The 72,089-nt window shown below is 44.6% G+C and overlaps 1 protein-coding gene across 1 annotated transcript; it reads left to right on the plus strand.

Moving 5' to 3' along the window:
* The first annotated feature begins 24,326 nt into the window (after window positions 1–24,326).
* Window positions 24,327–43,500, plus strand: CSRNP1 (cysteine and serine rich nuclear protein 1). Its single transcript, XM_040433793.1, has 5 exons — window positions 24,327–24,438; window positions 33,730–33,910; window positions 39,715–39,974; window positions 40,142–40,438; window positions 41,105–43,500. The coding sequence occupies exons 2-5, from the start codon at window positions 33,754–33,756 to the stop codon at window positions 42,104–42,106; spliced, it is 1,716 nt and encodes a 571-aa protein (XP_040289727.1). The 5' UTR covers window positions 24,327–24,438; window positions 33,730–33,753; the 3' UTR covers window positions 42,107–43,500.
* Window positions 43,501–72,089: the final 28,589 nt, after the last annotated feature.

Here is a 72,089-nt window from a genome sequence, read left to right on the forward strand (position 1 = left end):
CAGCGCATAGGAACGCGCTGTAAAACGCTCAGGTGTGAACCCAGCCTTACGGTGATGCCAGGTGTCGTGGCTGTGCTGCTTTTTGGATGTGGCTTATTTTTTAAAAAAACTTACCTGCAGTTATGTTATGTTTTCATCCAGAAAAGGGTAAAAAGCAGGTCACACGCAGTAAAACTGAATTCCGTTAATTTCAAGCCTACTGTGTTTTTTTCCTTGCTGGAGGAAGATGCACCATAACGGCAGATATGCATGGTTTATTTATTTTTAATGCATTTTTTTGCCACATTCAAAACACAGCACAGCCGCGACATGCATTTCTAGTCTGTGTGTATTTTCATAAATGTATTGTACACCCCATACACTGTATCCAAAAAACGTATGACATGAACAAATGCATAAAAAATGTGGCTGCCTGATATCCATCAGCTATTGTTTTACTGGCAGAATTAACACAAATGGCACAACTGCAAATATATCTACATTAAAGGGATTCTGTCACCTCGTTTTCGGTTATAGAGCTGCGGACATGCACGGCTAGATCGCCGCTAGCATGTCCGCAATATACCGGTACTTTAGGGCTGTGTGCTTTTATTTTGTTAAAAAAATTATTTTAGAGATATGTAAATGAGCCTTGTAAGGTGCCCAAGGGGCTGTACGAACCTTCCTGGTGCCCAGCCACGCCCCCCTGTGAAGGAGCCCAGCACCGCCTATGTCCTCCGAATCTCCTCTTTTCGTCACAGTTAGATTGCCGTAATCTCGCGAAGCACGAGCTCGCGCATGCACAGTTCCTTCCCTGAGGCTGATGCCAGTACAATCTAACTGTGACGAAAGGAGGAGATTCGGAGGACATAGGCGGTGCTGGGCTCCTTCACAGGGGGGCGTGGCTGGGCACCAGGAAGGTTCGTGGCTGGGTACCAGGAAGGTTCGTACAGCCCCTTGGGCACCTTACAAGGCTCATTTACATATCTCTAAAATCATTTTTTAAACAAAATAAAAGCACACAGCCCTATAGGACCGGTATATTGCAGACATGCTAAGCGGCGATCTAGCCGTGCATGTCCGCAGCTCTATAACCGAAAACGAGGTGACAGAATCCCTTTAAGCAAAAAACAAACATATTTTGTTCCTGGGACAGATGGTGGTAATAACGGCACCACCTTACCGCATAGTTGCCAACTGTCTCAAATTTGTAAGGACTGTCGGAGCAAATTCTGGGTTCTGAGCCAAAACTAAATGGAGCTTATGAAAGCACTGCCCGTAAGAGGGTGTTCACTGGCAGGTTTGGAGCGTTTCCATGGCAGGGCTTATATGCCCCGAATTTACCAACTACAATGTTGGTAAATATGCATAGAGCCACCCTTGCTTTCTTCGCTAAGCAGTACTGTAGGAGCAGGCTTGGTATCCCTTAATAACTCTACAGACTTGCAACTAAGGAGTCGGGAAGTTGGGTGACAACCCGGTGGAGAGATGTAATGGCTGCCATATTGGTTGTCACCCTGCGTTCTCTCAAACAGATATATTATTGGTCAAAATGCTTTAGAACTGCAGTGATATTTTATGGGATGACTAGACAAGAAATTTACTGCATAATTGCCCCCCTTACCATGTAGATTATATTTCAAATCTCACTAAGCAAGTTCAGTCAGTTTTGTCTGCGATTGCGCTCAGTTGTTCAGTTTTTTTCCGTGCGGGTGCAATGCGTTGTGATGCGCTTTTCACGCACGTGAGAAAAAATAACTGAAGGTTTACAAACAACATCTTCCAACAACCTTCAGTGAAAAACGCATTGCATGCATTGAATGCGTTTTTCCCTGAAGCCTCGTTCACTTCTATGGGTCCGGGGCTGCGTTAAAAACGTAGAATATAGAACATGCTGCGATTCACACGCAACGCAGAACTGATGGGTGAACATAGACCCATTGAAATGAATGGGTCAGGATTCAGTGCGGGTGCTATGCGTGGAAAACTCGCTGGTGTGAAAGGGGCCGAATCATAAAAATAATGTCGATTATTGTGCATCAGACAAAATCAAACATTATAGAGTAACAGACTAATCGACAATGTAAGCAATACGATAGGAGCGAGAACCCTGCTCACAAGAGCTTACACTCTATGAGAAAAATTCACATTGCACTAGAACTGCCTCAGCACAGAATAGGAAGGAACCAGAAGCGATCCTCCCAATCTCTTCATCCAAGAAGAGAGTCACAGCACAGGAAGGGAGTACACAACAGAGGACGCAATGCAGGACGTGTGTGTGTGTCATCTAACCTACTGTTTATGTGTGTCTATTGGAAAAGGTCTAAATTAGAGACCGTGGTATAGAGATGAAATAGAAGGAAATAACCAGTACTTCTATGTGGTAGCTGGAATAAGCTAAGAAAGGAAATGGCTATCATCTAATCTGAAAATCTAAAGACTGGTAAAGACATATTCTTCACAGAGCTACAGTAACTAGCCCTGTCCACTACACAGAGGATGAAGCTATGTAGTCCTGAACAGCAGCCGGGAGTCGGACCCTGGCCGATCTGGGATTGACAACTTATCCTAAGGATGGGCCATCAATATACAAATCCTGGAGAACCTCTTTAAGGTTTTGATACATTAAAGAGGTAAAGCATTTGGTTCCAGCTCCATCACAGCCCGACTCTGCAAGTCCTGGGTCAACATACGGTTTGATGGGTGACAAGTGACGGTGCGGCATGTGACCTAGAGACATGTGCATAGATAACCACTGTGGGCAGTCATTGGCTGCAGCGGTCAGGTGAATCACGTCAAACCAGATGTTGACGCAGGGAGATCGGGGACCTGCAGAGTTGGCGGGGCACCAAAGGAGCCAGAACCCAGTAGGGGGGATAAGTTCTTACTATAGAGAACCTTATCCATCAGACGTAATCTGCAGGAGAAGGAGAATTTGGCACCATATGTAAGGGAGATAAAATAAGCATACACTATAATACATGTACATGGAAACAAAATCTGTGTCCAACCATCAGTGGTAATGGGTTCTGGACTAAACGTTGCACACAGTGGGGGAGATTTAAATTTTATGTCCGTCTATAATATATTATGTGCTGACAGGGGATGCGCCTAATTGGCCATGGCGAAACGCGCGTCGAGGTGGGCTCTTGGACCCCTTGCACTACGCTCCCTCAAACATGTCCACAGGTTGGTTATTGTCCTGACCTCTGTTTTTGTTATATTTCATTGGGATTTTTTCTTTTTCCCTTATGTTTCTCCTGGTCCTACAGCGACTTGGGGGTGGTTAACCCTTTGAGTGGGTATGTTATGTCATCCCCTCTGTAGCCCTAGGTTTGCTATGTAGATGATATCATTATTTCCTGATATTATTTTGATTGGTACAGGCCTACCTACCTCCGTGCTATGTACATGTATTTCCATCTTTTGTGGGAGCTATGTGGGTGCTTTGGGATCCATACTCAGTACGGCGTTTGTGGACATTGTTCCATATCTAGATGTTTTGTCCCCATTTTACATGATTTATGTCTAAATATTTATTTATATATGCTGCAATAAAGGATATGTTTTTTATACACAAGAGTCCTGCTTACTTTTTCCCTGTTATAGGCCCCTTGCGGACGAGCGTGTCCGGATGCCTTGAGAATGCATTCAGTGAAGGGCAATTTCGCATTTTGCCTGCGATCGCGTTCAGTTGTGTAGTTTTTATCGCGCGGGTGCAATGCGTTTTGCACATGCGTGATAAAAAAAACTGAATGTATACAAACATCTCTTAGCAACCATCCGTGAAAAACGCACTGCATCCGCACTTGCTTGCAGATGCGATGCGATTTTCACGCAGCTCCATTCCCTTCTATGGGGCCAGCGTTACGTGAAAACTGCAGAATATAGAACTTGCTGCGATTTTCACGCGACGCACAAGTGATGCGTGAAAACCACTGCACATGTACAGAGCCCCATTGAAATTAATGGGTTTGGATTCCGTGCGGGCGCAATGCGTTGGCATCACGTATTGCACGCGCGCGGAATACTCGCTCGTGTGAAAGGGGCCATAGGGTTTTTTCTATAGGTTGCTGTTCCTTCTCCTGGCCAGACCTGCAAAGGGAAGCTTACTTCCCTGCTGCTGGGTCCCAGCACCTTTACTCCCTGGCCTCTTCCGTAAACAACCGCTTTGATGCCGCTGCAGCGGTGACCTGACACCCTTGCAATATGTGACCAATTGATGCAGTGGCATCAAAGTGGATTTTTACAGATCATCCAGTGCAGATCTGGCCAGTAAAGGCTGTATTACACAGCCCGATGTGGCTGATAATTGTCAGGAGGGAAGCGCTTCCCGGCAATCACCTGCTCGCTAGTGGAGGGGACTGCTGCTATTACGTGCAGCGATCTCCTCCTCTGCATGGGGAGGAGCGATTCCTATGCAATTAATTGTCCTCATGCTGTATAGTGATCTGCCATTGGCAAACTATGATTTTTAATCGTGTCTAAAAATCACAATTGCCCCATGAACGAGCAGTATTACACTGCCAGATGATCGCTATTGAGTGTTCATAAGAACGTTTGATTATCTGCCGAAAAATGTAAAACCCTATAAATTGGCCACCAACCCCTTTAATATGTTACATATGTTTGTAGATGCTAAATATGTTCTTTCTGGTGTATAATGTTAGTTTAAGTGCATTAGACTGTCGCAGATTTCAAAAGGAGACATCAGGGGAAACGTCAGCCTGTGTGTTGGGTCATTCATTCACAGATAAGAGGGACAGGCTCCTGAGAAAGCTACATCCTAGACAATGGAGCTCTTGATCCTCACAGCTGGAAGCAGATTGGAAAGATAAGGGATATATCATTAAAAGAGTAGGGGGTGTTTAAAGCCATTTAGGGCTGAAAGGCAACAATAAATACACCCTAAACTATGCAGACGTAAAGGTAACCCTAGACTTTAGTCTAAAGTTGTTCAAAAAGGACAACTTTAACCTAAAAGATTGGTAAAATTCAGCAACAAAAATCATCCATCTTTAAAATTTTCTCCCAAAAGTCGCTAGTCCACAAACAAACATTCTCAGAAAGACGACTGTAAAAGCCAACATGGAATAAAATCAGCCTTACGATCATTCACCAGGTGATCAACGGTTGTTCAACCCCTTTCCTGCTTCTACAGTATAAAATGTGTACGGCCTCCTTTAGGCTTCATGTACACAGCAGAGATCTGTAGGGAGGCACATACCGTCTATAGGGCTGAAGGCACTCCATATGCCGCTGCATAGCGTAATAGGCAAAGTGTTTTATTTATTTATTATTTATGTGTTTATTTATTATACTAACTATACATTTATTATACTATATTCCGCAGCGCTTTACAGACATTAGCATCACTCAATCAATCTATGGCCTCTATCTTTGGAGTGCGGGAAGAAACTACCCGAAGGGAACCCCCACAAACACAGGGAGAACATACAAACTTTTATTCTTTTCCGTGCATATTTAATAGAATTGCTTTCGGAGCTGCATAAGTCTATGAGGGTGATATTCAAATACAGAAATTTAGAATTTCAAATCCAGTCCTTTCCCCTGACTTTAAGAACCATTTTAATAGCTCGCTAGAGACACAAAGGTTGTAGTGCAGAAAAATAAAAGGAATATCCATTTGTAATCCACATACTGTACCTGTACTTGCTTCATTGGCTGCATTTCCAATCTAACTTCACACATTTACATGAAATTTCTCCAAAACTGGAAAGGTGGTCAATGCAGCAACTGTAGCAATTTGTTAGGCTTCCTTAACATACATATTTGCTTTGCTTTTTTTTTTGCCACAGACGTACACGTTGGGCTCAGCCACACATTCATGTTGTTGCAAAAGGTATATATAAGGCCTGGGCTGCACTGCGACTGACTGATTTTAAAGGGGCTGTGCCACAAAAAATATTCTACAGTTTTTAAACCAGCACCTGGGTCTGAATACTTTTGTAATTGCATGTAATTAAAATCTATCATAACTACTGAGTTATTCCATAAAATACACTCACCTAAAGAATTATTAGGAACACCTGTTCTATTTCTCATTAATACAATTATCTAGTCAACCAATCACATGGCAGTTGCTTCAATGCATTTAGGGTTGTGGTCCTGGTCAAGACAATCTCCTGAACTCCAAACTGATTGTCAGAATGGGAAAGAAAGGTGATTTAAGCAATTTTGAGCGTGGCATGGTTGTTGGTGCCAGACGGGCCGGTCTGAGTATTTCACAATCTGCTCAGTTACTGGGATTTTCATGCACAACCATTTCTAGGGTTTACAAAGAATGGTGTGAAAAGGGAAAAACATCCAGTATGCGGCAGTCCTGTGGGCAAAAATGCCTTGTGGATGCTAGAGGTCAGAGGAGAATGGGCCGACTGATTCAAGCTGATAGAAGAGCAACGTTGACTGAAATAACCACTCGTTACAACCGAGGTATGCAGCAAAGCATTTGTGAAGCCACAACACGCACAACCTTGAGGCGGATGGGCTACAACAGCAGAAGACCCCACCGGGTACCACTCATCTCCACTACAAATAGGAAAAAGAGGCTACAATTTGCACGAGCTCACCAAAATTGGACTGTTGAAGACTGGAAAAATGTTGCCTGGTCTGATGAGTCTCGATTTCTGTTGAGACATTCAAATGGTAGAGTCCGAATTTGGCATAAACAGAATGAGAACATGTACCCATCCTCTGATGGCTACTTCCAGCAGGATAATGCACCATGTCACAAAGCTCGAATCATTTCAAATTGGTTTCTTGAACATGACAATGAGTTCACTGTACTAAAATGGCCCCCACAGTCACCAGATCTCAACCCAATAGAGCATCTTTGGGATGTGGTGGAACGGGAGCTTCGTGCCCTGGATGTGCATCCCTCAAATCTCCATCAACTGCAAGATGCTATCCTATCAATATGGGCCAACATTTCTAAAGAATGCTATCAGCACCTTGTTGAATCAATGCCACGTAGAATTAAGGCAGTTCTGAAGGCAAAAGGGAGTCCAACACCGTATTAGTATGGTGTTCCTAATAATTCTTTAGGTGAGTGTATATCTGTATACTGTTGATTGTTTTTCTCTTACTTCTTTGACCTGCTCACTGAGATGGCCGCACATGCTCAGTTTCATGCTGTGATGTGATAGGGAGAGCTGAGACACGCCCCCTGAGCTGCAGCAGATAAGACACGCCCCTTGAGCTGTCAGTTTGATATAAGTCTCGAAGAGCAATGAATGGGGAGATCTCTGGATCCATGTGAGGTACAGGGCTGGTTCTAGCTGTGTTACAAATAAGTTGTAATGTACTATATGGTGTCTGGTTTTCATTTTTGACATTAGTCATGGGATAATCTCTTTAACTATTGAACTACAGCTGGAGTCCAAATGCATGCAATCAGTTGAATACAATCTCGTGGACTGCAGCTGTCACTCAATAGTTAAAATCAAAAAGTTGCAGTGTAGCTGAGGCTTTGGCGCTACCAGATACCTCTGGGGCAAGAAGGAAAGGTCTAAAGCGGGTGCTGCAGGTGTGATTCCTGAGAGCCCCTGATGTTGCCCAGCAGCCATGTGTCTGGGCCTAATTTGGATAATATTAACCTTTTCAAACAAACCTGTAACATGACTCGGACACACAATTTGTTTTGCTAGGAGCTGTGGGACATGTAAAGTCTAATATATTCCACCCTTCCCCGGCCATTTCCACAGAGTGACGGAGAAGACGGAGGAAGTTTGGATACAGAATCAGAAAGTAACAAAGAACCTGCAGTTACTAAACAGCTTCTCTTTAATTAGAAACAGAAAGTCTTCTGAGTCACTTCTTAAGACACTGCCACATTTTTATTGCCTTTTCGAATAAAGGAGCCGCTCGTTATGATTTAGAGGGATGTTTGCGGGATTTAGCATACACATAACATACTGCAGCTAATGTTTAATCGCAATGTATTGTGTGAATATAGAACTACTGGATAGATGTCCTCCAGGGCGTCCCTCCTCTGTACGCCTCAGATGTGATGGTACGGCAGATCACAAATGCTGACTGGGAAGCGCTGTAGCCATATGGTTTGTTTGGCTGGCCTTAAGATAACGCTGTCGTTTCATCTGGATGAAGCACAGTCAGAAAAACCCTAGGCCAGAGGTCAGCAGCCTTCGGCACTCCAGCTGTTGTGAAACTACAATTCCCAGCATGCCCCATTCATTTCTATGATAGTTCTTAGAAGAGCAGAGCAAGTATGCATGCTGGGAGTTGTAGTGTCACAACAGCTGGAGTGCCGTAGGGTGCCTACCCCTGCCCTAGGCACATACAATGATGAGATAGCATGGACGTCTCTATGTAATGGTATAAGGGTTTTCCCCAATTTTTTACAACTTTCGTGTGCAGATATGCTGCTATTCTTTTTTGAAAGTTATTCTGATGGCCAAAATTCAGGAACTTCAGGAACATGCTTTTATTAATTTATTAGGGTTGGTTCACACACAGGATTTGGCTAGGGGTTTGTCTCCATTTTTGCCTTTTAAGGTGCGCTTTTTGCATATGCCTTTTTTGGTGCACAGTTTAGCTGAAAGTCTATGGGAAAGAGAAAACAAAGCGTGAGACATAAGTGTAGAGTGTAAATGTGGCACAGTTAATCCGCAAAAATGTGTGTGTAGTCAGAGGTTTGGCTGAGCGCACAGGGTAGGGGCGATGTTTTCATAGGTCCCAACTCAGGTTTTGGTACCATATACTTACCTTCTATGTGTGCACCTATTGGAGACGTGTTCAGGCCAGCTGGTGAGGCTGAGGAGGGTATATCCACAATTTGTGTTGTCTCTGGTTCTCTCTTTTCACCTGAGCCCGTTAGTAGATGTATTTTTCAGTATTCACAGGCGTTATATACACTAACCTAACGAATTATTAGGAACACCTGTTCTATTTCTCATTAATACAATTATCTAGTCAACCAATCACATGGCAGTTGCTTCAATGCATTTAGGGGTGTGGTTTTGGTCAAGACAATCTCCTGAACTCCAAACTGAATGTTAGAATGGGAAAGAAAGGTGATTTAAGCAATTTTGAGCGTGGCATGGTTGTTGGTGCCAGACGGGCCGGTCTGAGTATTTCCCAATCTGCTCAGTTACTGGGATTTTCACGCACAACCATTTCTAGGGTTTACAAAGAATGGTGTGAAAAGGGAAAAACATCCAGTATGCGGCAGTCCTGTGGGCAAAAATGTCTTGTGGATGCTAGAGGTCAGAGGAGAATAGGCCGACAGATTCAAGCTGATAGAAGAGCAACGTTGACTGAAATAACCACTCGTTACAACCGAGGTATGCAGCAAAGCATTTGTGAAGCCACAACACGCACAACCTTGAGGCGGATGGGCTACAACAGCAGAAGACCCCACCGGGTACCACTCATCTCCACTACAAATAGGAAAAAGAGGCTGTTGAAGACTGGAAAAATGTTGCCTGGTCTGATGAGTCTCGATTTCTGTTGAGACATTCAAATGGTAGAGTCCGAATTTGGCGTAAACAGAATGAGAACATGTACCCATCCTCTGATGGCTACTTCCAGCAGGATAATGCACCATGTCACAAAGCTCGAATCATTTCAAATTGGTTTCTTGAACATGACAATGAGTTCACTGTACTAAAATGGCCCCCACAGTCACCAGATCTCAACCCAATAGAGCATCTTTGGGATGTGGTGGAACGGGAGCTTCGTGCCCTGGATGTGCATCCCTCAAATCTCCATCAACTGCAAGATGCTATTCTATCAATATGGGCCAACATTTCTAAAGAATGCTATTAGCACCTTGTTGAATCAATACCACGTAGAATTAAGGCAGTTCTGAAGGCAAAAGGGGGTCCAACACTGTATTAGTATGGTGTTCCTAATAATTCTTTAGGTGAGTGTATATATATATACAGTCATCAGGGGCAGGTTGGCTGGCGTATCTTACATATAGCCTATATGAGGGGCTGCAGTATGTACCTTAGCTGCACGCTATATCCTCCTGCATTCATTCGGGAGAGATGGTGCCTAGATATCATAGCCTGGCGTATACTGCTGGGTTGTGAGAAATCTGCCCCTCAAAAGGGGAGCCAATGGGTTGTAAGGGGGGGGGGGAGAACCTGATGACCACATATGCGGCCCTCCAGCTGTTCCAAAACTACAACTCCCAGCATGCCTGAACAGCCTACAGCTATCAGCCTACAGCAAGGCATGGTGGGAGTTGTAGTTTTACAACAGCTGGAGGGCCGCAGGTTGAGCATCCCTAACATACTGTATGCTCTATGTATGAAACTGGGGCAGGAGGGGACTGGAAGAGGGCACATTAGTGCAACACTGTAGAATATGTTGCACTAAGAAAGTAAAAGAACAAAGATTGGATAATTACTAATGTATAGGAAGGAGGTCTCAGGTCTCTATTGCGGATGTGCTAGCGGCCATCTAGCGACCCATGTCCTCAGCTCTATACACAAAATCCCGGTGACAGGTTCCCTTTAATATCCCAAGATGACTTGTCTGCAGAAAATAAGCAACTAAGAGGGAGGCTCTGTTTCTGTGTAATTCTAAAGGCGCATTCACACGCGCCGAGCAGCAGCAGATTGTTAGTAAGGAAGAGTTCCTTCCCGACAGTTGGCTGCTCGTTCAGTGGAGGAGACTGCTGCATTTGCAGTGATCTCCTTCACAGTCTAGTATTGCGATCCCTCGACCTCATACAGCTGCACTGTTTCTGGGCTGCTGATCGCTGTTTAGACGGCACAAAATGATAATTTAGGTGCCTGCACGAACGCCAGGATCCCCCGATGAATTAGCGTTTCGGGGGAACGATAATCTGTCAGAGATTGTGTAGAACAAGATTGGTACAGGCAAAGACGCACACGTTCTTCCCTCCCACCTTGTACTCTCAGTGTCACCTGTCTGCTGATTTCCTGCACTGATTTGGATTTTACACGGGGGCTGGCAGCGCTGGATTGCTACCTGCAGACTGCTGTCTGCCTTCACCAGTCGTAAAGAGGCCATGTGCCATTGTTATGTTATCACAGTGATTGAATGTAATTACCATGAATGGCTCGTCTGCTGCTCTCATAATGGCATTTGCTAAGAAAAACAAACACTGTACTCCAAGTAGCGTTCACTGTTATTCCAGCCAAATCTTTCCTTACACCTGAGTTACACAAAACACTCAATAAGCATAAAACCTCAAGTGAAACTGCAGCCTAAAAGAAAACAGGCAGCGCTACCAATACACAGGAGCCGCCATAGACATGCACCGGCAGGCTGACAGCGTCCACAACCGCAAAGATTTCGGAATGATCAGGCAATTTTTCCAACATTGGAAAGTACGACTTCAAGGCTGAGGCCACACGGCGATCTTGCATGCAACCCCTGCAAATTGCGGATCTGCAAAAAAAATACAGATGACATCCGTTTTTTTTGCGGATCCATTGTAACAATGCCTAAAACGGACAAGAAAAGGACATGTTCTATTTTATTTGCGGGGCTACAGAACGGACAAATGGATGCGTATAGCACACGGTGTGCTGTCCGCATTTTTTGCGGACCCATTGAAATGAATGGGTCTGCTTCCTATCCGCAAGAAAAACGGAACGGACACGGAAACAGAATACGTTCATGTGCATGAGGCCTTAGCCTCAGGTTTTGCATGAAGAGGAGCCGATTTAACTCCATTCGATACGGCTTTTTAGGTCACGGACATCCGCCGTGGTTAACAACAGTTTCTACATGGAAACCGCCCCAAGATTTCCATGATCTTTGGATTAGGCCTCATGCACACGAACTTGGTTTGGGTCCGCATCAAAGCGGCATTTTTTGCGGCTCGGTTGTGGACCAATTCACTTCAATGGGGCAGCAATTGCTCTGTTCCGTGGCCCAGCAAAAAAATAGAACATGTCCTAATCTTGTCCGTTTTGCGTACAAGAATAGGCACTTCTATAATGGGCGGCCCGTTCTGTTCCACAAATAGCCAACACACGGCCAGCATCCATGTTTTGCAGATCTCAAAACACTGTGCTGTTGTGTAGCCTAAGGCCTCATGCACACGACCGTTGTTGTGTTCCGTTCCGCAAAATGGGGTTCCGTTGTTCAGTGATCCGTTTCCGTTTTTGTTTCTGTGTGTCTTCCTTTATTTTTGGAGGACCCCCAGACGTAAAGGAATGTAAAAAAAAGTCTAAGACAGGTTTGCCATGCAAATGATAGGAAAAAAACGGACGCGGATGACAATCTTGTGTGCCTCCGTGTTATTTAGCGGTCCCATTGACTTGAATAGGTCCGCAAACCGTTTTCCGCAAAAATAATAGGACAGGTTATATTTTTTTGACGGACTGGAACCACAGCTCACGGAAGCGGATGGCAAACGGTGCATTAGCCAAGTTTTCAACTGACCCATTGAAAATCATTGGATCCGCAGAAAATCACGAAAAACGGTGCAACGGACACAGAATAAAACAATGGTCGTGTGCATGAGGCCTTGGTTGCAGATTTCAGCCTATGCATTACAAAGGGAAAAATCTCCAGCATAAATTATCATGCTGCAGATTTAGGGTTCATGCACATCACCGTTGGCTGTTTTGTGGTCCACAAATTGCGAATCCGCAAAACACGGATACTGGCCGTGTGCAATCTGTATTTTGTGTAAGGTAATGACCAGCCCCTAATAGAACAGTCCTATCCTTGTCTGTAATGGACATACACGTGGTCCACAAAAAACGCAAATTGGATGCAGACCAAATATACGTCTGTCTACATGAGCCCTTAGGGGCTGCACATGGAGTGGAATATGCGTGTTTTTTCTGCGAGAATTCCCGTGTGCAAAAAAACGCAGCGTAATACAGTACCAGCAAAGTGTATGAGATTACACCAATGTAATGTACACTTTGTGGATGTTTTCCATTGCCATTTAGAAATCTGCCGCATGTCACTTATTATGTTTGCAGTTTTAGCTGCGGGTTTCACCCTTTTTAATGAAGCGTAAAATCTGCGACTAAAACCGCATGAAATCCACACTAAAACACTCTGTTAGGAATTGCAGTTTGAGTGCAGAAACCCAGAAAGTACCCCTAAAAACAGCACTGGCGAATTATTATTGCAGCATGTGGGGGGGATTTCATAAAATACCACTTTGCTGGTACTTTAAAACGCAATGTACGCGCCAGGTGTGAACATACCCTGAGGCCTCTTGCACATGAACATTTTTATTTTCCGTTTCCATTCAGTTTTTTGCGTTCCGTATACGGAACCATTCATTTCAATGGGTCTGCAAAAAAAAACGGAATGTACTCCGTATGAATTCTGTTTCCATATTTCCGTTCCTTTCAAAGATAGAACTTGTCCTATTATTGTCCGCATAACGGACAAGGATAGTACTGTTCTATCAGGGGCCAGCTGTTACGTTCCGCCCAAAAAACGGAATGCACACGGACGTCATCCTTTTTTTATGCGGACCGCAAAATACTGAAAAAGCCATACGGTCGTGTGCAAGAGGCCTTATGGTGAGAACAGGAGCACTCTGCACTCTGCTCCTATAGAATTTAATGGAGAGGGACAATGAATCTCTGGTGGCTTCCCTGCCAGGAGCTGAAGGCAATCACGCCCATTCTTGGCACTGGTGAGGGTCCAAGCGGTTGCACTCCACCAACGCTCTGACTTAGGGCTCATGCACACGAACGTGTGGGGCAAGTGCCCCTATTGTGGCCTGCAAACAACAGGTCCGCAATATACGGGCAACGGCCATGTACACTCTGTATGACGGATGCGGAACGATTCACTTGAATGGGTGTGCAAACAGCAAGATATGGAGCAGCACGGAGTGGAAGCCCATGCAAGCACTACGGAGCGCTTCTGTGGGATTTCGGTCCGTTCCTCCAAGCCGCAAAAAAATAAAACATGTTCTATTTTTTTGCGGTGCGGACTGAATCTTGCGGATCGTAGTCGGGCACATGGCCGTTACCCGCGCATTGCTGACCTCCATTTGCTGTCTGCAGCACGGACACGGGCCCTTACACGACATATCCATTATCCACTTTACATCGGACCGGTAATCACTGCACTTGGAGAAGAATAAAGACAGAATTGTAACATTTTTACATGGAACAGAAATGTAATATTTTAGGACATATCCATCTACGGCACATCACAGCTTGCCTGTGGCAAAGTAACACATTGCTGAAAACTATCTGGATTACGTTAATTATAAGCAAGAAGACAATGTGGGAATACTAATTATGATACATCCAATAGGTAATGCATTGACGGGTGAATTACAACAATATATTCCAAAGACGTGATTAGAACCAGTCATGGTATTAAATGCCCTGATTTGTATAACATGGATTTATTTCCCTCCGGAGATTATTAATGACCATCACGTGTAACACCAGAGTGACCCGTCCTCCTAATTGTCTGAACATTGCGATTTCATTACGAGGTGTGTGGTTTCCGTCATTAGCATGTTTCTTGTGTCTAACTAAAACTGGGAGTTTTAACACCTAAACCGAACAAAGGAATGATGCGATTATCTAGAGAGGATGAGACAAAGGGTCCGGTCCCTGCGGACCCCCAGAGTCAGAGTCCTTAATAAGTAACCACAACCAAATACACAAATCCTCTACTCCTTCTGTGGTTTCCGTAGGCCATTATACATTTTCTCAGACACTTTTGTGAAGCAAACGTCTTATTCCTCAGTAATACAGTGACATGCAAACATTACTATTACTGTCAACAGATGAAATGATCTCCAAAAGGCATAAAGTTAAAAGGGTTTTCCGACATTTCAATACTGAGGACCTATCCTCTGGATAGGTCTTCAGTATCTGATCGGTGGGGGGTCCGACACCCGGGCCCCCCGCCGATCAGCTGATTGAGAAGGCACTGGTGCTGCTGCTGTGTGCTCACCAAGTACAGCTCCGTACATTGTATAGCGGATGTGCTCGGTGTCACAGCTCAGCCCCATTCATTTCTATAGGGCCGAGCTGCGCCTAGGTCATGTGACCGATGAACACGTCGTCACTCGGCCTAAGGAAACTTGAGAGAAGGCTGCGGTGCTACTGTAAGCGCCGGTGCCTTCTTGTATAGATGATCGGCAGGTTCCACGGTGTCGGACCCCCACCAATCAGTTACCAATGACCTAGCCTGAGGAAAAGCCATTTAAAGATTATACATTCCCTTTGTATTTTAAGCAAAAATATATATATTTTTATTTTCATCTTTTACATTTTCAAAATAACAAGACGGCCCAGGAATCTCACAGAGCTGGAAGACTTTTACAAGGAAGAATGGATGAAATGCCCTCAAAAAAGAATTAAAAGACTCTTGGCTGGCTACAAAATGCGTTTACAAGCTGTGATACTTGCCAAAGGGGCTGCTACTAGGTACTAACCAGGCAGGGTGCCCAGTGGGGCTGAGGTTATGTGACCGATGAATGTGAAGTCACATGGCCTAGGGAAAACTAGGAGAAGGCCGCGGTGCTACTGCGAATGTCAGTGCCTTATAAAACAGCCAATCGGCGGGGGTCCTGGGTGTCGGACCCCCACCAACCATAGGGTAGGTCATCAGTGTAAAACTCTTGGAAAACCCCTTTAATTCACACTGTGTCTTAAGGTGGATTTACACTGCCAGATATTTGGGCAGATCAACAGGAATGAAGGTTCCTGCGAATGCTCATTCCCGACAATCTGCCCGTGTAAAAGTGCTGTTGATCACCTGACGACCGAGGAAAACGCTTGTTCATCGGGTGATCCTGGCGTTCGTGAAGGCACCTAAATGATCATTTCTGGGCAGCGATCTTCTGCCCAGAAATAATGTAGCTGGATCACAATAGCGATCCCTCGTCCTCATACCGTGAAGGAGATTGCTGCATGTAAGGCCCCTTTCACACAAGAGTGACGGATTGGCTCTGGATGCGTTCAGTGAAACTCGCACCATTTTGCAAGCAAGTTCAGTCAGTTTTGTCTGCAATTGCGTTCAGTTGTTCCGTTTTTTTCCGCGCGGGTGCAATGCGTTTTGATGCATTTTTCATGCACGTGATAAAAAAAACTGAAGGTTTACAAACAACATCTCTTAGCAATTATCAGTGAAAAACGCATCGCACCCGCACCTGCTTCCAGATTAATAAACCCACACGTTAATATATGAAAATATTCTTGATTGATTCATCCAAAAAGGACAAATACAAAACAAAACATAAAATGATAACCATAATACAAAGACAATGCGGACAGTGCTGAGGTGCGGAGAGAACCCCCTAGTGTGGAATGTCAGATAATAAGGTATCGGAGGCCAATCCCGGTGTGTACAACAATACAAAAGACCAATATACTCCCAGTCCAATGACATGTAAAAAGTGATAGAAGGAAAGAAAACCACCACCAATGTGATAAGTAAATGCAACGTGCCGAGTGCCAGCTAAATAACAGCGGAACACCCCATCAAGGGGCATCAATCCTGCAGCCACTAAAGTGCATGCATTGGTAATCCAGGGATAATAATAGATCGAGGGTAAAGAGCCAAGTGCCGTCTAAATAAGAGGGTGGTCACCAAATGGATACGGAAAATACCCAACCACCCCTCCGATGCATGAGTAAACACACCAGGCAAAAGAATGCAACAAAAGTATAACATGCTGACCAAGCTGGGGGGGGGGGGGGGGAGCCTGATGTACGTTTCACCAACGCGCCCCCTGAGGAAGCGCGTTGATGAAACGTACGTCGGGCTCTCTTGCCCCCCCAGCTTGGTCAGTTAATAATAATAAAATTTTATTTATATAGCGCCACCATATTCCGCAGCGCTTTACAATTTCATAGGGTTCATGTACAAAACAAAAATAACTGGATAATATGCAACTGAAAGACTAGGAGTCAGGGCCCTGCTCACAAAAGCTTACTATCGATGAGGAATTGGGGGTGACACATAAGGTAGTTGATTGTGATCAGTAGGATTCGAGCCATTACTGAACTGAAAGGAGTGGTGCCGGCCGATCTGCTTCGGGTTTGGGACTGCTAGAGGATCGTGTTCAGGCCAGAGGAGTTGGTGGGGGGAGGTTTAGTTGGGGAATAGTCAGTTTAGGTAACTTGATAAGGCTACTTTCACACTGCCGTTCAGAGCGGGTCCGTCTGGTGTCTGCACAGACGGATCCTCTCCTATAATGCAGACGTTTGGATCCGTTCAGAACGGATCCGTCTGCATTATAGTTTAAAAAAAATTCTAAGTGTGAAAGTTGTTCAGACGGATCCGTCCAGACTTTACATTGAAAGTCAATGGGGGACGGATCCGTTTGAAGATTGAGCCATATTGTGTCAACTTCAAACGGATCCGTCCCCATTGACTTACATTGTAAGTCTGGACGGATCCGTTTGCCTCCGCACGGCCAGGCGGACACCCGTACGCTGCAAGCAGCGTTCAGGTGTCCGCTTGCTGAGCGGAGCAGAGGCTGAACGCTGGCAGGCGGATGCATTCTGAGCGGATCCGCGTCCACTCAGAATGCATTAGGGCCAGACAGATGCGTTCGGAGCCGCTTGTGAGCCCCTTCAAACGGAGCTCACGAGCGGACACCCGAACGCTAGTGTGAAAGTAGCCTAAGCCTGCCTGAAAAGATGTGTTTTTAAGGCACGTTTGAAGGTGGAGAAGTTGTGGATTGACCTAGTATTCCAGAGAGTAGGTGCAGCTCGAGAAAAGTCTTGAAGACAGGAGTAAGAGGTACGAATTATGGAGGTTATTAATCTTAGGTCGCTAACAGAACGGAGAGCACGAGTAGGGTGGTAGATGGAGATGAGGGAGGAGATGTATGGAGGTGCAGCACTGTGGAGAGCTTTGTAGGTGAGGGTGAGAACTGTATTCTGTGGTGGATGGGCAACCAGTGAAGTGACTGGCACAGACTAGTACCATCAGTGTAGCGGGTGGATGGATAGATGAGCCTGGCTGCGGCATTTATGTTATACTTTTGTTGCATTCTTTTGCCTGGTGTGTTTACTCATGCATCGGAGGGGTGGTTGGGTATTTTTCGTATCCATTTGGTGACCACCCTCTTATTTAGACAGCACTTGGCTCTTTACCCTCGACCTATTATTATTCCTGGATTACCAATGCATGCACTTTAGTGGCTGCAGGATTGATGCCCTTTGATTGGGTGTTCCGCTGTTATTTAGCTGGCACTCGGCACGTTGCATTTACTTATCACATTGGTGGTGGTTTTCTCTCCTTCTATCACTTTTTACATGTCATCGGACTGGGAGTATGTTGGTCTTTTGTATTGTTGTACACACCAGGATTGGCCTCCGATACCTTATTATCTGACATTCCACTCTGGGGGCTTCTTTCCGCACCTCAGCACTGTCCGCATTGTCTTTGTATTATGGTTATCATTTTATGTTTTGTTTTGTATTTGTCCTTTTTGGATGAATCAATAAAGAATTGTTTCATATATTAACATGTGTGTTTTTTTTAATCGGATTGCACTGTTAGGGTTCCACACTTGTATCGCGCCCTGTTGTTATATTCGTGGATATACCTGCTTGCGGATGCAATGCGTTTTTCACTGAAGCCCCATTCACTTCTATGGGGCCAGGGCTGCGTGAAAAACGCAGAATATAGAACATGCTACGATTTTCACGCAACGCAGAACTGATGCGTGAAAAAGATGCAGTCTCACAACAACAAGCAGCTGACTTCCTTCTCTCGACATTGCAGAATATAAACCCGCCGTCAGCCTTACACGGTATATATACTGGGGAAAGCCCCTGACGTATGTGCTTTACATATCATTACAGCTCCATTTACTTGACAGAGGTTAAGAGCGTCTTTCCTGGAAGGCAGACTGAGCTTTCCTATTCAGAGGACAACCACAAAAAATATAAAACATGCAGTATGAGTTTTTTTTCCAAAATGTTTGAAGATTTCTATTATGCAAAAAAATATAAAAAATGCGTGTTGTGCAGTTGGTAACGGCGGAGGCGTTATTAATCCCATGACACTAATAGTGCATTATCCGTCAGTAACTGCTGTGTGCACCAGGCCTCTCGTCCATGCGCAGCACGGTATATCATACTTCACAGGCATAGTTCTAGTATCAGTCATGCCTAGAAACCAAATAAATAGCGAGCAGGAATGTTACCCTGATCCTTCCAGCACATTACGTCGTTTGGAGGCGACCTGGGATAATCTGCTTCTATCTTCTCCGTTGTTATGATATGCGGCGCTTTACACAATTGTCTCTATTTCTATTTGCTTTGACAAACAATTGTAATGTGTTTTTCTCACGGGGACAGCGACTCCCTGGGAAGCCAGTGGCAGCCATAGGCCTCATGCACACGACCGTGACGTTTTTTGCGGTCTACGAACCGCGGCTCCGCGAAAAACGGAAGGCACCTGTGTTGCCTTCCGCAATTTGCAGAACGGGCGCGCCGGCAATATAAATGCCTATTCTTGTCCGCAAAGCGCGGACAAGAATAGGACATGTTATATTTTTTTAGCGGGGCCGCGGAACGGAGCCACGGATGCGGACAGCACACGGAGTGCTGTCCACATCTTTTGCGGCCCCATTGAAATGAATGGGTCCGCATCCGAGCCGCCGGACCCAAACAACGGTCGTGTGCATGAGGCCTTATAGGCGCTCGACCCCAACACACAACGCACACTGGGGTCAATTTCATAGGAAGCCAATATGCCTATTTGTAGATTTTTGGGAATGTGGGAGAAAAACCGGAGTAAATTAAGGAAACCCACGCAAACACGGGGAGAACATACAAACTCCGCCACTTTGCTCATTTCCTAATCTCCAATTTGCTAATATTAATGCAAATGCGGGCCTTTGTCTACAACACAATGGGATCTGTGGATTTCGATATTGGTAATCACACAATGGTCGCTTCTGGTATCATTTCATTTTAAAATCTCTGGTTGATCATATACAAGTCACCGCAGCGGGCGATAAGGACGGGGGCAGATAACGGACAAAGTGAAAAGTTCTCCTGGTGCCGCCCTGTATGGGCAGTGTTAGAAGAGAGCAATGTGAACAAGTCTCTGCTAGTTCTCAGCTGGTCCCTCGTTCACCCTCCTCCTCCTCGCTGACATCAAGAGTGTTTATTTACCCAACCAGGTAGGAGCAAAAAGTGACAATGGTGCGTTTATATGCAAATGTCCCATTACGTGCGGTACATACAATGCACATAGTTACTGCATCACCTAAAAGGCTGAATAGTTAAGGCTACTTTCACACTCGCGTTTGGTGCGGATCCGTCATGGATCTGCACAGACGGATCCGTTCAGATAATACAACCGCATGCATCCGTTCAGAACGGATCAGTTTGTATTATCTTTAACATAGCCAAGACAGATCTGTCTTGAACACCATTGAAAGTCAATGGGGGACGGATCCGTTTTCTATTGTGCCAGATTGTGTCAGTGAAAACGGATCCGTCCCCATTGACTTGCAGCGTTTTGTTGTCCGTCTGATGAAACTGAGCCAAACGGATCCGTTCTGACACACAATGTAAGTCAATGGGGACGGATCCGCTTGGCTCAGTTTTGTCAGACGGACAACAAAACGCTGCAAAGCAGAATGGAGACGGAACGGAGGCAAACTGATGCGTTCTGAGCGGATCCTTTTCCATTCAGAATGCATTAGGGCAAAACTGTTCCGTTTTGGACCGCTTGTGAGAGCCCGGAACGGATCTCAGAAACGAAAAGCCAAAACGCCAGTGGGAAAGTAGCCTAAGGTGCATTTACACCGCACACTGAACGCTAGTTTCTGATAATCTGCCCCTGTCATTGTGCTGCCGATCACTAGAGATGAGCGAATTTCATATTTTGAAATTCTTTCACACGCAGGATTGCGTTACAGATTCCGTTACCACGGACCATAACACAATTCTAATGCCTTTAGAGGCTTTCCGTTATTTATTCAGTCATAATAGAAGTCGATGGGCTGCATAACGGATCCGTCCCGTTTCTGTTATGCAGGGGAGTCCTCTTAAGCTGGTCATACACATTAGTCTTTTGTCGGTTACACCTGTTGAGAACGGTGGGTTCAGCCGACGCGCTAATGTGTATGGGGAGCTCCCGACCCCAGACAATGAATATTTTCACCCAATCCTTTTGTTCTCCTGGACCTGGGGGATAAACTGAAGCAGATTTCTCCCACTGAATACACATACAGGGGAAGCCGGGAGGGAGTCGGGAGAGACAGCTGTCAGCCGATCAGCTATGCACCTGTATGGGCAGCTTTACTCCACCCTCTCCACTCACAGCATGGCTGAGCATGCATGTGTACGGGGCTTCAGAAGAGACAGCTGACGGCTGGGCAGCTTTACTACTAAGGTGAAGAGACAAGTACAAGACACAGATTAACTAATGCAATTGTGTATCAGACAGTGACAGCCCGGGAAACACAAGAGACATTGGAAGCAACTAATATGGGGGAAACAGAGCAACAGGTACCCGAATTCTAGAGAGGGGTACAAGCCAAGTCAGTGATGTGGAGACACTAAGACATCGGGGCACATGCAGAAAAAAGGATTTAATCGTTTTTATCATTAGACATAGCACAAAATGTCTTACCAGATATAAGGAAATGTGGATTTTTTGTAGCATATTCACTAAAACACCTGATCAAAACAAAAAGAAAACGAATGGACCCTGAAAATGTCTGCGAAACTAGACAGTAATATGGAAAGGTGCACCTGCCTGATAGCCTGAGTGCAATGATGTTATACCTGTGCCCCATAATAATGATGATGATGTCACTATTGTTATAATGTGATGATGTCACTATTATTATACTGTGATGATGATGTCACTATTATTATACTGTGATGATGATGTCACTATTATTATACTGTGATGATGATGTCACTATTATTACAATGTGAAGAATGAAAGAAAACCGGCACTCCCAAAAATCTTTGCTGGTGATAGATTTATTGGTCACTCATATCAAATAAGAAGTGAGCAGCAGTATGAGCACTCATACTGCTGCTCACTTCTTATTTGATATGAGTGACCAATAAATCTATCACCAGCAAAGATTTTTGGGAGTGCCGGTTTTCTTTCATTCTTCTGATTTTGGGATTACCTCCACACAAACCGAGCACCCCTCAACCAGTACGCTGTGCCGCCTGACTTCATTACACAATATTATTAGAATGTGATGATGATGTCACTAGGTATTACTCCATGGTTATAATGTGACAATGATGTCACTATTATTACAATGTGATGATGATGTCACTAGGTATTACTCCATGGTTATAATGTGACAATGATGTCACTATTATTATAATGTGATGATGTCACTAGGTAATACTCCATAGTTATCATGTGACAATGTCACTATTATTATACTGTGATGATGATGTCACTATTATACTGTGATGATGATGTCACTATTATTACAATGTGATGATGATGTCACTAGGTATTACTCCATGGTTATAATGTGACAATGATGTCACTATTATTATAATGTGATGATGTCACTAGGTAATACTCCATAGTTATCATGTGACGATGTCACTATTATACTGTGATGATGATGTCACTATTATTACAATGTGATGGTGATGTCACTAGGTATTACTCCATGGCTATACTGTGACAATGATGTCACTATTATTATAATGTAATGATGTTACTAGGTAATACTCCATAGTTAATATAGTTGAAAAAAGACATAAGTCCATCAAGTTCAACCAAGGGATAGGACGCGAATGCCAGAAGGAAGTGAGACTCAGATTTGGTTATACTGTGATGATGATGTCACCATTAATATAATATGATGATACAATGTGACGTCATTATATACTGTAAAACAAAATATCCTTCTGCATAAAGCGTCAGATCCAAGAGAAACCTAAGTCTAAAGGAAGCCGTAGAAGGAAAACACTGCCACTAACCGATGCTCGAATTTGGAGAATAAGCATTGACCAACCCTCAGAAGACAAGCGGGGAAGAGAGAACTGGCATCACACGGGGTTGATGTCCAGGCCACACGGGCAATCTCCTGGAACATGGCCGCAGGGCTAGACGACCTGTCAGGAAGAACAAGTGCTTGTCACGGGCAAAGAATCATCAAGATGGGGGAGTCCCACAGCCCCCCACCCACATGTATCACATCTTTATCGGGGGCTTGAGTTCCATTAGTGACTCTCCCTCTTCACTTCTGGGCCTGTAGCCACTGGTTGATGCTGCCACGTGACAGGACATTTCTGTGGACACAAAGTGCAGAGGGATTAATGAGGAATTGTGGGAGGGGGAATATTACAGGTTGTTGTTTTTTGGTCGGTGAGGTTTTCTAATAAAAAGGAAAAAAAACACGGAAAACTCCTTAGAATGAAATCCAAGAGCTGACATTTTTTTTTACAAAATAAAGGAAAAAAATAAAGGGCTCTGGTGGGTGGTAAAGGGCTCCACATTGCTGGGGGCCCCGGTCATTTCCAGTCTGACCAGGGTCATTCATCCAAGCCTCCAGCACAGCGCTCAGCGGCCGCACCACCACTATGGCGGACATTGCAGCGTGGACGCCACCGGCTTTCTGAGGCTTCACCTCCTGTTCAGGGTGAAACAAATTACTGTTTTGTGCAAATTTTTCAAAGATGTGTTTCAGATTTAATGGAGGCGCAAGAAAAACAAGTGTCCAGAAATCAATACAATCACCCAGCAAGAGAACAGGAGTCACCAGACCCCCAGGGCCTATAGAATATAGTCTGAATACAGGCTTAGGGTGGGAATAACAGATAATATAGTCAGACAGGCAGGTAGGTGTCTGGGAGGTGGGTTATCTTTGTTAGACAGACAGGCAGGTAGGTGGGTTATATTTGTTAGACAGAGAGGCAGGTAGGTGTCTGGGAGGTGGGTTATATGTGTTAGACAGAGAGGCAGGTAGGTGTCTGGGAGGTGGGTTATATTTGTTAGACAGAGAGGCAGGTAGGTGTCTGGGAGGTGGGTTATATTTGTTAGACAGAGAGGCAGGTAGGTGTCTGGGAGGTGGGTTATATAGACAGACAGGCAGGCAGGTAGGTGTCTGGGAGGTGGGTTATATAGACAGACAGGCAGGTAGGTGTCTGGGAGGTGGGTTATATTTGTTAGACAGGCAGGCAGGTAGGTGTCTGGGAGGAGGTGGGTGCCTCCCGTGCCTCCCCCGGCAGCGCTGCTCCCATGTCCTGTGCGGAGGGGGGGGCGGGGATGTGCTGCTGACACAGACAGGCGGCCGGAGACGCATAGAAGGAGAGCAGGAAGGGGGCGGGGCTCCGTGCGGCCGGGGCGGGGCGCCTCCTTGTCACCGCCTGCGTCACCAGCACAGGAGTTTTCCACTGACGAAAAAGGCTGTGCTGCTGCTGAGAGGAGTCAGAGCAGGAGGAGCTGCCACAGCACTCGCTGCCCTCTCCGGACTATGAGAGCCGCACACCGCATCTAGTACCCGCTGCCTGACACCGGAGGACGGCCAAGGTGAGTGCTGCCGGGGACGTCACCGCGGGGCTGCCTGGCACCGGGGCTGTCCGCCCTGTGCCCGGGCTGGAGCGGGCTCTCTGCTCGCAGTATTGTTACTTTATGTCTAGCGGCAGCCGCTGTCTGTGAGCTGCAGGCGCTGGTCAGTGGGCGCGGCGCGACCTCTAGCGGCCGGGACTGGCAGTGCAGCAGGCTTCCCCGCTTGTTCCATAGTCGCCGATGTGTTTATTAATCGGGATTATTTTATCACCTGGTGTGATGTGCGATTGACTGGCACAGAGTCTTCCTATATGAAGTGTATCCGGTAGTCGGCGATTGATTTTTGGGGTTCACTTCTAGAAAGTGTCGGCGCTGCCTCTGTTTAATGTTTGCATGTGTCGCATGAATTGAGACATTTTACTTCTCTGATGCAAAATACAGATCTAAGTCGCTTCTGCTAATCTGACCCCCCAAGTCGTCTGTGTCGGTGCCAGGGAATGTCGCTGCTGCCTGTCTCCTTTGTATAAGAATGCGCCCAGTGTGTCTGTGATTGGAAGGAAATGTCGCACAGGACCAGGATCGCACTGGATGCTGACGTCACTCCAAAGTTTTTGGCTCCTGATGAGTGGTGGGAGGGGGCGGGTGACGTGCGGGCGACTTGTGACGTCACCGGTCTCCTCTGTGGCAGTGGGGAAAGAGTGAAGTAATGAGGCTGATGACTCAGGGGCTGCAGTGACCTCATGTTTCTCTGGAATTTTCCCTCCTATTTGTGAAGTGGAACTTCTTAAGTCTTGGAGAAGATTAGGCGGAATAAATGTGGGAATCCGGGGGGGGGCCTTACCTCGGGCCATTAACCCCTTCCGCACGTGTTTCATACACGCAGGTCCATAGCAGTCTGATATTTATCTCCACCATCTATCGCGGTGACTACGTGTTATAACCCTCAGACGTCTCCAACAAATTCCATCAATTGTAGAATATGGCGCTGTAATGCGAAAAAAAAAAAAGGTCATAGAACGTATCTGGTTGCGTAAAGGTGAGCGTTCCGGTAGACCGCCCTGAGGTCCGGTTGTATCGTATGGCAAGATGGTGGCCGCCACGATCTGTCTCCCATCTGTGTGGACTGAACATGTTCCCAGGACATACGTCTTCTTTGTGCTTTACTGCACAGCCTTGGAAGGAATCTCGTCTTCCTGAGGAGACCCTCCACCTTCTCCTCAGAGGTTCTCCTCCTCCCTGTTCTGTGGGAACCTTCTCTTATCTCTGCTGTGTGGACTGGAGGAGAACCCTGTGTTTAGGTGACATCCCTGAGGTCTCCTTTAAATAGATGTTCTTCTGACAAACTTCTGGGATTTCGGGTTGTCTAGGGGGATTTGGATGAATACCGCTGCGTACAGTCCGGCTTGCTGAGGCTCGGCATTGATTTCTCCTCTTTCCTGGTTGCACCAGTGTTTAGATCCTAGATTATATATTTCTTCTATATGTACAGAGTGAAACTGTAAATGTATGTATTTTTGGTTCCTTCTCCAGCACACTCCCCACATAAGAATCTGATTGACAGTGGCCGGCCGGTTGTCCGTGGGATGGGTCATATGAATGATCCAACCAGCCCCATGTAAATTCAATCATGTCATAGGTGTGTGGTTTCTGCCAACTGTGGGCAAACCTTTCCCGCCTCAGGGTCACATTTTCATCTGACTGAAGTCTGCCAACGGGAAGGGTTGTTGCTAGCAGTGGTCATCTGAAATCGGCCATTTGGGCCAACTTTAATCTGTAGTCTGTGGACATGTTCACACTTTTTGGAGGAGGTTCCTACTGAGGTTTGTTTTTGGAGGAGGTTTTTTTGCAGGTTTAGAGGCAGATTTTACTGCAGGGTTTTCAGCCAAAGCCAAAAGTGGATTCGGAAGGAATCTATAATCTAAAGGAAGATCTCCTTCCTTCTGGATCCACAAAAAAAAACCCAAAAACCTGCAGGAGAATCTGCCTCAAAACTTCCCCTGGAAAAACTCAGTGTGAACCTACCCTTAGGTAAGTGCCCTCAGTGTGTCATTTCCTTGGTTGCACTTGTATGGAGTCAGACACCACAGTGATTTTTATTTTTTTACTTTTTTTCTCCCACTTTTGCATAGTTTGCTAATGTGCGGACCTAGCCATAGTCTAAGTCCGCACGGAAGTTTTTCTTTATACCTTTCTCCCTTATGGGTGTTAAGCTGAGTTTTCTGGAGAAACCACAGATGGTAAACCTGCCGCCACCAGCGCGTGACCCTGAGCGGTGCCGTCTGCTGCCACCAGGTGCTGGGACCAGATAGTATGCTCGCTGCCAAAAGCAGAGCTTTCCTAGGACAGTGGGATTTTTTTTATACTTGCAGAGCGTCCGTTATGTAATTGACTTTCACGGAGACCTTCATTATGGATCTGAGCTCCAGCTAGACCAGTGACCCTGTGCCGTCTGGTGCGTGCTGTGGGGGTTTCTTCTCCCTGCTGATGATCCTGGAATCGGCTGGTTGTACGCGTGAACCTGGAGCGAGCTGTCATAACAAGCAGATCCCGTTCTACCACATTTTCTAATCCTTCCCCTGATTTACATCTGAATGATCCAATGACTGCTGCTCGCAAGTTCTGCACGTGGCTTTTATGGCCTTTAAACAGGTGTTTGGCTTTCAGAAGGGCTGCATAGGCGCACGCGTGTCTCTCGAGGGTTAAGTGGAGTCAGACGGGCATTTACAAGGTGATCGTACTTTTTTTTGGAGGCGGCAGAGAATAAATAGGAGCTTTCAGTTTTAAAACAAGTCCTCCTCTGTTGTCGAAGTAGGTGGGTTGTCACCCAGCTTTACCAGGACCATGCGTGGAAATTCTGGCTGGTTTTGCAGCAATATAGGAATAGATGATTAAAGGCAGATTTGGGGAACCCAGGTTGGGGAACCCTGTCGGAGCTGTATGTGCTCCTATTGGTTTTCCCAGTGGAGACGCCAGGAGACCGGTTCTGTCTGCATACTGATGTGTATGGGCCGTCCCGATTTTCACCCAATGGCAGATGTCAGAGGAAAGAGAGATCAGACTTCTGTGTTTCAACATGCCTGATCCTTCCGTTCTCAGGGGAGGTGTCTGGCAGTGGCTTTAGCTGGCCATACACATTAGATAGCGGTTCCTCCTGGCTCTTGCATACACATGCACGCTCAGTCAAGTGTGCATGCGTTCCTAAATTGAGTGCCTCCCACGTGGTTCCCCTAGCAGCTGATTGTGGGGATCCCCACTGGGGGTTTGGAAAAGCTTGTCTTCAGTCTGTGCAATCAAAATTGGAAGGACTTTTTTTTAAAGTTGTCCTCCTTTCTAGCGGTCAGTAGATGATTACTTGCCTGCACTGCTCCAGTTCTCCCAGCAGGGGCTCTGTTTTCCTGGCTGCAGCGGTGACGTCACATCAACAACACATGACAACTACAGCCAATCATTAGCCTCTTCAGTGCACCACTGAGACCAGTGATTGGCTACAGCAGTCATGTGAGGTCACCACTGCAGCCTGGAAGAGCCGGAGCGGCGCAGAATATGTCAGGTAAGTAATCGTCTCTTCTTTATGAAAGGTCAATCCTCTGCAGTTGTCGGGTTTCCTCTTGCAGTTGGACGACCCCTTTAAATGCTTAGTCTAAGGGCTCATTCACAGGACCGCGTGCTGCCTGTTGCCGTATTGCGGATCTGCAATACATGGGCACCGTTCCGTGTGCATTCCACATCACGGATGCGGACCCATTCACTTCAATGGGTCCACAAATCCGGAGATACGGAACACTACGGAGTGCTTCCTGGGGTTCTGTTCCGCGAAAACATAGAACATGTTCTATCCTATTGTGGACCCATTCAAGGGAATGGGTCCACAATCCCCATGCGGCTGCCCCACGGATGGTGCCCGTGTATTGCGGACGTTCGTGTGAACAAGCCCTAATGCTGTATCATCCCCAGTACCAGTAGTCCCGGCTGTAGCGTAGTCTGTGCATTGCCGATAGTTCTAGAATAACCTTTGAGCTCGGAATCGTCAGACAAACAGAAAAATAAGCTTCCGAGATGCACGCTGCGCGCAGATTTCCCAGGGTACATATTGTTTTGGGCCTGCTCCTGTGTTTACTATACCGTATAGCGGAGGCTCGTTCATTCCTGAAATTCCTGCATATGAATAAGTCCAAATGCACGGGTGAGGGAACGAGGGAGCGTCCCATCTTGCTGTTCACTCCTTCCCACCCACTATTAGGCCTCTTGCACACAAATGTATTTCCGTTCTGCAAAATATGGAATGCACACGGATGTCATCCGTGTTTTTTTTTTTTTTTTTTTGTGGACCGCAAAATACATAAGGTTGTGTGCAAGAGGCCCTAGGTAGATTCTGGCACTCCAGAGTGGGGATGGGTGGTCTCTCCCAAAGGTCGTCTTAAAGGATGGCTTTCCTTGGCGCAGAACGGATGCTTTTCTTTTAGAGAGGACGATTATCATGTTATGCTTAGAAGAGGGCCCCCTGCAGATGATGGGGCTCCTTGCATTTTTTTTTCTTTTTTCCCATTGCTCTGTACCTTTTTAAAGCTCGGTTGGGAGTGGTGGTGCCAGACAAGAATTCCTGCGGTTTTGGTCCATCGACTCTTGTACTTGTTTAAAAAGCTGTTTTTAGTAAAATAGATGAGTAAGATGGCCGAGCCAAGAACAGAATGTCTTTTTTGGCAACGTCCAGTGAGGCATATTTTTTTTTTTTTTTTTTAATAACCTGAAATAAAATGAAGTTAAATAGTTCTTCTTGTATGGGGCAGAAAGCTGGACTTAACACATGCTGAATAAAAATATAGAATATATATATATTTTTTTCTTAACTGCGATTTCAAAAGCAGGGTTGTGAGACTAGCAGGAAACGTAGTGGTTGAGAAACTATTCCCTGTATGACTAGACGACCATCTGTGTGCCTATACTCCATCGTATAGGACAGCACTCCAGCTGCTGTCAAACTACAACTCCCAGCATGCACACTTTATTGGCTGTTCTTATAACTCCCATGGCAGTAAAAGGAGGATACTGGGAGTTGTAGTTTGAGAACAGCTGGAGTGCCGGGGGTTGCTGATCCCTGGTATAGGACATGGCCCTGCCTTTGTATGACCTACACATGTTATTGTAGCTGTCATAAGTTAGAGAGCCCCTCAAACTCCCCATTACCGGATCTAGTTGTGGCTTTTGCTTACAGCGCCCCTAGTGCCATGGAAGTGGACTATTAGTTCTGCCCATATACATTACTTGAGATAAATAAATTCCTAGCGGTAGTGACTAGTCTGCCCAATATACTGAATACTATGAATAGCCCCTGGCCCCTATCTTATATGAAGGATGGCCTTATGCCTATCCCATGCATGCTTAAACTCCTCCACTGTATTTGCAGCTACCACTTCTGCAGGAAGGCTATTCCATGCATCCACTACTCTCTCAGTAAAGTAATACTTCCTGATATTACTTTTAAACCTTTGCCCCTCTAATTTAAAACGATGTCCTCTTGTAGCAGTTTTTCTTCTTTTAAATATTCTCTCCTCTTTTACCTTGTTGATTCCCTTTATGTATTTAAAAGTTTCTATCATATCCCCTCTGTCTCGTCTTTCTTCCAAGCTATACATGTTAAGGTCCTTTAATCTTTCCTGGTAAGTTTTATCCTGCAATCCATGTACCAGTTTAGTAGCTCTTCTCTGAACTCTCTCCATATATACACACTTTTTATTTTATTTTTTTTATTCTTTTGCGGGGCTGTGGACAGCACGCGGTTATTGAAATAAATGGGTCTGCATCCAATCCGCAAACCAGATCCGTACCAAAAACAGGGTTGTGTGAATACCCTCTACGCCAAATATTAGATACTATGGTACGGTTTGGGGAAAATTTACGGCATATATTATATTTACTTGGACAGCCTAGTATGTGGGGTTATTCGTAGTCACGAGGTGCTGGATGATGGCATGCAGTAGCTGTGCCCCCTGTGTTTGGGTGACGGGCACGTTGTAAAATAATTAGAGCGCTTGTTTTCTGTGCGTACTGCATACACGCCGAGCAGTGCTGTGTACAGTCTGTGCACCATGCTAATCAGTTTCCTCTGCAGGGCGGCAGACGCTTTTTTTTTTTCCCTCCTGTAAAAGGAGCTGAAATTGATGTTTCTTTAGGTCCTGATGTCCTCGAGTGACCCTTCAACACAAAGCTTGGGTGACACTTTGCTACTGGCTCCCTCTGACAGTTTAGCGCCGCGCTCACTTTGTACCAGCCCTGCTAGTAAATCTGCTTAACGCTCTCCTTTCTAGTGCAGTCTAGAGCCACTTCATAAAACATCTGGCAGCCATCGCCTTCACATCATTCAGCGGGAAACAATTGGGGAACTGCAGAGACCCAGATGCTTCTCACTAGATCTTTGGAGAATTTGGGATGACCTGACCAGTGCAGCTCTGTGTAGATACTCTTCCCTACCGGAATTATGTTCGCTTAAGAATTTTACGGTTTTGGTTAAGAGATGCAAGAACGCTATATCTAAAATAGGAATTCCCCAGTACAAAAAAAACCCAACAAAAATCCAGTGAAGCTCAGCTGGTTCCTAGTTCTACCTGTTTCTGGGAAAGCAGGGGGAAACCCAACATGGTGACCATTACAGCTCCCACAGGGGAAGTTACTCTGCTTTCTAAGCTGCTGGGCAGTCCACAGGAGTGGAGTGTGGCAGTTGTATCCTGGCTGAGGCTATTTAGAAGCGTGGGGTGATATGCTTCCTGAAAGAAATCGGTTGTAACCCAAATTTGCCAGGAAAAGATAACCGGAAACGCCAGAATGAACAGTTGTGCAGAAGAGGAAATTCCACAGACTACGACCTGCTTCTCTGGTTGTAAAGTGCTGCAGAAGTAATAGATAGAAATAATGGCTAATCATCAACATCTCATCATCCCACCACACAGTTCTTGTTCTAGCTAGCCCATGAGAAAGCTCTGGACGGAGTAATGTTGTCTTTTCCCTATGAGTAGAGGCCACCCTGAAAGCTGATCCCACACCAAGATCTGTCAAAGAAGATTTAAGTGTCTAACCTGTTCCAAAGACCTGGCGAGATTCTTTTTTAATCTTTTTGAGGAACTGAGAACCTATGCATGCTCATGTACCAACCAAGTATGAGTGTAAGTGCAAGATAGAAAGCTGATGATGAGCTGCCCATGAGTGTCCAGGCTGATGGTTGCACCTGCAGTGGTGGCCTTCTCGAGGATGATAGGTTTACGGTCTTGAAATGCTTGTGTATGAACTCTTGAACCTTGGCCTCTGTCAACACAAGTGCAAGGAGGGACGTGTGAGGTTTCACACTGGGTTGGTGATCTGCTCAAACATTTTGGAAGGGTGCTGCCCATTGACACGTAGCAGTAGTCAGTAGTGGTATGGTGGTCAACCAAGAAGTCCCTTGAAAGAAATTTTTGTTATTTTGTCATGTAACTATTCACGCTTTGATTTGAGAAGCTCCCTGCCACCCAGTGCTGTACATACAGGTATCCTCAACTAGTAATGTACTGTGGGCGATGCACATTAAGGAGTTAATGAATGGTAGGTCCTACATGTTGTGCTCAAGCAGTGTCCGCGCACTGTACATTAAGTGAGACACCAGGGCCATGGCTGGAGGCTCGCATAACAAGGTTGTAAATAATTAACTAGCGAGCCGCTTCCCCACTCTGCAAATATAGCACTAATTTAGCTTTAATCACCTGCCCAGCGCACTTGGCTGGGTTAAAGTTTCCGATTGCTGCGCCTGGTGATGGTCCCTAAATATTCTCCTGTAGATGACTAATGGACATCCCGAAAAATGGCATAGTGCTAGATAAAAGAGAGAAAAAATGTTAATGTTGGACATTGGTCTCCTGGACTTAGCCTTATGCTTTTGACCTTATCAGTTTTGTGGTCCACAAATCACGGATCCGCAAAAAACGGATGCAGTTCCTATGCCGTCCATATTTTGATGACCCATGTGCTTTCTGCAGAAGGATAGAACATGTCCTGTAATTGCCCGCAAAATGCAGCCCACGGACCCATTCAAGTCAATGAGTCAGCAATAAATGTGGATGCCACACGGACTGTGTCTGTACTTTTCAGGATCTGCCATTTGCAGACTGGGAAATGCATACAGTTTTTTTTGTGTGTGTGTTCAGGAGACGAGGGGTCAGCATTGCTGGCATTTGTGGCACAGGGTGACAGAATGGCATGGCACCACAGCCAGTCCCTCTGGTTCCTGACAGCACGGCACTTCTAGAGAGGAAGAGCTCGGTTTCCTAATGATGTCAGTCTGCTGCAGTCTTCCATGGAGGCAATGCACTAAGCCGTCACTAGTCACTCTCCACCCTGACGTCAATATAGCTTACTAGTAAAGCTGTGGGAAATAAGTTTCCTGGCGCTTCCCCATCACGGTTCCTGGGCTGTTGTCACGTCCATCAGTAAACTCGCAGGCAGACTACTGAGTCACCCTGAGTCATCTTTCTAAATAATGTCTGTGCCGTGATGTCTCCTTCTCATTCCCTCCTACATACTGCTAATATTAAACTGATACCTTGTACGCGTGTGATAGTCGTGATCCAGCGCAAGCGCTTCTATTCTCACCCTGAGGTTACCCGAGGCAGAGATGAGCGTGGTCGAGCAGCACTCTGGATACAACATGAATTGATCAGTCTTGTCTAAGCGTCCATTAAGCGCTCGTTACTCAGCTTTATTTCCATTTGCTATGGTATTTATGGGGTTAATGGGTTGCCCATGTAGTGTGTGTGTGTGGAACGTAATCCGATCTGAAGCACAAAATGTCCTTGTCTGCAACCTATTTTCGTTGATATGTCCAGAGGCTGCAAAAAATCCAGGAGAAGGAGGAAAAAAAAACCTGCTGCAATTTGGGGCAATTGATGTGTTTTTGTTTCAGCGTTTCATTTAATAAGATGCTCTGCCTGTATTTCCCGAGGGAGGTGCAGCATGCAAATCATGCGAGAAGTATTCTCCGAGGAGCAGGCAATTTTCTTTTCTTTTTTTTTTTTCCCTCTTCCTTTCCTCATTTCGGTAAATGAGCTCGCTGGAGCTGAATGGGATGTGACAGGAAGCAGTCGCTGCATTATTACAGTCCAGCATGTCGTTTCCTGTACGTTCTAGAAATGGGTCGCCTTTACCCAGGAGAGGTTCTGATAATTAGACACCATTAACATTTCTTCTACTTAGAATTCATTTGTTAACCTGTTTTCAGTATTAAATTGTGTAAAAAATTTTTATTTTTTTTATACCCATTATAAAACTTCCCTTTTTTTTCTTTCCCAGGACTGTGAAATCTACTCAGTCGCCATGAGTGGGTTACTGAAACGCAAATATGAAGCCCTGGAAGAGGACTTCACCTACTCCTCTTCCTCTTCATCCCCTTCATCATCGGCCACCTCTTCTGGAGGGGAATCTGATGACGACTTTAGCTACAGCCCTAGGCCGCTCCTGAGCAACTTCACACGTAAGTGGAACGGATTGAAACCCCCCCAACCCCATGCTCACCATGACTTTTATATAACTTCTGTGCGATTCTATTTAAAAAGCCATGCAAAGCGAGTGGATAATGGCCAGGCATTTCTTCAGCTTCTCGTTTCCCAGTTGTTGTGCTGTATGACTGAACTGGGCTTTAAATAATCTGCATAGTTTCCGCAACAGCGGCAGTAAAGATGTCAGCTCTTGGCCACCTGAATAAATACTGAGAACTTTCCTCCTTGGCTTGAATCTATAAGCTCACTGCATACAAGCCCTATAACGATTAGAAGAGTAAGCCAGCACCTCCACTTATGGTGTCCCGTCCAAGGACCCGGTCCAGTCTGTACAGATCCAGAAAAGGAGTAAGATGTCCAGCACCGAGATAAATAAAAAATCTTCAGTCTTTATTTCATAAATTTAAAAGAATGCAGTTTCTTCACCGGTAGCGTAGTGTCACCATCATCTATATGAAGAAACTGCATTCTTTTAAATTGATGAAATAAAGACTGAAGATTTTTATTTATCTCGGTGCTGGGCATTTCTTACTCCTTTTCTGGATACAAGTCCTATGCATTCCTCTAGATCGCTCGGTCAAATTATATTCTTTAACCACCTCAGCCCCCAGTGCTTAAACACCCTGAAAGACCAGGCCACTTTTTACACTTCTGCACTACACTACTTTCATCGTTTATTGCTCGGTCATGCAACTTACCACCCAAATGAATTTTACCTCCTTTTCTTCTCACTAATAGAGCTTTCATTTGGTGGTATTTCATTGCTGCTGACATTTTTACTTTTTTTGTTATTAATCGAAATTTAACGATTTTTTTTGCAAAAAAATGACATTTTTCACTTTCAGATGTAAAATTTTGCAAAAAAAACGACATCCATATAGAAATTTTGCTCTAAATTTATAGTTCTACATGTCTTTGATAAAAAAAAAATGTTTGGGTAAAAAAAAAATGGTTTGGGTAAAAGTTATAGCGTTTACAAACTATGGTACAAAAATGTGAATTTCCGCTTTTTGAAGCAGCTCTGACTTTCTGAGCACCTGTCATGTTTCCTGAGGTTCTACAATGCCCAGACAGTACAAACACCCCACAAATGACCCCATTTCTGAAAGTACACACCCTAAGGTATTCGCTGATGGGCATAGTGAGTTCATAGAACTTTTTATTTTTTGTCACAAGTTAGCGGAAAATGATGATTTTTTTTTTTTTTTTTTTTTTCCTTACAAAGTCTCATATTCCACTAACTTGTGACAAAAAATAAAAACTTCTATGAACTCACTATGCCCATCAGCGAATACCTTGGGGTCTCTTCTTTCCAAAATGGGGTCACTTGTGGGGTAGTTATACTGCCCTGGCATTCTAGGGGCCCAAATGTGTGGTAAGGAGTTTGAAATCAAATTCTGTAAAAAATGACCTGTGAAATCCGAAAGGTGCTCTTTGGAATATGGGCCCCTTTGCCCACCTAGGCTGCAAAAAAGTGTCACACATCTGGTATCACCGTACTCAGGAGAAGGTGGGGAATGTGTTTTGGGGTGTCATTTTATATATACCCATGCTGGGTGAGAGAAATATCTTGGCAAAAGACAACTTTTCCCATTTTTTTATACAAAGTTGTCATTTGACCAAGATATTTATCTCACCCAGCATGGGTATATGTAAAAAGACACCCCAAAACACATTCCTCAACTTCTCCTGAGTACGGGGATACCAGATGTGTGACACTTTTTTGCAGCCTAGGTGGGCAAAGGGGCCCATATTCCAAAGAGCACCTTTCGGATTTCACTCCTCATTTTTTCCTGAATTTGATTTCAAACTCCTTACCACACATTTGGGCCCCTAGAATACCAGGGCAGTATAACTACCCCACAAGTGACCCCATTTTGGAAAGAAGACACCCCAAGGTATTCCGTGAGGGGCATGGCGAGTTCCTAGAATTTTTTATTTTTTGTCACAAGTTAGTGGAAAATGATGATTTTTTTTTTTTTTTTTTTTTTTTTTCATACAAAGTCTCATATTCCACAAACTTGTGACAAAAAATAAAAACTTCCATGAACTCACTATGCCCATCAGCGAATACCTTGGGGTCTCTTCTTTCCAAAATGGGGTCACTTGTGGGGTAGTTATACTGCCCTGGCATTCTAGGGGCCCAAATGTGTGGTAAGTAGGTAAATGACCTGTGAAATCCGAAAGGTGCTCTTTGGAATGTGGGCCCCTTTGCCCACCTAGGCTGCAAAAAAGTGTCACACATCTGGTATCTCTGTATTCAGGAGAAGTTGAGGAATGTGTTTTGGGGTGTCTTTTTACATATACCCATGCTGGGTGAGATAAATATCTTGGTCAAATGCCAACTTTGTATAAAAAAATGGGAAAAGTTGTCTTTTGCCAAGATATTTCTCTCACCCAGCATGGGTATATGTAAAATGACACCCCAAAACACATTCCCCAACTTCTCCCGATTACGGAGATACCAGATGTGTGACACTTTTTTGCAGCCGAGGTGGGCAAAGGGGCCCATATTCAAAAGAGCACCTTTCGGATTTCACAGGTCATTTTTTACAGAATTTGATTTCAAACTCCTTACCACACATTTGGGCCCCTAGAATGCCAGGGCAGTATAACTACCCCACAAGTGACCCCATTTTGGAAAGAAGAGACCCCAAGGTATTCGCTGATGGGCAAAGTGAGTTCATGGAAGTTTTTATTTTTTGTCACAAGTTAGTGGAATATGAGACTTTGTATGAAAAAAAAAAAAAAAAAAAAAAAAATAAGCATTTTCCACTAACTTGTGACAAAAAATAAAATTCTAGGAACTCGCCATGCCCCTCACGGAATACCTTGGGGTGTCTTCTTTCCAAAATGGGGTCACTTGTGGGGTAGTTATACTGCCCTGGCATTCTAGGGGCCCAAATGTGTGGTAAGTAGGTAAATGACCTGTGAAATCCTAAAGGTGCTCTTTGGAATATGGGCCCCTTTGCCCACCTAGGCTGCAAAAAAGTGTCACACATGTGGTATCGCCGTATTCAGGAGAAGTTGGGGAATGTGTTTTGGGGTGTCATTTTACATATACCCATGCTGGGTGAGAGAAATATCTTGGCAAAAGACAACTTTTCCCATTTTTTTATACAAAGTTGGCATTTGACCAAGATATTTCTCTCACCCAGCATGGGTATATGTAAAATGACACCCCAAAACACATTCCCCAACTTCTCCTGAGTACGGCGATACCAGATGTGTGACACTTTTTTGCAGCCTAGATGCGCAAAGGTGCCCAAATTCCTTTTAGGAGGGCATTTTTAGACATTTGGATACCAGACTTCTTCTCACGCTTTGGGGCCCCTAGAATGCCAGGGCAGTATAAATACCCCACATGTGACCCCATTTTGGAAAGAAGACACCCCAAGGTATTCAATGAGGGGCATGGCGAGTTCATAGAAATTTTTTTTTTTTGGCACAAGTTAGCGGAAATTGATATTTTTAATTTTTTTCTCACAAAGTCTCCCGTTCCGCTAACTTGGGACAAAAATTTCAATCTTTCATGGACTCAATATGCCCCTCACGGAATACCTGGGGGTGTCTTCTTTCCGAAATGGGGTCACATGTGGGGTATTTATACTGCCCTGGCATTCTAGGGGCCCTAAAGCGTGAGAAGAAGTCTGGAATATAAATGTCTAAAAAATTTTACGCATTTGGATTCCGTGAGGGGTATGGTGAGTTCATGTGAGATTTTATTTTTTGACACAAGTTAGTGGAATATGAGACTTTGTAAGAAAAAAAAAAAAAAATTCTGCTAACTTGGGCCAAAAAAATATCTGAATGGAGCCTTACAGAGGGGTGCTAAATGACAGGGGGGTGCTAAATGACAGGGGGGTGATAAATGACAGGGGGGTGATAAATGACAGGGGGGTGATAAATGACAGGGGGGTGATCAATGACAGGGGGGTGATCAGGGAGTCTATATGGGGTGATAACCACAGTCATTGATCACGCCCGTGTAAGGCTTCATTCAGACGTCCGGATGCGTTTTGCGGATCCGATCCATCTATCAGTGCATCCGTAAAAATCATGCGGACATCTGAATGGAGCTTTACAGGGGGGTAATCAATGACAGGGGGGTGATCAGGGAGTCTATATGGGGTGATCACCACAGTCATTGATCATGCCCCTGTAAGGCTTCATTCAGACGTCCGGATGCGTTTTGCGGATCCGATCCATCTATCAGTGCATCCGTAAAAATCATGCGGACATCTGAATGGAGCTTTACAGGGGGGTAATCAATGACAGGGGGGTGATCAATGACAGGGGGGTGATCAGGGAGTCTATATGGGGTGATCACCACAGTCATTGATCATGCCCCTGTAAGGCTTCATTCAGACGTCCGGATGCGTTTTGCGGATCGGATCCATCTATCAGTGCATCCGTAAAAATCATGCGGACATCTGAATGGAGCTTTACAGGGGGGTAATCAATGACAGGGGGGTGATCACCACAGTCATTGATCATGCCCCTGTAAGGCTTCATTCAGACGACCGGATGCGTTTTGCGGATCCGATCCATGTATCAGTGCATCCGTAAAAATCATGCGGACATCTGAATGGAGCTTTACAGGGGGGTGATCAGGGAGTCTATATGGGGTGATCACCACAGTCATTGATCATGCCCCTGTAAGGCTTCATTCAGACGTCCGGATGCGTTTTGCGGATCCGATCCATCTATCAGTGGATCCGTAAAAATCATGCGGACGTCTGAATGGAGCTTTACAGGGGGTTGATCAATGACAGGGGGGTGATCACCACAGTCATTGATCATGCCCCTGTAAGGCTTCATTCAGACGACCGGATGCGTTTTGCGGATCCGATCCATGTATCAGTGCATCCGTAAAAATCATGCGGACATCTGAATGGAGCTTTACAGGGGGGTAATCAATGACAGGGGGGTAATCAATGACAGGGGGGTGATCAGGGAGTCTATATGGGGTGATCACCACAGTCATTGATCATGCCCCTGTAAGGCTTCATTCAGACGTCCGGATGCGTTTTGCGGATCCGATCCATCTATCAGTGGATCCGTAAAAATCATGCGGACGTCTGAATGGAGCTTTACAGGGGGTTGATCAATGACAGGGGGGTAATCAATGACAGGGGGGTGATCAGGGAGTCTATATGGGGTGATCAGGGGTGATTAGGGGTGATCAGGGGCTAATAAGGGGTTAATAAGTGATGGTGGGGGGGGGTGTAGTGTAGTGGTGCTTGGTGCTACTTTACTGAGCTACCTGTGTCCTCTGGTGGTCGATCCAAACAAAGGGGACCACCAGAGGACCAGGTAGCAGGTATATTAGACGCTGTTATCAAAACAGCGTCTAATATACCTGTTAGGGGTTAAAAAAAAAACACATCTCCAGCCTGCCAGCGAACGATCGCCGCTGGCAGGCTGGAGATCAACTCTCTTACCTTCCGTTCCTGTGAGCGCGCGCGCCTGTGTGCGCGCGTTCACAGGAAATCTCGCGTCTCGCGAGATGATGCGTATATGCGTGACTGTGCGCAGCGCTGCCACCTCCGGAACGCGATCCTGCGTTAGGCGGTCCGGAGGTGGTTAAAGCTTTCCTCACAGCCTAATGTTTGCAGTTGTGCATGTTCTGTTTGGCAACTGGCGAAGGTATTTTGGCTCAATGTGAATATTACTGACTGGAAAGCTATATTTTTTTCGAGGCAGACCTTTTAATAAAGTTGTTTGTTAGTAAATGTGTGGAGCCTTTTTCGTGTGCTGATAGATGTTTTATTTACAGCGATATCCATCCTAAAAAAGGCAAAGCGGGCGAAGAAGAACAAGGTCCAGTTTGATCGGGTGATAGTCTTCTACTTCCAACGATGCCAAGGTTTCACCAGCGTGCCAAGTCGGGGTGGATGCACACTGGGAATGCGGAGAAAACATAGCTGCAGCAGGCAGTTCACATTGGAAGAGTTTTCCAGGGAACAGTTGACCCGTCGTAGGGAGAAACTGAAAGAGCGTTTGAAAGAAGAGAAGCTCTTGGCTTTAAAGAATACGGTAGGTTTCCCGAAGGAGAATGGATTGGGGAAAGCAGACCACTTGGTCATGATGTCGTCGTCTTCTTACTTTTCTCTTCTACAGTAGCTATTTTCAACTCGTGTATGTTGTTTTAGTGTTGCTACTCTGTTCGGTTTTGCATGTTTTTTTTGTTTTTTTTTCTCCAGTTTACAAAGAATGGTACAATAGAGTCAGAAAAGGCCAATAACCTCAGCATTGATGACATCTGCGATGAAGATATTGACATGACCAACTCAGAAATCGAAGATGGTTTCAGTCCACGAATGTACCCTGCCAAGAAACGACGGGCACTGCTCAAGAGAGAAGGCGTGAAGAAGATTGACAAAAGTGAGAAGCATGAACTTAATGAAATCCGGAAGTCAAGAGAACAATGTGGCTGCGATTGCCAAGACTTCTGTGAACCGGAGACTTGCAGTTGTAATTTGGCAGGCATCAAATGTCAGGTTAGTGTCAGATTTTGTAATTGCTCCTCAAAAATATGTTTTTTAATCACTTCAATCCTTCTTTTTTCTTTATTTTTGTATACACTCTGTAGTCCTCTAGTCTTTATGGAATTAAGCAAATATCTTGAGTTTGGTGTTGTAGCCATTGAATGCAGCTTCAATTCCCTGTAGGAGCATTGTGCCCTATCCAAAAGAGTAGTCCTATTAGATTTCATAATATACGGCTATACAAACATTGCCATTAAAGGGTTTATACCATGATTGATGTAAAAAATGCAAATAAGACCTCCTATAGTACATGATAATCTATTTTAAACAAAGCTAGAACCAGTCCTGTACCACACATGGAATCCAGAGATCTCCCATTCATTGCTCTAGTTGTTCTGCTAGATGTATTTCAGGCATGTCCGTTTTGCTGTAGCTCTTACTCTGTAATTGCCACAGCCACTAACAGATTATATAGCTGGTGGCAGTATAAGATTTAAACTGTGCACGTGCGACCGCCTCAGTGAGGTGGACAAAAAAATAAGGAAAATAACTTTTTTACATTTTTAGTTACATGCAAATACAAAAGTATTTAGATCCAGGCGCTGGTTTGAAAATGTAGCCCCCTTGTACTATATCTAGAAGAACATTGATTAATGCTATGTTTGTGCCCTCTTCCAGAGAGATCATTCAACTTTCCCATGTGGATGCACCAAGGATGGATGCGGAAACCCAAATGGAAGAGTCGAATTCAATTCATCCAGGGTACAGACCCATTTTATCCATACGGTTATGAAACTTGAGCTGGAGGAGAAAAGGCAAAATAACAATGATGGGAATGACAAACCCGAAACGATGTGCGGTGAAAGGCTGAACCCCTTCGGGTGCTCAGCTGTAGAATTCAGTGAAGATGAAGAAAGGACTGCTCCCACCACCACTACTGGCACCACCTCACCCACTGCCCCCTATCATTTCAACATAGACTTGGAGCCGGCAAATGGAAACAGTTGCAGCAGTGACACAACGGACAGCTCCTCCTCATCTGGTCAGAGTGAAAGCTCTGAAGGTCCATTTGAACTTGCTTCATCTGATAAGTCGCAGTCAGATTTTGAGGAAGATTATCTCGCTAGGATTCTTCATTTCAACGACTCCGAGTATGAGGAGAACAGCAGTGACTGCCAGGACAACTTGAGCTTCTTTCATAGCACAGATTTTTTCTGTGATCAGGTTTACGAATCTCTCTACAGCTCAGAGAAATCAGCGAGCGGATTGTACGCCAACTCCCTATCGAACATTTCAAAATGCGTCGATGAAAATGCCAACCAAGGTGCGGATTGCTTTACTGACAATGAGGTATCTATGACCATCTCTACTGATTCTACCGTGGCACCGGGAGAGCCACTCTTAAAAAACTATATGGATATCAGCCTCTCCTCGGAAAACTTTGAGATTCCAGATGAAACGGAGTACAATTTTGGACCCCTTTACAATTCATTGAATGAATACGAGAACTTGTGTTCTCAGCAGTGTCTGGTGACGCTTCTTCCCGGATTTACCCCAGCTACGGACACGACCGCGAGCTTCTTAGAATCTTTAATTAGCTCTTCAGAGCCCTGTGGTGACAATCAATATTTAGATGATGCCTTAAAATCACCATCTCCTTTTGAATCCCTCATTGCATAACCGGGGAGGGGGCGGAATCCAAGCTGAGGATACTTTGTAGGAACAGTGAAAAAAATAAGGAATGTTTCTATGTTGATTTTACATAGATAACTATATTTTGGTCTTTTTATGGGGGGGGAAAAATGCCTTTTTGGAACTGTCATTTCCACCAGTTTACCTTCCATCGGTTTGAACAAATTTTTATTTTATTATAATTTTTTTTTTGTAAAAGACTTGTACATATTTTGGGGAGGGGGGAATTCTTATGTTTGTGAACCTGTGAAAAGCTATTCTTTTATGAATGGGTATACAGGGATTCCCCTGTAAACCTCGTTCAATGCTTTTTAAGATGAACTCTATTCCTGTATTTATTGTAAAAAGAGAAATATTTGCGGAGGGAGCGTGCACTACTCGGGTTTTCAGAAAGAAAAAAAAAAATGGAGGAAAAAAAAAAAAAACGCATACTTTATACAGAGCTGTTTTATTTATTGCAAATTCCAGGAATGAGACTGAAGCTTGAACTAGCATGAGTTTTATTTAAATTGGAAATACCTCAGATGTATTATGAGTACAATCATATTTTTCCATAATATATCTGCATTATTTATAGAACTATTTTAATTATTTTTATTTTTTTTCTGTACAATAAGTTAAAGGTTCATTCATTTTCTTCCCCCTTTTGTGCAATATTACAGCAGCAGTCTCCATTAATTCAATATGCCACTGGTATTATGAAAAAGCACAAGGACGTTACTGGGAAGAACAGCAATTTTTGTATCCCATCCCCCCCCCCCCCCCCCCCCAAACGTCTCTGTGCTCCATTTACAAGCCATAATTTTGAGTTCAATTATTTAATCTTTCTGTAAGTTATTTTTTATTTATTTGATCTATCTAGGGATTTGGCCATAAGATTCCCATCAGCTGAAATCGCCCCCCCCCCTTAGTTTGGGCACGCCCATCAGCTGAACGTGGTGCGGTTGCAATAGACCTAGAGCTACATAGAGCCACATCTGCACGAGCAAAGAGAAATTCCTTTTTCCATCCGCTTATTTCTAAGCCTCGATGGGTCAGTTCTATCTCCTTCCATAAAGGATGGTCCCGGCTATTTATATACAATTCCTTTTTAATTTTAATGAAAGTTATGTATATGTAAAAGATTATTTATTGCTTTACAACATTTAAAACAACGTGAATATCTTTCTAAATTTCTTTTCTTCCATCCACATGTATTTAAGTGAGAAGCGACACTATTTAAGCTTTAAAATGAAATGCAGATATTTAATTGAGAGTGTTTAATGAAAAGGAACATTTTTATGGTGCCTAATAATAAGATATAAAATTATGTTTTATATATCTTTTTGTTTTTCTTTTCTTAAATTATAAAACCTTCTTAATGCCAGAGACAAGACCATTATATACTTATAATATTATTATATATTATTTTTTTTTTTTTGAGCTGCTCTACCAAAAGGTTAACTAGTACCTTTTTATGAAGAAAGTATTGACCTTTTCAGTACCAACCTACTACTATACCCGTCCTCTCTGAAAAGAACCAGGTCATCATTACACTGTTATTTATGAAGATTGCTGTTTTTCTGTGTGTGACCTAATTGGCTACTGTGAAAAGTGTCCAGTCTTTGGAAATGACACATTTTGGCAAGGCGGCTATGTACCTACTCTAGCCGGATGTCTTTGCAAGGGACTGCCAGCTCCTAGCTCTGCTTGAATATGATGCCCGCTCCTGAATACGTATAGGATGGGGATGGCATTGTTCAGGCAACGGGGATTTGGTCACGGGGCATGGCCGCCCCTTAGTTCCTGAAATGCTTAGACGGGTAAAGAGGTGCAAATGCTGTCTCCCTTGCAGTCCATCCTGTGGTCCAAGCTTTGTGCCAAAGGTATACAATGCATGTCGTAAGATTTATTTAATGGCTGGAGTTAATGTGCCATAAGACGGCGGCCTTTGTTAGACCCGTGTCCAGTGAAAGCGGATCCGGTGGCCAGTTGTTGGGGCACATTTACCTGGTGCATTAAATAAGCTTCAAGGTGTCGTTTTGGTGCAATCCAATAGAATTTACACGTAATCCTCCATTCTAGCGATACACACAAGTGCCTTTGCCAGCACTACTTTTGTATGCCGGTGTTCTTATTGTACCCATATGTCTTTTCAATGTGCATCTAGTAGTTGTGTGCATCCTCTGATCACTACAGCAATACTCGCTTGCTGGAAGGAACATTCTGCCTTGCTTCAGATTCCCTCATTTGTGGCCTCGTGGCTGATCCCACAAATATGGTTTAGTTTGTGGTAACTTTCTGAAAGATGGAGTTGTCTCCTATTAAATACATGAATTGTATACTAGGTTAACAATGATCTGCGTGCCTGAAGTCAAGCTGTACCTATATGTGACGGTACCAAAGTAGAAGCAGCTGTTTTGGAAGCTGAAGATGTTTTGCAAATGTCCCAGTCCACCCGTCCATTAATTCCTTAGGGCTTTTTTACATTTTTTAAAAGTTTTAGTAGATCCTGTATTTCCTTGTATACTAATTTAGGCAGAAAAAAGCGTTCCTGAAGAACTTTTTTTTTTTTTTTTTTTTTTTTTTTTTTTTTTCTCTCTCTTTAGGAAAATTAGACCTAAGATCCATCCACGTAGACAAGCACACGTAGCATGCTTTCATGCTTTCCCAACTATATGATCATTTGCATAGTTCAGAAAACAAAATGGCTACCTACTATAATGTGTTAGAGACAAGGCCTGTTAGGACATATGGACGTTGTCGGGGGGGCCCCCGTCTAGTAGCTAGAATAGAGAGGATCATCTGACCACCATGTAATGCTGCGTTACAGTATATTACTCAGCACCCCAGGCAAACAGATGATATTGCCAGAGTAGTTTCGGGAAGCCAACTATTTCCCCTGCAGGTGAAATGCCTGGCTGTCCGCAGCAGTATCAGCAGTTTTTGCCTGGGGTGAGCCAAATTTGCAAGGGTGTTGTCTCTGCAACAACCCCTTTAAGGGGTACGTAACCTGTTCTTCACCCCTGCAGCCCCTCTGAGTTGAGCCTCGGAGCATTTCTTGCTTTTTCAGCAGATCCGGCGACATACCGGGCTTCTGCTAGGCAGAGGCTTCCGTCTAGCAGTGAGCTTGGTGACGTCACTGGCACTAAATGGCAGTCTTCAGCGCTGCCCTAGCCCGTAAAACAGGCTAGGGCAGCACTAAAGACTGCCCATTAGTGCCAGTGATGTCACAGGGATCACTGCTAGGCCGAAGCCTCCGCCTAGCAGTGTCAAAACATAAGCAGACAGGGCAAGGGTAATGCTCGATGCTCAACTCGGGGCCGGAGAGGTGAAGAATGGGCTATGCCCGAGTTCAGCTCTGAACCTGGACCACCCCTTTAACTGTGGCTTCCCATTCTTAGTATATGGCTGGTAAATATGCCGTCAGCTACCAAGCCAATCTAGAAGAATAGACCTATAGGGACATAACTTGGAATGGCCCATCTCATTCCCACCGCTGTTCTTAGCATTCCCTCCGAATAGAATCTACTGGTTGTGGAAGCAAAACTCCGCAGGCTGTGAGGGTTTTGTCTCTGAAATGCTGGCAATACTCTGGTACTCCTATTTATTGGCACTAATACCATGTTACAACATTCCTGGGTTACTTTTCGTAACGGATAGAAATATATATTAATTTAAGGTAAATTAAATATTCTGCCTTCATAACTTTTGTGCATTTAATTTATTTGTTTGTGCCAAAAATAACTAAAAACTTCAGATTGTATTTAGTTTCCTTGTGTCTCATGCCTGGGTATTTATTGACACGGCTTGTAACTATCTTTATGGAACCTCTCACAATTGCTAGACTTTTTGCCATTTTTGTAAATATCGTCTTTTTTTAACACTTTAGTTTTTGTTTTTTTTTTAAGCAAAGAATTTCTGCAACTGCTGTCTGTCATTTCATGAAAGCAATATGAAGAAAATATCCATTACACTTTAAATAAAAATCTAAAAATGACCATCTTGTCCTGAGTTTTCTTTGATTTCAGTCCCCTTTGCTCTGTTAGAGAAGCTGAATCGTAAGCAAATTCTTGGGTAGACCTCACTGGGCTGCCACTTCTTGTGTGTTTTGAGATTATCTCTTAAGGCTACTTTCACACTTGCGGCAGGACGGATCCGACATGCTGTTCACCATGTCGGATCCGTCCTTCCGCTATTTCGCCGGACCACCGCTCCGTCCCTATTGACTATAATGGGGACGGGGGCGGAGCTCCGGCGCAGCACGGCGGTGCTCGGCGAAAGCCGCCGGACTAAAAAGTCGGACATGCAGGACTTTTTAGTGCGGCGGCTTTCGGAAGGACAGATCCGACATGGTGAACAGCCTGTCGGATCCGTCCTGCCGCAAGTGTGAAAGTACTCTTAAGTTGTCAGAAATGTGGCAACACCATAGATGGACAAATGAGAGAAATCACTACAGGGGTTATTCCACCAGTCATATTTAAAGGGAAGCTTTCACCATGAAAATGCAATATAAGCTACAGGCAACATGTTATAGAGCAGGAGGAGCTGAGAAGATTGCTATATAGTTTTGTGGGAAAAGATTCATTAAAAAATTGTCATTTATACACTGATCAAAAAAATAAAGGGAACACTTAAACAACACAATGTAACTCCAAGTCAATCACACTTCTGTGAAATCAAACTGTCCACTTAGGAAGCAACACTGAGTGACAATCAATTTCACATGCTGTTGTGCAAATGGGATAGACAACAGGTGGAAATTATAGGCAATTAGCAAGACGCCCCCAATAAAGGAGTGGTTCTGCAGGTGGTGACCACAGACCAATTCTCAGTTCCTATGCTTCCTGGCTGATGTTTTGGTCACTTTTGAATGCTGGCGGTGCTTTCACTTTAGTGGTAGCATGAGACTGAGTCTACAACCCACACAAGTGGCTCAGGTAGTGCAGCTTATCCAGGATGGCACATCAATGCGGTTGAAGGTTTGCTGTGTCTGTCAGCGTAGTGTCCAGAGCATGGAGACACTACCAGGAGACAGGCCAGTACATCAGGAGATGTGGAGGAGGCCGTAGGAGGGCAACAACCCAGCAGCAGGACCGCTACCTCCGCCTTTGTGCAAGGAGGAACAGGAGGAGCACTGCCAGAGCCCTGCAAAATGACCTCCAGCAGGCCACAAATGTGCATGTGTCTGCTCAAACTGTCAGAAACAGACTCCATGAGGGTGATATGAGGGCCTGACGTCCACAGGTGGGGGTTGTGTTTACAGCCCAACACCGTGCAGGACGTTTGGCATTTGCCAAAGAACACCAAGATTGGCAAATTCGCCACTGGCGCCCTGTGCTCTTCACAGATGAAAGCAGGTTCACACTGAGCACATGTGACAGACGTGACAGAGTCTGGAGACGCCGTGGAGAACGTTCTGCTGCCTGCAACATCCTCCAGCATGACCGGTTTGGCATTGGGTCAGTAATGGTGTGGGGTGGCATTTCTTTGGAGGGCCGCACAGCCCTCCATGTGCTCGCCAGAGGTAGCCTGACTGCCATTAGGTACCGAGATGAGAGCCTCAGACACCTTGTGAGACCATATGCTGGTGCGGTTGGCCCTGGGTTCCTCCTAATGCAAGACAATGCTAGACCTCATGTGGCTGGAGTGTGTCAGCAGTTCCTGCAAGACTAAGGCATTGATGCTATGGACTGGCCCGCCCGTTCCCCAGACCTGAATCCAATTGAGCACATCTGGGACATCATGTCTCGCTCTATCCACCAACGTCACGTTGCACCACAGACTGTCCAGGAGTTGGCAGATGCTTTAGTCCAGGTCTGGGAGGAGATCCCTCAGGAGACCGTCCGCCACCTCATCAGGAGCATGCACAGGCGTTGTATGGAGGCCATACAGGCACGTGGAGGCCACACACACTACTGAGCCTCATTTTGACTTGTTTTAAGGACATTACATCAAAGTTGGATCAGCCTGTAGTGTGTTTTTCCACTTTAATTTTGTGTGACTCCAAATCCAGACCTCCATGGGTTGAAAAATTTGATTTCCATTTTTTTATCTTTGTGTGATTTTGTTGTCCGCACATTCAACTATGTAAAGAACAAAGTATTTCAGAAGAATATTTAATTAACTCAGATCTAGGATTTGTTATTTTTGTGTTCCCTTTATTTTTTTGAGCAGTGTATATTTAACTTCCTGCTCATTTTAGGCTTTGATGTCAGTGATTGACAGCTATCTATATACACAGTCATAGAGGGCAAGCTGTCACTGTTAGGACCGCCTCTGTGACTTCAAAGCCCAGAATGAGCAGGAATGTAAATTTAATAAATTTACAAGTTTTACTGAATATTTTACCATAAAACTATATATCAATCTGCTCAGCTCCTTCTGCTCTATAACCTGCTGCCTGCAGATCAGACGCTGTGTTCCATGTGACAAGTTCACTTTAAGGCAGGGATGCTTAACCTGCGCCCCTCCAGCTGTTGCAAAACTACAACTCCCAGCATGCCCTAGTAGTTGTAGGCTGTCCAGGCATGCTGGGAGTTGTAGTTTTGCCACAGGTTCGGCATCCCTTCTTGAAAGCATTTAAATCCAACCCTTGGAAGGCCCATCCTTCACTAAAATGGGGCTGTTGCCCTCCTACAGCTCCCATTGACCAAGGTCCACTATCCTCAGGAAACAGCCTGGATTTAATAAACACATGATCAGAGATGGTAGTGGTGACTAGGGCTGAAACGATTACTCTATTGAATCGAGTAATTCGACACAAAAGATCCTTGATGCAAATTTTTTGCATCGAGTATTAGTTTGTGTCATGTGACCACAGAGCGGGAGTGAAGCGCTTGCTATTACTTACCGCTCCGTGGTCCACTGCACTCCGCTGAGGGAAACTTTGTGCGTGTGTCCACCTGCCTTTCCGTAAGCTCTCCGGATTTCGGCTGACTGAGAAGTTTTGTGCTCTTTTTGGTGTTCAGCAGCTTCATCACCTTATGTTTCAGGGCCATCTTCTTCCTCCATGACTCCCCAAAGCTGCTGAGTGGAGTGTTCTTCCAGCAGCCTCCTCCGCAGCGCACCCCCTTTGGTCCTGGGCTGCAGGATGAAGAGGACGGGGGTTGCCTCGCCTGGATTCAGGAGGAACATACGAGGGCGCTGCGGGAAGCCAAGGACGCGCTGAAGCGGCCGTCCGAGCATATGAAGGGGGAGATCTAGGAGGAGAAGGACCAGCTGCGGGGGCAGGGGCATGGCCGCGGGCAGGTTAAATCCCTGGTCCTTCAAAGAGCCTATCGGCGTGGCGGGCAAGGAGCCCGCAGATCCTGATGTCGGGCAGAAGCGGGACAAGATCAAAGAGGTGGGGAGCGGGGCTGGTGTAACAGGTGATGCCAGCCACTGCTGGTACCATGTGCTGGCACTGGAGGATGACTGGTCACACTGGTGCAGAGGAGGGGGTGAGCCTTACAACCTAGGTGACAGTTTATGTCCTGGCTTTCTGTTGTACATGTGGGATCAGTGCCAGTTTACAGCAGTATGTGGGTTATGCAGTGTATTGTAGCTGGCATCTACCAGGCATGATGCTGCTCCACAGCTTATGCCTTAGTGCCATGTGTCCGCACTGCTGAGATGAATTATGTTTTAATAGATGCAAATGAGCCTCCACCCACCATGAAGCAAAACTACTACTGAAAAGTCAAAATATCAGTGGAAGACTTTAAAATGAGGAGGAATTAAAAAAAAAACTTTTGCATAACTGATGATAAACACTAAATAGTCACCGTTGTTTCAACTGTATAAATCAGTAGTACAAGTATAAGAAACTTTGTAATATATCTTATCAGAGAAAAATGTCAAGCTCTCCTAAGCTATCAATCTTTGCTGAATCCATCTTGAGAGACCAAGATGTACTCCCAGCTCACTGAAGGATCGGTTTACATGCTGCTGATAGAAGTCGATGAATAGCAAGAGGGGTGAAAAGGATGGAGCTGCTAGACAGAGAGAAAATTGCGTTTTTCCCTCTGATAATGCTATGGCCACACAGGTTTATTTACCCCAGCAAAAATTGCAGATTTCCCACGGATTTCTGCAGAATAATAGGATATGCTGCAGATTTAAAATGCAGGTCCGTTTATGCTGTAGATTATTATTTTTTTATGTGGCGTGTGGATGTGTGTTATACAAATCCACAGTGTCTCCTTTTGGGGGTGGGGTGTCATAAGTTCTGTTTTTACAAGATCCACGACCGATCTCATTGTCAAGGCTTCATTTTCTTTTTCCATGATGAAACCATGACCCGAGTGTGAACAGAACCTTAGTATCACATATTTTATGAAAAATAGGGAAAAAAACGATCCGCCGCTGTTTGCATGGTTCAGGTTCTTGGTGAATTCCGTTATGGATTCTGTTTATCACGGATTATAACGGAATTCTATGACAGAATGCACCATGGAAGCCTTTAAGAGGCATTCCGTCATAATAGAAGTCTATGAGCAGCATAACGGATCCGGCCGGTTTCCCAGAACCCGAACCATTCAAGCAGCAAGTTCGCTCATCCCTATTGATCACCTATCCTAGAGATACATCATCAATATCGGGAAATCGGAATACCCCTTTATATGTGATATCAAAGGAACCCTTTAAAGTAGACATCTTCTTTCGGGACAAAATGATTAAGGCCTCTTTCACGCAACGTTTTTTTTTTTCTTCGTTTTTTTGTGTTCTGTATACGGAACCATTCATTTCATTGGTTCCGCAAAAAAAACGGAATGTACTGCATTCTGTTTCCGTATTTCCATTTTTCCGTTCCGTTGAAAGTTAGAACATTGTCCTATTATTGCCCGCAAATCACGTTCCGTGGCCCCATTCAAGTCAATGGGTCCGCAAAAAAAAACTGAACACATATGGAATGTACGCCGTATGTCTTCCGTATCCGTTCCGTTTTTGCTGAACCATCCATTGAAAATGTTATGCCCAGCCCAATTTTTTCGATGTAATTACTGTATATGCCATACGTAAAAACGGACAGAAACACAAAACGGAACAACGAATCCGTTAAAAATGGACTGCAAAATACTGAAAAAGCCATATGGTCGTGTGAAAGAGGCCTAAAGAAGATATACTATAAATCGGCACACGATCTGCGTGTGTTCCTGAACTATGTTGCTGGAGATCTACAGAACCCCTTAGACTTCCACTAGTGCCTGATTTTCCTGCATAGTGAATTGAATACAGAGTTTTACATTAACGGCGGCAGGATTTAATCGTAGAGCGCTTGAATTTTAGCACACTCTGCTCATTTGCACACTTTCCCCAGGAATTGCATAACCATTAGTTCTTCATGGGTTTTCAGAGTGTTTTAATGTAAGAGAGCACTTCCTTGCTTTTCCCCAGAGTCTAGGAACCACTAGCTTCAAAGCCTGACTCAGTCTCACAGCATTTCCTACACTCTGAAATATAATATGGGCTTTACCTGCCTTTACATCAATTTCAGAAGTAAGCTATTTCTTTAATCAGCATCATCTGGAAAGGCTGGTGATAATATACACCTGCGACTGAGATGTTGTATTAACCTCTTCCCCAACCACTTACCATCTGTGGTACTAGAGTACTGGGATCATGACTAGTCCAGGGATGGCCAACCTGAGGCTGTCCAGCTGTTGCAAAACTACAACTCCCAGCATGCCTGGACTGCCTACAGCAGGGCATGGTGGGAGTTGTAGTTTTACAACAGCTGGAGAGCCGCAGATTGGCCATCCCTGTGCTAGTACTTGGGGTCACACACACAAATGATACAGTATGTATTAGAACTGATGTCGCCTTTCGTGGGGATTTTGCCGTGTATAAAAGAGACTTTATTGCAAGCACAAATGCAGCTGAGCAATATCTTTTGTAGCCATAGGCTCTGAAGTTTAGAAAATCCTCGGCAGGTGCATAAAATGCCTCCCGAGCAGTACATAAAGGGGTTTTCCTACTTCAACTAGTGCCCTCGAGCAAGGGTACTTTGGCGTATGGACGGTTGTGGCCATTTGCCCCTATTGCTGCCATGCATATCCATCAACTCCCTACTTTATTGCACTTTGAAGGGTTAAAGGGAACCTGTCACCATGAAAATGCAATGTAAGGTACAGGCAGAAGGTTATAGAACGGGAGGAGCTGAGCAGATTGATATATAGATTTATGGGAAAAGATCCAGTAAAGCTTGCAATTAGATTTATATTTATTCCTGCTTACTCTGGTCTTTGAAGTCCAGGAGGCGGTCCTATCAGTGATTGACAGCTATGTGTATACACAGTCATAGAGGGAAGGCTGTCAGTCACTGATAGGACCGTCTCCTTGACCTCAAAGACCAGAGTGAGCAGGAATTGAAATGTATAAAATACTGAATATTTTCCCTTCCCCCACGACAGCACCACAGAGAGATGGCTCCCCCTCCCTGCAGCATAAAAAAGGTGGAGCCACTCTCCCACCTCAGTGAGGTTTCCTGTCCCTGGAGCGGCAGAGACGTGCAGTTTTATACTTTAGGTCGGGCCATGGCCTGGAAATCCCAGAGAGGCTCTAGAGGGCTGTATGGCTTTTACCTGCGGGGGTCTATCGCTCAGAGGCTGGGCTGGCAGGAGCCTTGGTATTCTGGGGATGCTTTAAGTGCTCTTACCGCAGGAGCATGTGTACTGCTCAAATGGGAGTGATGCCGCGCAGAGGATATGGAAGAAAACAGCCTAAAGGTGGGTGTTGTGTTCCGCCGCATGCGGCAAGGGTCCAGAGGTCTGGGCTTCCGGTGTGCCGAAGCATGTGATCCGCAGGAGTAAAGTCTGCGAGATCTGCGTCACTTCCGGCGGAAGGTGCGTTCCAGTGATGCGCTTCCGGGAGCGACCGGAAGTGCGTTCTAGAGGAGGGAGAGCGGCCGTATAAGATGCGCGACGTGGGGAGATTGATTCGGCTGTGGTGTTCGGTTGCTCTGGTGTATCAGGTGCCCTCCTTTATGGTCTAAACGCTGTATGTGAATGCGATCACTATCTTCTTCCGATTGTTAGAACCCTCAGGTGAGGAGTTCTAAATTGTGCCTGTTAGGACGATAATGTGCAGCTTCGCCTTATGTTCTCTAGGCCTCATAACATGGAGGAAGAGAAGAGAACAGACATGGCGGAAGGAGAGAATCAGCTGCCGGTACTAAACGGGCCTTAAAGGGGTAAGTGCTCTGTGTACACACTATACTCATATGTGGTTGTTTCTTCTATAGATGGGGCACAAGAAAGCCTTGGCAAAAAGAAGGAATAGGGAATGTGCTTTATGCAAGTGTCCGTTGTCATCTTCATATGCAAAAAAGCTATGCCAGCAATGTATTGAAAAGACAATTACTAGTTTCATGAAGGATATCTAGGATAAACTCCTAGTTTCATGAAGGATATCAAATCGTTAATTAGATCAGAAGTAAGAAACAGAAAAAAATCGGTAGAGGATTGGGAATCAGATTCAGGGTCTTCTGATAATAGTGAACAGTACTTTAGAGAAGATGACTTAGATGACGCCTCTTCATCAGGGGAAGAAATGGAAGGAAGGCCCTTACTTCCGGTGGAAGACACTGATGAACTATTGAAAGCAATTAGGTCCACTTTGAAATTGAAGGACGTGAAAGAAAATAAATCTGTTGCTGATACTGTTTTTGAGGGACTTAGAAAAAGAAGACGCAGATGTTTTCCATTACATAGCAATATTTCTGTGGTTATTGATAGAGAATGGAAAAGACCTCACAAGGCCTTCATTACTAAACGTTTTAAGAGAAAATATCCCTTTGATGAAGAAGCTTCTATCTCATGGGATAAGGCACCAAAAATTGATGTGGATATATCAAACATTTTTAAGCGATCTGCCTTACCTTTTGAAGACTTAGGATTCCTGAGGGGACCCTTTAGATAAAAATATTGACGCATGTCTTAGAAGTACGTGGGAGGCAGCAGCTTCCACATTCAGGCCTAATATTGCGACCACTGTGACAGCAAGGTGTTTGGGTTGAGAGACTGGAGAGTCAAATCAAGGAGAAGTGTCCGAGAGAACAGTTGTTAGCGTCTTTGCCCACCCTTCAAAAAGCAGTTGATTTCATTGCTGATGCATCGATGGACACGGTTAAGCTATCGGCTAGGGCTTCTTCCCTCTCTAATTCTGCCCGCCGTGCTTTATGGCTTAAGAATTGGAGAGGGGGGGACTTGGCCTCTAAATTATGTAGTATCCACTGTCGGGGTCAATTTCTTTTTGGTCCAGAATTAGACGCTCTGTTGGAAAAGGCAGCGGATAGAAAAAAGAGGTTTCCGGGGTTCCCTCAGGACTCAACCCTTACCTCTTTTAAAAGTTATAGACGTCCCTTTCAGACTTCCTCCAGATATCACAATAGAAAGCGTTCAGGTGATAGGGAACAGAATCCCAGATCTAGGGGGACAGGGAGAAAGGGATTCATGTTCCATAGTGCTTCCTCCCAACCAAGAAAACAGTCCAAACAACGACACCAGAAGCTCAATGGCGGGAAGGTTAACATTTTTCCTTCCCGCTTGGGAAAAGGTGGCAGGTTCTTGGGTAAAAAAGATATTAAAAGAGGGTCTAAAGAGATTTGTGGTCACAAAAGGGTCTCCAGAAATGAAGGCGGAAATAATAAAGTTATTAAAGAAAGAGGTACTTATTCCGGTTCCGGAATCAGAAAGAGGAGAAGGTTATTATTCGACTCTATTTTTAGTGAAAAAAACGGACAGATTGTTCTGTACGATTATGAATCTAAGATATCTAAACAGATTCCTACTTTTCAGAAAATTCAAGATGGAGACTATAAAATCAGCAATTCATCTTCTGTTTCCAGAATGTTTTATGGCAGTCATAGATTTGAAGGATGCCGATCATCACATACGGATGCATCCAGATCATCAACGATTCCTCAGAGTGGCAGTGATGTCAAAAGGGGAAGTATGTCACTTTCAATTTCAGGCTCTGCCATTCGGTCTTTCTATGGCACCGGGAATCTTCACGAAAGTGGTGTCAGAAGTAGGGTCATTTATCAGGAAACAGAACATCATGTTCCTTCCTTACCTAGACTATTTTCTAATCATAGCAAAGTCGCAAGAGAGTTGTGTGAAGTCAGTACACAGAGTAAGGAGTATCCTGGAGAATCTAGGTTGGATAATAAATGTAGAAATGGCGCCAAGAAGAAACCAGGTGTTTTTGGGTTTGTTCCTGGATTCAGTGGCTCAGAGAACCCTGCTGACCCAGGAGAAGATCACTTATGTACAGGAACAGATAAAATGGATTTAGATAAACCCAAGATTGACTGTTCGGAAGGCAATGTACATCCTGGGGACATTGACGTCTTGCATACCGGCGGTACAGTGGGCCCAATTCCATACTCGCCAACTGCAGAGAGAGATTCTATATTATATGGGGGAAAATGGAGGAGTTATAGATTCAGAAATGATAGTCTCAGAAAAAAACACTCGTATACACCTTCCACCAAGATAGGGATACTAATCTGAATCGGGGAATTTTATGGTGTCTCCCTCACCCGGTAGTGATCACGACGGACGCTAGCCCATGGGGTTGGGGGGCACATTTCCTGGATCAGGTAGTTCAGGGCCAATGGTACCCAATACAGAGGACCTTCTCTTCGAACAGGAAGGAACTGTTAGCAGTAAGATTGGCTTTAAAGGCAGCGTCTCCCTTCATTCTGCAGAAGCATGTCAGAATTATGTCTGACAATCGCGCTAGGATAGCGTATGTAAACCGGCAGGAGGGGACCAGATCAGTGGCTTTCATGACAGAAGCAGAAAGGCTTTTCCGGGAGGTAGAAGGAAGGATAACTCACTTATGGGGCCTACACATAAAAGGGCAAGAAAATATCAGAGCAGATTTTTTGAGTCGCCACCGTCTGAGAGAGGGGGAGTGGTCTCTGAACCCGATGATTTTTTAAGAGATAGCGAGTCTTTGGGGGTGTCCTTCAATAGATTTGTTTGCGACAAAAGAAAACAGAAAAGTAAACAGATTTTACTCGCTCAGTCCCTGGGAGTTCCCAGATGGGGTAGATGCGTTTCTACAACGTTGGGACTTCCCGATGGTTTATGCCTTTCCCCCTCTACAATTAATTCCTCTGGTTCTCAATAAGGTCAGAATGGAGAGAGTAAGGATGATCATGATTGCGAGTGGTTTTCTCTACTGAGAGCCATGTCAGTGTTCGGTCCTTGGATCCTCCCAGAAGTTTCAGACCTTCTGATGCAGGGCCCGATATGTAATCCGGAGGTGGGTTCCCTGCATCTCATGGCTTGGAATTTGAAAGGTCGATTCTAGCTAGTCAAGGGTTCTCTGACGATGTAATAGCTACTTTACCTAAAAGCAGGAAGAAGGTAACAAACTCAATGTATGCTAGAATATGGGGGGGAAAAAATGTCCTTTACTGGCATGAAGTTAGGTTCAGGATTAGGGAAACTCTATTATTCAGGTTTTAGAGTTTCTTCAGAAAGGATTAGTGATGGGGTTGGCTAAAAGCACTCTCAAAGTTCAGGGGTCAGCCCTTTCTGCCCTGTGGGGTAAAAATATAGCTGCCGATCCCTGGGTTATAAGATTTTTTAAGGCGGTTGATAGGATTGTCCCGGTTAGGGGTCCAAAGTTTCCCCCATGGAATCTGAACCTGGTTTTGAATGCTTTGACTAGGGATCCCTTTGAGCCTATGCAGTCTTGTTCTATTACAATGCTTACATTTAAGCTAGTCCTTTTAGTAGCTCTGACATCGGCTAGAAGGGTTGGTGAGATGCAGGCTATCTCAATCAACCCTCCCTTTATGATGATCCTGGAGGATAGAGTGATAATTAACCCAGATCCTAGTTTTTTGTCAAAGGTTCCATTTAGGTCCAATAGGCTTCAGGAAATTATCCTTCCATCCTTTTTTGATGAACACAGAAGTGATCGAGAGGATTCTAATACGCTATCTTGAGGTAACAAAAGAATGGAGGAAATCCTCAGCCTTATTTGTCCTCTTCTCAGGTGGCAATAAAAGTAAGACTGCGTCTAAGAGCTCCATAGCAAAATGGATTAAGATAGTGATCTCTCTGGCATATTCCCTTTTGGGATGCACTCCTCCTCTATCTCTAAAAGCCCATTCCACTCGGGCAATCTCTGCTTCTTGGGTGGAGAGGGCCAATGTGTCCATTGAGCAGATTTGTAGAGCGGCTACATGGTCCTCTCCCTCTACTTTTTACCGTCACTATAGACTTCAGCTTAATTCGGTGTCTTATCTTCTTTTTGGGAAAAGGGTGTTGGAAGTGGTTACCCACCCTTAGGAAGGTGTTCTATATAATCTCTCTCTGTGGTGCTGTTGTGAGTTCCAAAAATAGACAAGCACTGGCTCAACTATTTCTGGCAATGCCTTTGTGGCGAATGGAGAGGTGGCTGTACTTACACTTATTGTTATGGGACATCTGAAAATAGCTGAGCGTATTCACTTTGCTATTATCAGAAGTCTTATAGCAGTGAATGGAAAGGGTTGGGGAATAGACTGGTCACAACCAGATCCATGATGCAAAGGGGCACAAAAAACTGTGCATGCCTGCACCCATGGTGGGCGGTTCACTAACTGCCCGTTCCACTGGAAATCTGCCTGTTAGGGCTCATGCACACAACCGTATGTATTTTACTGTCCGCAAAAAACGGATCTTCAAAAAATACGGATGATGTCCGTGTGCATTCCGTATTTTGCAAAACGGAACAGCTGGCCCCTGATAGAACAGTACTGTCCTTGTTTGTAATGAGGACAATAATAGGACATGTTCCATTTTTTTGCGGAACAGACATACAGAACCGGAATGCACACGGAGTAACTTCTGTTTTTTTTTTTTTTTTTGCTTACCTATTGAAATGAATGGTTCCACATACGGTCTGCAAAAAAAAAGGGAACGGACATGGAAAGAAAATGCTTACATGTGCATGAGCCCTTAGTTTGGGCCTGCACTGGAGAGAGCTCCCTGTTAGATGCAGAGGCTCCTCAGCCTGCCTTTAGTCTCCCTGCTGCTGCCTGTACACATATCTGTAACCGTCCCTATGTACAGTAATGCTTTCTCCCTGTCTCTCTGACTTTTATATTGGCTGTCAGCATCGAGCAGAGGCAGTCTGTCAGTGACCAGTGATAAAAGCTTGTGTAGAAGTCAGGGAGAAACAGTTTTTGAGGCACTAATACTTTTTATTGTAAATTATTGCCGGATCCGGCATTCCGGCAACTGATCCGGCATTTTGGCCGGAGAAAAATCTGCAGCATGCTGCAGTATTTCCTCCGTCCAAAACGCCGTTCGGTGACTGAACTGAAGACATCCTGATGCATCCTGAACGGATTGCTCTCCATTCAGAATGCATTAGGATAAGGCCTCATACACACGACCGTTTTTTTTTACGGTCCGCAAAAACGGGGTCCGTAGGTAAAGTCAGGAGTTAATATACCATAGGATCGGAGTTTTCTCCAATCCGATGTATATTTTAACTTGAAGCGTCCCCATCACCATGGGAACGCCTCTATGTTAGACTATACTGTCGGATATGAGGTTACATCGTGAAACTCATATCCGACAGTATATTCTAACACAGGCGTTCCCATAGTGATGGGGACGCTTCTAGTTAGAATATACTACAAACTGTGTACATGACTGCCCCCTGCTGCCTGGCAGCACCCGATCTTTTACAGGGGGCTGTGATCAGCACAATTAACCCTTCAGGTGCCGCACCTGAAGGGGTTAATTGTGCGTATCATAGCCCCCTGTAAAAGATCAGGGGCTGCCAGGCAGCAGGGGGCAGACCCCCCTCCCTCCCCAGTTTGAATATCATTGGTGGCCAGTGTGCGGTCTCCCCTCCCCCTCCCCCCTCTATTGTAATATCATTGGTGGCCAGTGTGCGGCCTCCCCTCCCCCCTCTATTGTAATATTATTGGTGGCCAGTGTGCGGCCTCCCCTCCCCCGCCCCCCCCTCTATTGTAATATCATTGGTGGCCAGTGTGCGGCCTCCCCCCCCCTCTATTGTAATATCATTGGTGGCCAGTGTGCGGCCTCCCCTCCCCCGCCCCCCCCCTCCGTCGGCCCCCCTCTATTGTAATTTCATTGCTGATCAGTGTGCGGCCTCCCCCCCCCCCCGCCTGATCATTGGTGGCAGCGGAGATTCCGATCGGAGTCCCAGTTTAATCGTTCTGGGGCTCCGATCGGTAACCATGGCAACCAGGACGCTACTGCAGGCCTGGTTGCCATGGTTACTTAGCAATATTACAATATTAGAAGCATCATACTTACCTGCTGGCTGGCTGCTGCGATGTCTGTCTCCGGCCGGGAGCTCCTCCTACTGGTAAGTGACAGATCAATGCGCCGCACAGACAATCACAATACATTAGTAAGTGCCTTGTATTAACTTCCTCTGCATAAGAAATGTTATTTGCTGAAGTGAGACAACCCCTTTTAAATGACAAAATCCCATTAAACTCAATAAGGAAACAGAATGCTGTCATCTCCTATGCTCCCCTAGTGCTGCTTTGAGGCGGTCAGAATTTAAAATGTCTATGTCGCAAACAACATTTTCTATGTCCCTTCTCACTTATAGAGATATGTACAATTTATTATTGCGCTATTTCTGCTCTACTTCTTTTTGTTCTTTAAAAGAGGCAACCAATGTCGGACATTTCTAGCCCTGTGACATGTCGCATTGTCTTGCTGGAAGATCCCATCCGCCCCAGGGAAGACAATCAGCATGTATGGGCAGGGCCGGCGCCACCAGTAAGGCGACTTAGGCAGTCGCCTAGGGCGCCATTTAGCAGGGAAGGCCCGTTGCGGTGTAAAAAAAAAAAAGAAAGTTGGTTATATAAGTTCGGCGGGCGGCGCCCCTCATGCTGCGCCTCCTGAGTCTCCGGCGGCCGGAGATTCAAATTAGAGCGGCAAGGACTCTGTCCTGAGCGCTTGCCGCTCTAATTTGAATCTCCGGCCGCCGGCTCATTGCTGCGCAGCCTGCGCCTGCTGTGTGTCTGCTCTGTGCTTTTGTTAATGTAGCGTGGCCGAGCTCTGTTCGGTCCGCGGTACTGGAGCTTTTGTTTCCTGTACCCGGCCGGACTGACAGGAAGTGCTCACTTAGTGTGCACTTCCTGTCAGTCCGGCCGGGTACAGGAAACAAATGTTCCTGTACCGCGGACCGAAGAGAGCTCGGCCACGCTACATTAGAGGTGTGTGTGGGGGGGAATAATGACATTGACAAGGGAGGGGGAGGACTAATGAGATTGACAAGGGAGGGGGGGGGAATAATGACATTGACAAGGGAGGGGGGGGGATAATGACATTGACAAGGGAGGGGGGGGGATAATGACATTGACAAGGGGGGGGAATAATGACATTGACAAGGGAGGGGGGGGAATAATGACATTGACAAGGGAGGGGGGGGGGATAATGACATTGACAAGGGGGGGGGGAATAATGGCATTGACAAGGGAGGGGGGGGAAATAATGACATTGACAAGGGAGGGGGGGGAATAATGAGAGTGACAAGGGAGGGGGGGGAATAATGACATTGACAAGGGAGGGGGGGATAATGACATTGACAAGGGACGGGGGGGATAATGACATTGACAAGGGAGGGGGGGGAATAATGGCATTGACAAGGGAGGGGGGGGGAAATAATGGCATTGACAAGGGAGGGGGGGGGGGATAATGACATTGACAAGGGAGGGGGGGGAATAATGAGAGTGACAAGGGAGGGGGGGGAATAATGAGAGTGACAAGGGAGGGGGGAATAATGAGAGTGACAAGGGAGGGGGGGTGGAATAATGAGAGTGACAAGGGGGGGGAGAGTGACAAGGGGGGGGGGGGAGAGAGTGACAAGGGAGGGAGTGGGGGAGAAGAGAGTGACAAGGGACGGAGGGGGGGAGAAGAGAGTGACAAGGGAGTCCCCAGAGCCAGACTGCAGCCAGAGACCAGATCATCTTATTGTCCTGGTGGTAAGTAGACAATGCAATATGTTTATTATGTAATTGTTTAGTTATTAATACTACATTGGAAACTAATTTACCTCACATTTAGGGTCCATTCACACATCCATGTGTGTTTTGCGGATCCACGGATCCGCAAAACACGGACAGCAGCAATGTGCGTTCCGCATTTTGCGGACCGCACATTGCCGGCACTAACAGAATATGCCTATTCTTGTCCGCTATTGCAGACAAGAATAGGACATGTTCTATTTTTTTCCGGATCGGAATTGCGGATCCGCAATTCCGGATCGGGGCCACACGTCATGCGGCCCCATAGAAATGTATGGGTCCGCAATTCCGTTATGCAAAAAAAGACAGCTACAAGAAGCTGGATTAACCCTAAGGGAAACCTAGCAGTTCTTTTTATTTAAAGGGTTTCTATCACTTTGTTTCACCTATTTAGCTTTCAGACACTAGCGATCCGCTAGTGTCTGCTTTATCTAACCATCCTAATATAAGAGCTTATTGTCCTGCCGTTTAGCTAAAAAAATAACTTATATAGATATGCAAATGAGCCTCTAGGTGCTATGGGGGCGTGATTAGCACCTAGAGGCTCAGTCTACCTTCATAAACTGCTGCCGCCCAGCGCGTCCCTCCAGCCCGCCCATCTCCTCCGGAATGCGATGCTCCTCGTATTCGGCGCATGCGCAGTGAATGTCTGATCGCTTCCCTGCTCAGACATCTCCACTGCGCCTGCGCCGATGACGTCATAGTGCTCCGAGGAACAGGCGCAGTGGAGATGTCTGAGCAGGGAAGCGATCAGACATTCACTGCGCATGCGCAGAACAGAGACGCGCACGGAGAGGATCGCTTCAGCTGGAGATGGGCGGGCTGGAGGGACGCGCTGGGCGGCGGCAGTTTGTTAAGGTAGACGGAGCCTCTAGGTGCTAATAACGCCCCCATAGCACCTAGAGGCTCATTTGCATATCTATATAAGTTATTTTTTTAGCTAAACGGCAGGACAATAAGCTCTTATATTAGGATGGTTAGATAAAGCAGACACTAGCGGATCGCTAGTGTCTGAAAGCTAAATAGGTGAAACAAAGTGATAGAAACCCTTTAAAAGCTGAGAAAGGGGTGGAACATATGTGATGTCATGATATGGGCAGATCATCTGATAAGGGGGGGCGGCAATTTTTATCTTGCCTAGGGCGGCAAAAATCCTTGCACCAGCCCTGTGTATGGGTGTACATGATCTGCAAGGATGGATTCATACTGGTTGAGAGTGTCTATCACATAGGTGAGTGGACCAGAGAATGCCAGGAGAACATTCCCCAGACCATAACACTGCCACCACCAGCTTGTTTTCTTCCAGCAATGGTTGCAGGATGTTTGTTCTCTGATGTTTCTCGCCTGACATGCCAACGTCCATCCATTCAATGAAGTAGAAAACGTCTCTCATCGGAGAAGACAACACTTTGCCAATCAGTGCCTTTTCTGCTGATCCAACATTGTTAGCAGAGGAGCAGTGACCATCCGTCTGCTTCGGAGCCCCATACGCAGTAAGGTTCGCTGAGGTGTTTTAGGCTACATTCACACTTGCGTTTGATGCGGATCAGTCATGGATCTGCACAGACAGATCCGTTCAGATAATACAACCGTCTGCATCCGTTCAGAACGGATCCGTTTGTATTATCTTTAACATAGCCAAAACGTATCCATCTTGAACACCATTGAAAGTCAATGGAGGACGGATCCGTTTTCTATTGTGCCAGATTGTGTCATAGAAAACGGATCCATCCCCATTGACTTACATTGTGTGTCAGGATGGATCCGTTTGGCTCAGTTTCGTCAGACGGACACCAAAATGCTGCAGCCAGCGTTTTGGTGTCCGTCTCCAAAGCGGAGTGGTGGCGGAACGGAGGCAAACTGATGTATTCTGAGCGGATCCTTTTCCATTCAGAATGCATTAGGGCAAAACTGATCCGTTTCGGACCGCTTGTAGGAGCCCTGACTGGATCTCACAAACAGAAAACCAAAATGTGAGTGTGAAAGTAGCCTAAGACACACGTCTGGTTAGCCCCCTGGTTCATATTGCCACTAAAGCGTGTCGGCCTGTCCTCACGCACCTTCATAACGAATATTCACCTCTCACATCAATAGCACGTGGTGCTCTGCAGTTTCCATGTCACTTATTCACAGTGGCGCCATTTGTCCCCTCACAATACACTTTCACCACAGCAGCACATAAACAGTTCACAAACTGCGCAGTAACAGAAATACCGCCACTCCCGGCCCAAAAGCCAATAATTATCCCTTTTTACAACTCTGATAAATCCCTTTTATCCATGACAGCAACGACAGACTATCGCACACCTTACATACCCACCGCACGTGACCTCCTTCATGAGCTACGCGTTGCCGACGTCGAGAGTAGGAAGTGGTCATAATAATGTGACTCCACCGTGTAGTACAAATGGCAGAAAACAAAGTAATTATTTTGCCCAGAGATTGGTGAAGGTTACATAATCTAATATTTTTTTTTCCTTTGAAAGCAGGCTTTTAGTTATTACAACGGAAACACTACAGCAAGAGCGAGATCTAACCAAAAGAACATTGTAGCAATTACACCAACATTAGGGCCGCCAGTACATGTAATTAAATGCAGCTGAAGTACAGAGCTGATTTCCACAATCTCTCCGCTCTCCCTGGATGATGTCACTGCGCCGACCTTGCCTTCTGCTTCACATTACTGCTGACTTATTGAATTACAGCTCTGCTCTCCACTGGAATGGCACACCTCCTCAACTGATGAAAGTCTGCATCTGGGTAGCTTGTTCTCATGAAGGGTAACCCCCTACCTATGCCGTGACGAGGAGGAAAAAAGTCCAATATTTAACCATTTCAGCAATGCCAAAGTGATATTTTTCCTCTTCTACAAAAGGGGATTATCCACCCATCCACAAAGGGAATTTTTCTTTTTAAAAAAAAAAACTCCCCGATCACTCACCACTGCCTTTCCAATGCTGCTTCAGTCCTCACTGCTCTACACTTCCCGCTCCTGCATAAACTGCCTGCTCAGCCAATCACTAGTTGAGGTGGGCAATGTGTTAATGCCATGGTCATCGTTTTCCGTAGTGGCAAATACAATAATATTCTCAGAACTGTGAAAATGTGCACAGTGCTGTCACAGCACAGGGACAATGCTCACTGTGATGTCATAGTACAAGGGTAATGTTCACTGTGATGTCACAGAACAGGGATACTGCACATTGTGATATCACTGTACAGGGACAATGCTCACTGTGATGTCATAGTACAAGGGTAATGTTTACTGTGATGTCACAGGACAGGGATAATGCACATTGTGATATCACTGTACAGGGATAGTGCACACTGTGATGTCACAGGACAGGGATAATGCACATTGTGATGTCACAGGACAGGGATAATGCACACTGTGATGTCACAGGACAGGGATAATGCACACTGTGATGTCACAGGACAGGGATAATGCACACTGTGATGTCACAGGACAGGGATAATGCACACTGTGATGTCACAGGACAGGGATAATGCACACTGTGATGCCACAGGACAGGGATAATGCACACTGTGATGCCACAGGATAGGGATAATGCACACTGTGATGCCACAGGATAGGGATAATGCACACTGTGATGTCACAGGACACTGTGATGTCACAAAATAGGAATAATGCACAATGTGATGTCACAGGACAGGAATAATGCACACTGTGATGTCACAGGACAGGAATAATGCACACTGATGTCACAGGACAGGAATAATGCACACTGTGATGCCACAGGGTAGGGATAATGCACACTGTGATGTCACAGGACAGGAATAATGCACACTTTGATCTCACAGGATAGGCATAATGCACACTGTGATGTCACAGTACAAGGATATGGAAAATGTGCTCTGTGATGTCACAGTACAGGGATTATGCTCACTGTGATGTCACAGTACAAGGGTAATGTTCCCCGTGATGCCACAAGAAAGGGATAATGCACATTGTGATATCACTGTACAGGGATAATGCACACTGCGATGTCACAGTACAGAGATAATGCACACTGCGATGTCACAGTACAGAGATAATGCACACTGCGATTTTAAAGAATTAGATGATCTACTAGTTGAGGAAATAGATAAAATGACATTGAAGGGGGAAGTTATCATTATGGGAGACTTCAATCTTCCTGATGTAAACTGGAAAACCAAAATAGATAGTTCTGCCAGGAGTACAGATATTCTAAATTCCCTACTGGGATTATCTCTAGAGCAAGTAGTGGAGGAGCCAACCCGGAAGGAGGCCATTTTAGATTTAGCATTCACAAATGGGAATTTGGTATATGATATTACTGTAGGGGAAAGCTTGGGATCTAGTGATCACCAGTCAGTGTGGTTTACTATAAGTACAGTGACTGAGTCACACCACACAAAAACAAAAGTTTTAGATTTTAGAAAAACTGACTTTTCTAAAATTAGATTAGTGGTATACGAGTCCCTATCAGATTTGAACAGTTTCATTGGAGTCCAGGAGAAATGGGACTACTTAAAAGTGGCACTATTGAAGGCAACAGAAAATTGCATTAGGCTTGTCAGTAAAAGCAAAAAAAGGAAGAGACCACTGTGGTACGCAGCAGAAGTGGCCAAAATCATTAAAAACAAAAAGATAGCATTTAGGAATTATAAAAAAAAAAAAACGAGGATGACAGGCTAATTTATAAGATTAGGCAGAGAAAGGCCAAACAAGTTATAAGAGCTTCTAAAGCACAGGCAGAAGAGAAATTAGCTCAGTCAGGGAAAAAAGGCGATAAGGCATTCTTCAGATACATAAATGAAAAAAGGAAACTAAAACCAAATTAAAAACAAAAGGAAGGTATATGGAAGAAGATAAAGAACTAGCTGACTGCCTCAATGAATACTTCTGTTCAGTTTTTACAAAGGAAAATGAAGGAAAAGGACCCCAGTTAGGAAAGAAGACTAATGAATCTTTTGATGCATGTGTCTTTACATAGGAAGAGGTTCTAAGTCAGCAGTCTAAAATCAATACAAATAAGTCACAGGGGCCTGATGGGATACACCCAAAGCTATTAAAAGAGCTCAGCGGTGAACTAGCAAAACGATTAACAGATTTATTTAACCAAACACTGGCAACAGGAGTCGTCCCAGAAGATTGGAAATTAGCAAATGTTGTGCCCATTCACAAGAAAGGTAGTAGGGAGGAATCGGGCAACTATAGGCCAGTAAGCCTGACATCAATAGTGGGGAAATTAATGGAAACCATACTTAAGGAGAGGATTGTGGACCATCTAAAATCCCATGGATTGAAAGATGAAAAACAGCATGGATTTACTTCAGGGAGATCATGTCAAACTAATCTTATTGATTTTTTTGATTGGGTGACTAAAACAATAGATGGCGGAGGTGCAGTGGACATCACTTATCTAGACTTTAGTAAGGCTTTTGATACTGTCCCACATAGAAGGCTTATCAATAAATTGCAGTCTTTGGGCTTGGACTCCCATATTGTTGAATGGATTAGGCAGTGGCTGAGGGACAGGCAACAGAGGGTTGTAGTCAATGGAGTATATTCAGACCAAGGTCTTGTTACTAGTGGGGTACCTCAGGGATCTGTTCTGGGACCCATATTGTTCAATATCTTTATCAGCGAAATTGTAGAAGGCCTCGATGGTAAGGTGTGTCTTTTTGCTGATGACACAAAGATTTGTAACAGGGTTGATGTTCCTGGAGGGATACACCAAATGGAAAATAATTTAGGAAAACTAGAGGAATGGTCAAAAATCTGGCAACTAAAGTTTAATGTTGATAAGTGCAAGATAATGCACCTGGGGCGTAAAAACCCAAGAGCAGAATAAAAAATCAGTGATACAGTCCTAACCTCAGTATCTGAGGAAAGGGATTTAGGGGTCATTATTTCAGAAGACTTAAAGGTAGGCAGACAATGTCATAGAGCAGCAGGAAATGCTAGCAGAATGCTTGGGTGTATAGGGAGAGGCATTACCAGTAGAAAGAGGGAGGTGCTCATGCCGCTCTACAGAGCACTAGTGAGACCTCATTTGGAGTATTGTGCTCAGTACTGGAGACCATATCTCCAGAAGGATATTGATACTTTGGAGAGAGTTCAGAGAAGAGCTACTAAACTGGTACATGGATTGCAGGATAAAACTTACCAGGAAAGATTAAAGGACCTTAACATGTATAGCTTGGAAGAAAGACGAGACAGAGGGGATATCATAGAAACTTTTAAATACATAAAGGGAATCAACAAGGTAAAAGAGGAGAGAATATTTAAAAGAAGAAAAACTGCTACAAGAGGACATAGTTTTAAATTAGAGGGGCAAAGGTTTAAAAGTAATATCAGGAAGTATTACTTTACTGAGAGAGTAGTGGATGCATGGAATAGCCTTCCTGCAGAAGTGGTAGCTGCAAATACAGTGAAGGAGTTTAAGCATGCATGGGATAAGCATAAGGCTATCCTTCATATAAGATAGGGCCAGGGGCTATTCATAGTATTTAGTATATTGGGCAGACTAGATGGGCCAAATGGTTCTTATCTGCCGACACATTCTATGTTTCTAAAGTACAGGGATAATGCTCAATGTGATGTCATAGTACAAGGGTAATGTTCACTGTGATATCACAGGACAGGGATAATGCTCACTTGCTTACTTTCCAATGAAGCAAGTAGATCCTTCAGATAGGTTAGTCTCAATCAGCTAGTTATACAGGAACCTGCTTAAAGTGTACAACCCCTTTAAGAAATGGCAACTGATTCTGACCAAGCCATGTCTACTGACCAGAAGACATTTAATTCTCTTTTTTTTGGTAGCCTTATAATTCCTTCAAGAGAGAATGTATAATTTTTATGAATGCACCTTGTAGACTGTATAAGTAGTATGTTTAGGTATTTACACTTTGGATGTAAGCTGTACTAGCCCATAATTAGTGAAAAGAGTTTTATTGTGCCCTCTGGCAATCAAACGTGAATATGGAAAATTGCAATACACAAGTGAATTCACTGGTAGAGTGTATTGATGAAGTCTATGAATATGCAGCAATAAATATCCATGCTCTTTACATCACTATATACACAATATATCCACTGTATGAAGTAGAACATCAGAAATATAACATCATACATAAATCAGCCTATTTCTAACTATTGCAATACTGCAGGAAAATACCTAAGTAGCTTAATTATGCAGGACAGCTGCCAAACACAGGCATTGTTCAGGAGAACATTTTTGGATGAATACCCACTTTGCACTAGGAAGGCAGCTGTACTCCGGGTGCAGAGGGGGATGGAAAAGGTACAATAAAGGATTTACCAGTAATTATTCACCAGTAATTCACAGAAAACAAAGGGAATATTCCCAGAGCTTGTAGAGGAAGTGGATGTCTGGTTCAATGCTCACTCAGTAATGTGCACTTGATAAGGAAAACTTGACTCAAAGACAAACCTATTTATATATTTCTTGTCCTCCGAAACTCCTGCTACTTTCACACTAGTGTTTTCAATTCCACTATTAAAGTCCGTCATGCATTCCGTTCCATTATGGTTGCATCCCCATCGTGGACAGAAAAACGCTGCAAGCAGCGTTTTTCTGTCCACGTTGTGGTGTGGAGCAAGACAGATCCGTCCTGACACACAATGTAAGTCAATAGGGACGAATCCATTTTCTCTGACACAATAGAAAACGGATCCGTCCCCCATTGACTTTCAGTGGTGTTCATGACGGATCCGTCTTGGCTATAGAAGACATAATAAAACCGGATCCGTTCATGACGGATGCATGTGGTTGTATTATTGTAACGGAAGCGTTTTTTCAGATCCATGACAGATCCGCAAAAAACGCTAGTGTGAAAGTAGCCTTAAATGGGTTTTTCAAATATTTTACTATTGATGACCTATCCTTTGGACATAAACATCTGATCGGCAGGAGTCAGACACCTATCAGCTTTTTCGGGGAAGTGAACTGAATGGAAGCGGCGCCCCAGTTACCAGCTCAGTCCACTACACAATGGATGGAGTTGTGTAGTGCTTTTGCCAAGTTCAGGCGCTGGAGCTACTCTGAAACAGCTGATCAGAGGGGATGCAGGGTGTTTGACTCCTGCTGATCAGATATTGATGGCCTACCCTGATCAGAGTCCATCCAAAGTAAAATCCTAGAATACTCCTTTAGCCCTAAGTCAGGATTATATCCATTGTCACAGTGAACAAATTCCAGTGGATCCAAAGTAAGTGTCAAGCAGATACAGTTGTGTTCAAAATAATAGCAGTGTGTTTAAAAAAGTGAATAAAGCTCAAAATCCTTCTAATAGCTTTTATTTCCATACACACAAATGCATTGGGAACACAACACATTCTATTCCAAATCAAAACATGAAAAAAAAAAATATATCAACTTTGTGTTGTTCCTCTAAAAAAAATGAAGAAAAGTGAATATCAGACTTATTCTGTATTCTTCTTTACCAACTCAAACATTCACTATATAAACTGAAAAATGTTAGAAGATTTTGCTTTCCTTTGAATCACTTGACTGATATTTGGTTGTATAACCGCTGTTTCTGAGAACTGCTGTACATCTGTGTTGCATGGAGTCAACCACCTTCTGGCCCCTGTGAACAGGTATTCCAGCCCAGGAGGATTGGACTACATTCCACAGTTCTTCTCTATTTCTTGGTTTTGCCTCAGAAACTGCATTTTTGATGTCACCCCACAAGTTTTCTATTGGATTAAGATCCGGGGATTGGGCTGGCCACTACATAACGTCAATCTTGTTGGTCTGGAACCAAGATGTTGCACGTTTACTGGTGTGTCTGGGGTCGTTGTCTTGTTGGATCACCCATTTCAAGGGCATTTCCTCTTCAGCATAAGGCAGCATGACCTCTTCAAGTATTCTGATGTATTCAAACTGATCCATGATCCCTGGTATGCGATAAATAGGCCCAACACCGTAGTATGAGAAACATCCCCATATCATGATGCTTGCGCCACCATGCTTCACTGTCTTCACAGTGTACTGTGGCTGAATTCAGTGTTTGGGGGTCGTCTGACAAACTGTCTCCGGCCACTAGACCCAAGAAGAACAATCTTACTTTCATCAGACCACAAAATGTCTCTTTAGGCCGTCAATGTGCTCTTTGGCAAATTGTAACCTCTTCAGCTCATTTTTTCAACAGTGGGACTTTGCGGGGGCTTCTTGCAGATAGCTTGGCTTCACATAGGAGTCTTCTAATTGTAACAGTACTCACAGGTAACTTTAGACATTCTTTGATCTTCCTGGAGCTGATTGTTGGCTGAGTCCTTGCCATTTTAGCTATTCTTCTATCCATTTGAATGGTAGTTTTTCGCTTTCTTCCAAGTCTTTCAGGTTTTGGTTGCCATTTTAAAGCATTTGCAATAATTTTAACTGAGCAGCCTATCATTTTCTGCACTTCTTTATATGTTTTCCCCTCTCCAATCAACTTTTTAATCAAGGTACGCTGTTCTTCTGAACAATGTCTGGAACGACCCATTTTCCTCAGAATTTCAGAGAGAAATGCACTGTAACCAGCATGTACAACATTTACTGCCTTCCTTCCTTAAATAAGGGCAATAATTGCCACCTGTTTTTCAAAGACTGAATGACCTCACTCATTGAACTCCACACTGCTATTATTTTGAACATGCCCCTTTCAATAAGTGATTGAATTACAGAGAATCAGCAGCATGCATGTCATGACTGTTGGGTCTGTTGGGCTTCTTTTACTCTACTACACCTGCTAGTAAATTATTTGCCATGTAGAAATATCATTTCTACCAAAAACAGTGATTGATCAGGTTAGTGATGTCTGACTGCTACTATTTTGAACACAACTGTATATGGCGTCTTTTTTCATCCAGTTCTGTAGGATTTCTGCTTGGCTATTTTCAGAAATCACGTAAAAGTAAATGAATAAAGCCACACTTGCATGGGTCCCCATGGTTAAGATAGGTGCAGGTCCCAGAGGTGGAACTCCACATATCATGCAATTATGGCATATTCTGTGAATATGCCATAAATGTCCAGATGGGAAATGTCCCGTTGCAATGGTGTAATGTCTTGGAACTGCATACAAAGAGACCCTAGAGCCCGGCATAAGTGAGCAGTGACAGCAAGGTCATCTTACATGGACAAAAAGGTGTTCCTTGCCTTGAACATTTTCCAGCAAGGCGAGTAGATCCACCTAGAGGGGACACCACCAGGGATCTACCCTTCTCTATATTAGTCACAAAAGAGTAGCCCTATAAAGTGCTTTATAGTGTATATTAGTGTCAAGAGTAAACTTATTTGAGTCAGGCCAATTTCACACAACGTAATACTGGCACATTATTGCATCCTTATTAGTGATGCAAGTCCTACAGATCCCTATGATGCTGCTAGTATACAGTTGCAATAAAAAGTATGTGAACCATTTGGAATTATATGGATTTCTGCACAAATTGGTCACAAAATGTGATCTGATCTTCATCTAAGTCACAACAATAGACAATTACAGGGAGTGCAGAATTATTAGGCGAGTTGTATTTTTGAGGATTAATTTTATTATTGAACAACAACCATGTTCTCAATGAACCCAAAAAACTCATTAATATCAAAGCTGAATATTTTTGGAAGTAGTTTTTAGTTTGTTTTTAGTTTTAGCTATTTTAGGGGGATATCTGTGTGTGCAGCTGTGCATAATTATTAGGCAACTTAACAAAAAACAAATATATACCCATTTCAATTATTTATTTTTACCAGTGAAACCAATATAACATCTCAACATTCACAAATATACATTTCTGACATTCAAAAACAAAACAAAAACAAATCAGTGACCAATATAGCCACCTTTCTTTGCAAGGACACTCAAAAGCCTGCCATCCATGGATTCTGTCAGTGTTTTGATCTGTTCACCATCAACATTGCGTGCAGCAGCAACCACAGCCTCCCAGACACTGTTCAGAGAGGTGTACTGTTTTCCCTCCATGTAAAT

The sequence above is a fragment of the Bufo bufo genome, chromosome 5 (assembly GCF_905171765.1).
Source record: "Bufo bufo chromosome 5, aBufBuf1.1, whole genome shotgun sequence".
In the NCBI taxonomy this organism is placed as follows: Eukaryota; Metazoa; Chordata; class Amphibia; order Anura; family Bufonidae; genus Bufo; species Bufo bufo.

Excerpts from the sequence above, each read along its gene's own strand:
- CSRNP1 (XM_040433793.1), top strand. The coding sequence starts at position 33,754 with ATGAGTGGGTTACTGAAACGCAAATATGAAGCCCTGGAAGAGGACTTC. Across the intron at positions 33,911-39,714 it reads GCTCCTGAGCAACTTCACAC|CGATATCCATCCTAAAAAAG; the intron begins GTAAGTGGAACG and ends TTTTATTTACAG. Across the intron at positions 39,975-40,141 it reads TCTTGGCTTTAAAGAATACG|TTTACAAAGAATGGTACAAT; the intron begins GTAGGTTTCCCG and ends TTTTTTCTCCAG.